The sequence below is a fragment of the Arachis hypogaea genome, chromosome 14 (genome assembly GCF_003086295.3).
Source record: "Arachis hypogaea cultivar Tifrunner chromosome 14, arahy.Tifrunner.gnm2.J5K5, whole genome shotgun sequence".
NCBI lineage: Eukaryota > Viridiplantae > Streptophyta > Magnoliopsida > Fabales > Fabaceae > Arachis > Arachis hypogaea.
Genome location: NC_092049.1, coordinates 79,428,795 through 79,500,883, shown reverse-complemented (window position 1 = coordinate 79,500,883; position 72,089 = coordinate 79,428,795). Strand labels below are relative to the sequence as shown.

Sequence of the window (72,089 nt, the reverse complement as noted above, 5' to 3'; positions counted from 1 at the left end):
GCCAAAACTAGCTTATTTCCTAAGGAAATGCATGAAACTAACCTAAAAATAGTAAAGAAAAGGTCAGTGAAACTGGCCAAGATGCCCTGGCATCAGAAGTAGAACTCCAACGTTAGTGGTAAAAGTAAGTGCCACTAACGTTCCAAAAGGGGCAATTGGCCATGTTAAGAGCCACGTTAACTTAGTTAACGTGAGATCTAACGTAGAAGAAGAAGATGATGCCAACGTTAGTGACACTCACCTTTGTCACTAACGTTGGACTAAGCCTATATTGGCTATGTTAAAAGCCACGTTAACCTAGTTAACGTGGACTCTAACGTGCAGGGAGCAAGAATCACCAACATTAGTGACACTCACCTTTGTCACTAACGTTGGATTGAGCCACTATGAGCCACGTTAGTTGCCACGTTAATTACATTAACGTGGAAGCTAACGTGGAGAAGAGGGATGATGAGCCAACGTTAGTGACACTCACCTTTGTCACTAACGTTGGAGATGGCTATCAATACCACGCTAGAAGTCACGTTAACCTAGTTAACGTGAACTCTAACGTGGGAAGTAGGGGCGTTCTGAAGCGTTAGTGACAAAGGTAAGTGTCACTAACGCTCTCGAAGATTTGTTAAGCCTATGTTAAAGGCCACGTTAACTATTCTAACGTGAACTCTAACGTAGGGAGAAATGGGTACTCTCAACGTTATTGAAAAAGGTAAACCCCAGTAACGTTTGAAAAGGGCCAAGGGTCAACGTTAGTGGTCACGTTAGTGCCACTAACGTTGAAGTTAACGTGGACCACTTTGGGTTAGGAACGTTAGTGAAAAAGGTGATTGTCACTAACATTCTCAACCCCACATTTTCACTTAACGTTAACACCACTAACACCCTAAGCTAAAGTCCCTGCCAACTTCACACTTTCTCTGCAAGTAAAGCTGAGCCCACTGAAAAAGATAACTGCTTCAACTCAAGATCCAAAGGCCCATATCCAAGACTTGAAGATCCAACTAGAAGATCAGAAGAATAATATAAATAGGGAGAGCTTTGAACTAGAAAGGAGCTTTTGGCATTATTAGAATTACTCTCTGTATTTTACTTTCTCTGCACTTCTAGTTTACTTTCAGAATGTACTCTCCATCTTTGCTTTCCATTCCCAGAGCTTTGAACAACTAAACCCCTTTCATTGGGTTAGGGAGCTCTGTTGTAATTTGATAGATCAATAATAGTTTTCATTATTCTTCTTCTTTCTTTTCTCTTGATTTTACTAGAAAGCTTTCAATCTTCATCCAATTGAGTAGTTATCTTGAAAAAGAAGCTATTCATACTTGGATCTCTTCTGAACCTTGGAAAAGGGATGAAGAGATCATGCTAGAAATGTTTTCTCATGTTGGACCAAATTGGGGTTTGGGCGGATATGGTGACATATAATTCTCCCAATACTTTGATTTGGAAATACATGTGGTATAATCAGTGACCACACATCATCTCTTCTCATGAGCAATTAGACCAAGGAATTGGCTATTGATATGATTTGAGAGATTGAATTACCAAGGAATTGGAATTCAATCACTTAAGATTGCCAAGGAGATCAATGAATGCATTGATTGAGGAAGAGATGAAAATGAACTTGATCCGGAGAATGCAACATCTCCTAAGCCCAATGAATTCCCCATTTCTGATCTTACCCGTTCTCTTTAATTTCTGCTAATTACTTCTATGATCATCTTCCCCATTTCCATTTAAGATTCTGCAATTTACTTTCCATCATTTATTTTTAGCTCTTTATTTCCAGCATTTACATTTTCTGCTATTTACTTTCCCGCCATTTAATTTCCTGCAACTCTCAAACCAAATTCTGCTTAGCTCAACTAGAACATTCCTCCAATTAAAGTTGCTTAACCAATCAATCCCTGTGGGATTCGACCTCACTCTTTTGTGAGTTATTACTTGACGACAATTCGGTATACTTGCCGAGGGAGATTTGTTAAGAGACAAGTTTCCGTGCATCAGGTAAGAATACCACTCCTTCGTGACTACCGGCAGTCGGCGCAAAGCTCGACCCCTTAATATACGCACAAGGGGAAACGGTGATCCTCAATTCGTGGGCGTCCCCGAGATCAATTCACAAACAAAACAATGATCCTCAGTTCGTGGGTTTCTCCGAGATCAACATACAACTACAAACACGATCCTCAGTTCATGGGCTATACCCGAGATCAATACTCAACAATACAGTAATCTTCAGTTCATGGGTTATACCCGAGATCAATACTCAACAGTTCGTGGGTTATTCCCGTAATCAATGATTATCAGTTTGTGGGTTTTACTACTCTTTTCTCTTTGTCTGTTTACTTTGCTTTGATTACTCTTTTCTCTGTATCTGTTTCCTTTGCTCTCATTACTTTTTTCTCTATATCCCTATTACTCTTTTTTTCTTTATCTCTTTACTTTACTCTGGTTACTCTGTTCTCTCTGTTACTTTATTCTGCTCTGATTTCTCTGTTTAACGTTTGTTTTTAAGGCTTATGTAAATTTCGGAAGGAATAGTTAGCCTGTCCCAAGTATAGGTTCATTAAGTCTATAATGAAACAGTTTAACTTTTCATATAATACCTAACCCAAGTCCCAACTCAAGGACTAACTATATTGCCCTAGTTCGTTCACTAATCTCTGTCTATTTTTCTGTTATTAAAACTTTACAGACTTTTCTTTGGTTTTTATCTTTTCTTTAACTTCTTATCTTTCCTTTATCTTTGCCTCAATAACATGTTATTACTACTCCCTATGTGTTTTATGAAGGTAATTATGAGATTCTGCGCTTAAAGTTGTCTTTCTAAAGCTTTTACAGAAAATTACCTTTTCCGCATTATTTTATTATTATTTATTATTTTATTATTAAATTTTCGAAAATTACCCCACTTTAACCTTTAACCTTTAAAAATTCACTTTTTACCACCTGTAACTTTTAATATATCTACTTTAACCACCCTAACTTTCAGAAATTATCAAATAACCCCTCAAACACCAAAATAATTAATTCCTTGCCCTTTCTAAGATCTAAAAGGTGTTCTTAAATGTTCTTCACCACACTCAAAGTGTTCTTCGTGTTCTTCATAAATTCTTCAGATTCTTTCTCTGTTTTTACCCGTTTTTCAATCTTTTCAGCAACCGATTTTTACCATAATTCATAATAAATTTCCAGCCACTAAAACCCCATCTTTTCCACATGATTTTAACACAAATTGAACCCCAATTTAAGCTCTAGGGTTTCATTTTCCAGCTGCACTGAAGAACATAAATTCATAGCTTGAATTTCATCAAATTAGATCAAATTTTCATCAAAGTTTCAACAAGAATCACTCATATAAATCATCAATTTCAAGCACAGCCAAACCATATCATAATCACACAACTCAAACACAATCAATCAAGATTAAATTTGTCAAACCCTACCTGGTTTTGCTACTCCTAATTCGGTTAGACTTTCAAGTGGTCCTTAAGCACTTTTTCCTCCTAAATCACATCAAGAACAACTTTAAATCCAAAAACTCTCAACTGACCAAATCTCACTCAGCATGTTAGGAAGGGATTTCTCACCTTAGAGTTGCTGGAAATTAACGTTTCTTAGCCCTCAAGTCAAGTTAAGCATGATTCCTAAGGAAGAACATCAAGAAAACACATGTTTTGCATGGTTTTCCTTGAAAACCGAATTGAAGAGGGAGGGAGACAGCCATCTCACCTTATTTCCAGCCTTGATATGTTTTATGGTTATGTAGAGGAAGAAGAGAGGATCATTTTGGTGAAATCGGAGTTTTGATTTGAGTTTTAGTTCAGAAGAAATCAAGCTTTGAAGATTAAGTGTTCATGAATGTTTATCTCTTTTCTCTCTTGTTATTTTCAGCCAAAATGAAGAAATGAGACAGCCTTGGAGTGCCTTGGGGGTGTAAGGTGAGTTGTGATTGGTTGGCTTGGAGGTGGATTAAAATAATATTAAAATATCTCAGGTGTATAACTACTAAAACTAGATGTATCGGAACACTTGTAAAAACATCTCTAAAAATTATTTTCTGAGCTACTAGCATAAATGACACTAGTAACATATTTAATATGAGAATAGAACATGTATTATGAGGCCTTAGCATTGCTAAAGTCATCAGAGAGTGCTGGTGCTAAGCTGCACTAATAAACCGTAAACCTGGTTAAACCGATTTTCTGTTTTTAACTAAAACTGACCAGGTAACCTTATAATATCATTCAAGCATCTTCTAATACTAATGTAATGATAATATTATACTATTATCTCTCTTCTCTCATGAATCGATTCTGGTTCGTCAAACTGAGACTATTTACGAAAAACAGAATCAAAATTTCTAACCGATACGGTTCAAAAACTAGGTTCTTCGCAATTGCGTTGTCAGGCTTATCTCCACTAAGGTCCTAAATTAAAGATAATATAATGAGAATGAGGATTGAGATGCTTGATGATGTAGCTGAAGTTCTCCCCTTATTGATCTTCTGGAGAAATCCGTATTTTCAAAAAAGATCTCGCGTACTCAAAAAAAACTAGGTTGTTACATTGTTATTTTGAAAGGGTTGGTAATCTAACTTGGACATTGAATGCTTCATCTATGCTACTCATGCTTTTGCCGGCATGCCAATAAACATCTTGCATTTAATTGCCATCACATGCACTTGCTATATTACCTTTGATGAACTTTTCACATGTAGTCTAGACCATGTGTTAACGACATCCTTCTTTACTGTGCATTGATTATCACCCATTATATTTGCTCCCTTGCTCGAACCCTTAGCTTTACATATTACTTTCTTTTTCCTTTTTCAGGATGGACACCAAGAAAGGTAAAGAGAAAGCTACTCCCAAACCTCCAGTAAGGAGAGGAACAAAAAGAGCATTAATGGCGGAACCATCTTCAACAGCGGTGAAACCCTCAACAAAACGAATCAAGAGGATCATCAAGGTCGATGAAAAAGAGAAAGCCTTTCCAGCAAAGGACACTGCGCGGTTCACTAACCGCTACTGTGAGCAGATGTTTCCCATCCTGGCTGAAAGGAATTATAATAATGAGTATCTTCTTATCCTCCCGACCAACATCGCTGAAATTGTGGAGCCCCGCATTGAGCGAAGACAATGGGGATTCCTACAGAGACAGCCACGGCATGTTAATCTTTCATGGGTAGTCGAATTCTACTCCAATTTTCACATGCCAACCATGCAATCTGTCTATGTCCGTCAGAAGCAAGTCCCCATAACTGAAGAGGCCATTCAACAAACTTTAGATCTTCCCCCTGCTCCAGAAGCATTGGACGCATTTCAAGAAGCTTCACTCAAGCGCCAGACATACCAATTTGACTGGGACATCGTTCTCGGAGTTATAGCACAACCTGGCAGCAGATGGATCTATGGATACCATCGATCCCGACCTAAGGGCATATCGGCTTCAGCACTTACCATGGAAGCTCGAGTATGGGCACAAATCATATCCCATTACGTCTTTCCGAGCACTCACGAGTCCTCCTTCACTGCAGACATGGCTATTCTACTCTGGTGTATCCTTACAGACCAGCACCTCAATTTACCAAGACACATTCGGCATGCTATGAGACACGTACAAATTGCGGGCAACCTACCCTTTCCCACCTTGGTTTCAGATTTAGTCTCAACAGCTAGAGTCTCCTATAGAGCTGGAGACACCAAGGCCATGATTCCACGAGATGATCAATACGTCCCTAACGGGAAGTATATCAGACCTCCAGCAGCCACTATCAACCGGAGCACAGAACCAGCAGAAGATATCCCTTCCCCTTCCACATCACAAGCACCTTCAACAAACCAACTACTCCATCAGATACTTGAGAGGCTAGACCGGCTTGACCGAAAAGGAAAGCAAAGAGAGCGTCGTAACAAGCACAGACTTACATACCTCAAGGAGCTACTTGTTGGTAACCACCCATCTAAAGAAGACCCAGACACCCCGGACTCCACTTCATTTACCAGCACAGGGAGCCATGACGGTCCTGATGGTGGAGATACTGCTACCAACCCCCCGTTGTTCCTGACAGATGGCACCGAGGACGGTGCAAAGCCTTAAGTGTGGGGAGGTAGGTCAGTACCTGACTTCCGGAGGTAATTTCTTTTTCCTTAAACACCAATAAAATGGGATATTTAGTTAGTTTTTCTTTTATTTAGGATAGGATAAATTGCATAGAAATATGTTATTTGCATGCATGTTCTACTTGATTGAAAAATAATAAGTTTCTTTTTAAGACCCTATTTTTGGAGAATTTCACTAATTTAAATCAAAACTTTTGTGTTAAATTTGTTTGAAGTTGTAATTGGAACATAGTTTAAAAAAAGCTAAGAACATACAACCCGTAAGATTTTGAGCCTAATTACATGGTTACATTATTTAACCATAAATATTTTATTCTTGTGTGTTTGTCTCTCTATGATTGTGATCTATATTTTGTTCCATCCTATATGTCCAATGTTTAATGTTTTATATGCATGCATATGATTGAGGCCATTAATTATTTTAATTCACTTACCCCAAATAGCCTACCCTTCCATTTACCTTTGATAGCCAACTTTGAGCCTTTTAAATCCCCTTTATTCTATATTTTACCCCATTACTAGCCTTAAGCAGAAAAAACAAGTAATACCCCAAATTGAATCTTTGGTTAGCTTAAGATAGGAAATGTGTATCAATTAAAGTGTGGGAAACTATGGGAACATTGGTTAATAAGGGAATGTGTCATGATAAAATGTTGGGAATTTGGGTACCTACTCATGTGAAACTAGAAAAATTAAAAATCCATATACATTGGCAATGTCATATTTATGTTTCAAAAAAAATCCAAAAATTTCAAATAAATAAGTAATTAGATAAATGAATAAGGGGACAAAATTACCCCAATTCTAAGTTAAGTTAAGCTTCAAGATCAATGCATATGTGATACAAATTACAAGAAAGTTGATGCATGAGTATGGAATGTGAAAGTGGGGAATTACGGGGAGCTAGGTTAGTCAAGGATTCAATTTATAGCTCTCTTAGCCATATGCATACCCTTACCCTTACCTTAGCCCCATTACAACCTTGAAAAGACCTCATGATGTTTGCATTAGTACATTAAATATTATTGATTGGTTAGGTGAAGAACAAAATTTAGAAAGCATGATTAGAGAAGGAAAGAGTGATTACCCTATACACTAGAGTGACTAGAGTGCATATACACCATCAGTGAGGGTTCAATGCTTAATTCTATGTTCCCTGCTTTTATGAGTTGTCTTCTTACAATTTTACATGCTTTTGCTATATAATTTGAATTAGTGAAATTTGATTTATGTTTGTCTTGAAGAACCTATTTATTTTTAACCAAGTAGACAAGAATCATATAGTTGTATTCATATATATAGGTTGCATTGCATTGCATGAGTTTCGCATTTTCCTACTCATTTATTTTATCTCCTTAAGCTAAGTATGAGGACATGCTAATGTTTAAGTGTGGGGAGGTTGATAAACCACTATTTTATGATTTATATTGTGTTTAATTGAGTGGTTTTTATCAAGCCATTACCTACTTATTCATATGAATTGCATGAATTTATAATTCCTTCCTAGTATTGTTTATGGTTGAAAACTTGCTTCCTAGAAACCTTTAATTAGTACATTTTAACTCTCCTTTATCCCATTCGATGCCGTAATCCGTGTGTTAAGTATTTCAGGCTTCATAGGGCAGGATTGGCTCAGAGAATGGAGAGGAAGCTTGCAAAAATGGAAGGAACACAAGAAACCAAGGAGATGACCAGCGAACACTGACGCGATCGCATGGCTCACGCGAGCACGCGAAATGAAGAAATCACAGAGACGCGAACGTGTTCCTGACGCGTACGCGTGGATTGGAGTCTGCACGAATGACGCGAACGCGTGGACAACGCGTACGCATGACAAGGAAAATCGCTAAATGACGCGAACGCGTGGACGACGCGTACGCGTGACATGCGCGATCTACAGAATTGACAGGAAACACTGGGGGCAATTTCGGGCCGCATTTTGACCCAGTTTTTGGCCCAGAAACACAGACTAAAGCTAGGAAACATGCAGAGACTCAATACGCATCCACACACATTCAAATACATTAATATTAGGATTACTTTTAGTTTTAGATCCTTAATTTAGATTAGCTTTACATTGATATTTTATGCTTTTGCTTTGGATTTTGGATGTTGAAGAGTCATTACCTCCGTTGAAGACACTACTTTAGTTTGTTTCCTTATTCCTTTACTCTTTTTAGTTGATCATTGACCCTATTCAGATAAGTATGTTACATTTTGGATTTATTAATATACAGAGTTACCTTTACTTTTAATTAATTATTAATTCTCTATTTTATTTTATTTAATTTATTATGTCTTTTTATATTTTTATGAGTATTAAATCCATGTCAATGGAGTAGATTTTCTATTTGACATGGGGGTTGATTAAAAGGAGACACTTGAGTTGGAATGCTCAAGTTCTTAGTTAAATTGGACGTTGTTGGCTAATTCTGTATCTACTAACGCTAGACCTTCCTAAGAGAGAGGACTAGGATTTGCGGATAAGAGTTAACTCAATCACTTGACTTTCCTTTATTTAGTAAGGGTTAACTAAGTGAAAACAACAACCTCTTTACACTACACTTGGGAAGATTCCAACAAGGATAGAACTTCCAATTAATCATTCCCCCAGTCAAGGCCTTTTAATATTAATAATAATTCTTAGTTTATTGCTTTAATTTACAGTTATTTTAAATTGCTCATTATCCAACTCAAACTTTCTTAAAAATTACTAATTAATAAATTAGCATCCTTTCCTGCAACTCGTTGGGAGACGACCTGGGACTCATACTCCTAGTATTTTTATTTCTAAAATTTGTGACAACTTTTCTAAATTGAGAAGGCGGACCTTAGCTGATTAAGAACTATACTTACAACGTATTCTATAAGTTATTTCTTAATTAGCCAACTTCTTCCTGCCGTTCACCCGCTTTTTGACCTCGATGCTCCTTTCGACTTTCCCTTATCTTGGTTACACCCTGATGCACGTGGACATCCTTTTCTCGATGGTCCCGGACATCCTATACTAGCTTAACCCTTGAATGAGGCGGCACCTGAGCCTATCATTCCTGACGAGCCCGAGATAGCTGGAGGGTATGTACCTGCAATTCCACCAGAGTGGGACTTACCCCTTGAGCCGATCCTTGACTTTCCACAGCCTGATGAGCCGGAACTACGGGATGACGGGGTAGCTCCTATATACGTGAACAGACTTGTGCTTGCAAATGGTTTTGTACATAGAGACAGTAGTGCTTTTGGTGGTTCTAAGGGTATAGCTGTAGCTGCTGACGAGGAGGAGGAGGAGGATCTAGAGATAGAAATAAAGCAGGATGAGGAGATGGATGAGCCACATGATGATCTACCAAACAACCACGTGTAGATATAGACTGACAGCGATAGGAGCATTCTTTTGATGACACTCCAGTGTGACATTGACTTTTAGTTAGTCTCTCACTTGTGTTAGTACACTCGAGAGCTAGGAGCTATAGAGTAGTTAGGCTAGCCTGGGCGCCAGCTTAGTGGCTTTTTGTATGGGCCAGGCCTTGGGAGTGTCGTGTATATATTAGCTACGTAGGTTGACAAGGATGTAAACTGACTTGATCTTTGTAAATGCTACATGTTTTGTTATAGTGTACATGATGTATATTATCAGTTGTGTTCTATGTTTCTTTATGTTTTCTTTACCTTTTTGCCTACGTATGCTTCTTTATATTACTTTATCACATCGCAACGGTATTAAAAAAAAAGTTACTCGTAAAATTGGCTACGTTTTAAGAAGGAACAAGCTCATATATTAAATAATAGTTAATAATTAGGAAGAGCGAGTTGGTAACACTTGGCTTCTTGTATGACCATGGCATACTGGGAGTTGGGTCGTCACACTTTAGTATCAGAGCAGTTCGTTCCCAGTAGAGCCTGGGGAGTGGACTAACTATGCTTCATTGAATACTCTGTTGTGTGTCTCATGCTATTAGGGTATCTTTAAGATACATTTGGCATGAATGTCTATGAGTGCTTATTTTTGGAGTTTTCGTGCCTAACCTGAGATATTGAAACTGATCACCTTAATGTTTATTGTTTGGTGAGGATAAGACCTCAATGACGGCGAATAGGCATAGTTTAACCGAGCTCTGAACGATAAATCGTTGCGAGGCACAGCTATCTTCATAGCTGTTATGATCTCCATGGCTATGGCTAGGTGAGATTTGGATGCTGTAAGGAACGAATGCCTGTTTTACATGGGAAGAATCTAGACACATAGCTAGGATCTACCCAAGAAGATTTGTTCGGAATCCAGTACGAACCCAGCAATAGGGTAGAGTATTTTCTATGACTACTAATGATGCTATGCAATCAGACGCCCTAATCCAAGGTTAGTGTTATGTCAAAAATCGATTTCTAACTGTACTGTATGATTCGGGTGCATCACATTCCTTTATTTCTTTAACTGTTGCTCGTGAGTTGGGACTAGATTCCTCTGAGTTGAACTTTGATCTAATTGTCCATACACCTACAACCCAAAATTCTTTGACCAGTTTAGTGTGCCTGCAAGTACCGTTTGTTATTAGGAACAGGACTTTCATACATGATCTAATCTGTTTGCCTCTATATGGTTTAACAGTTATTCTAGGATTAGATTGGTTATCTAAATATCATGTTTTCCTTGATTGCTTTGAAAGAACCGTTGTTATTCCATATGATAGTTTAGATATTAAACCATTTCTGTCTCATACTTTATATTTAAATTCTGTAAGAGTTACCTTAGACGAAAGTGATTGTGAAGAGTACGTTCTGTTAGTGGCTAGCTCAAATGACCGTGAATTAAGCCTAGAACGGATCCGAGTGGTGAAGGAATTTCCTGATGTTTTCCTGGACAATATACCTGAGTTTTCTCCTCAGCAAGAGATAGAATTCAGTATTGATCTAGTACCTGGAACCGGGTCAATTTTTATAGCACCATACTGGATGTCACCACTGAAACTTGTAGAGTTGAAGAAGCAGTTGGATGAGCTACTTGGAAAGAAATTTATTCGTCCCAGTGCATCATCTTGGAGAGCTCCAGTATTACTAGTAAAGAAGAAGGACGGAGGAATGAGGCTCTGTGTGGATTACCAATAGCTAAATGAGGTCACTATCAAGAATAGGTAACCACTTCCACGAATTGATGATTTGATGGATCAGCTTAAAGGTGCAACTGTGTTCTCAAAGATTGACTTCCGGTCAGGTTATCACTAGATTCGAGTGAAAGAGTCAGATATACCAAGACTATGCTTAGGACTCGATATGGTCACTATGAGTACACGGTTATGTTGTTTGGACTAACTAATGCTCCTACGATTTTCATGGATTACATGAATCGTATTTTTCGTCCATAGCTTGATTAGTTCGTAGTGGTTTTCATAGACGACATCCTCATCTATTCAAAGATAGAAAGAGAGCATGAAGAGCATCCGAGGACTACATTGGAGATACTGAGGACTCAGAAGTTATACGCTAAACTATCAAAGTGCGAATTCTTGACAGAGAAGGTGGCATTTTTAGGGCATCTTATATCACAAGGAAAGATTATAGTGGATTCTTCAAAAATTGAAGTAGTAGTGAAATGGGAACCACCTACGACAGTTACAGAAGTTTGGAGTTTCCTCGGACTAGCTGGATATTACCGGAGGTTCATCAAAGGATTTTCATAGATAGCCTTACCTTTGACCTACCTTACACAAAAAGAAGTTTCGTTTATCTGGACGGCTGAGTGTGAGAGAAGTTTCAAGATGCTTAAGGAAAAGCTAACGACTGTACCTGTGTTAGTACTACCCGATCTGTAGAAACTTTTGAAGTATACTGTGACGCCTCTCACAAAGGACTTGGATGTGTATTGATGCAAGATAAAAATGTGGTGGCTTACACTTCTCGACAGTTAAGACCTCATGAACGGAATTACCCGACGCATGACCTAGAGTTGGCTGCAGTGGTGTTTGCTCTAAAGATCTGGAGACACTATCTGTATGGCGCTCAATTAGAAGTTTTCCCCGATCACAAAACTTTGAAGTATATCTTTGACTAGAAGGATCTTAATATACAACAGCGAAGGTGGATGGAATTTCTGAAAGACTATGATTTCAAGTTAAGTTATCACCCAGGGAAAGCAGATGTGGTGGCAGACGCCTTGAGCAGGAAGAATTTGAGTATCTACTGGATGATGATAAAAGAAGAAAAGATACTCACAGAATTTGAGAACCGTAAGTTGGACATGACTGAAACATCAAGTGGAGTTCGTTTGGCGCCGTTGCATATAACACCAAATTTCAAGATTAGTATTCAGCAAGCACAAGCATAGGACTTAGAAATGATGACAATGATAAGACGTATGGGACAGAAGGACCAGAGGCTGTGAGACAATATTGTAGTGGTCTATGGAGGTATAAGAACAGAATTTGTGTGCCTAGCTCTGGAGATTTATGTCAGAGGATTCTTACGGAAGCTCGTCAGAGTAGATTCTCTATGCATCCTGGAGTGACAAAAATTATATGAAGATTTGAAATAAATGTTCTGGTGGCCAGGTTTAAAGAAAGATGTAGCTGATTGTGTCTCAAAATGTTTAACCTGCTAGAAGGTGAAGGTGGAACATCAGAAGTCGTTAGGAACTTTGGAACCCTTGGAAATACCACAATGGAAATGGGAACAAATCACCATGGATTTTGTCACGGGATTGCCAAGAACATCAATAGGACACGATGCCGTTTGGGTGATTGTAGACAGGTTAACAAAATCGGTGCATTTCCTTCCGATTCGAGTTGACTATACTCTAGAAAGGCTGGCATAGATATATACTCAAGAAATCGTACGATTGCATGGGATACCTTCATCAATTATTTTAGATCGAGATCCGAGGTTTACTTCTAGATTCTGGGGAGCTTTTCGAAAAGTGTTGGGGACGAAACTGCACATTAATACAGCATACCATCCTCAGACAGATGGACAATCAGAGTGGATCATCCAGACATTGGAAGACATGTTAAGATTTTATGTGATGGATAACCCGGGCAGTTGGGATAAGTACTTACCGTTGGTCGAGTTCATCTACAACAACAGTTACCAGCAAAGTATCGGAATAGAACCATATGAAGCTCTCTATGAAAGAAGATGTCAGACACCATTGTGTTAGAATAATGATGGAGAAGCTAGTGTCTTGGGTGCAGACTTAGTTCAAGAAACTACGGAGAAGATAAAGGGGATTCATCAGAAGATCCATGCAGCACAAAGCTGTCAAAAGAGCTATGCCGATAATAGATGTAGACCCTTAAAGTTTAGTGAGGGGGACCATGTCTTTCTAAAAGTAACCCCCGACTACTAGAGTAGGCAGAGCTCTTAAGACTAAAAAGCTTAACCCTCGATACATAGGACCTTTCCAGATACTTAAAAAAGTCAGTCTAGTAGCTTATCAAGTAGCCCTTCCTCCTTATTTGTCAAACCTTCATGATGTTTTTCATGTCTCGCAACTTAAGAAATATATTCCCAATGAGAGTCACGTTTTACGACCAGAGACAGTACGGTTACAAAACGATTTGACATATCACGCATCACAAGTCCAGATCGTAGAAATAAGTGATAAGCAGCTAAGGGGGCAAAACTGTTTGCTTGCTCAAAGTAGCTTAGGGACAAAGAGGAGAAGAAGATCATACTTGGGAACTAGAAGACAAGATGAAAGCTGATTACTCACATCTGTTCTCAGGTAACTAAAATTTTGAGGGCAAAATTTTCTTTTAGGAGGGTAGAATGTAACAACCACATTTTTTGAGTACGCGAAATCTTCTCTGAAGGTATGGATTTCTCCGAAAGATCAGTAAGGGGAGAACCTCTAATATATCATCAAGCATCTCAATCCTCATTGTTATTATGTCATCTTTAAGCTAGAACCTTTTCTGAGGCAAGCTCGATAATGCAATCACGAAGAACCTAGTTTTTGAATCGTATCGGTTAGGAGTTTTGATTCTGGTCTTTGTAAATAGTCTCAGTTTGACGAACCTGACTCGATTCATGAGAGAGGAAAGATAATAGTATAATATTATCATTATATTAGTATTAGAAGTTGCTTGAATGATATTATAAGGTTACCTGGACAATTTTAGTTAACAACAGGAGATTGGTTTAACTGGGTTCACAGTTTACTGGTGCAACTTAGCACCAGCACTCTCTGATGACTTTAGCAATACTAAGGCCTCATCATACATGTTCTATTCTCATATTAAATATGTTACTACTGTCATTTATGCTAGTGGCTCAGAAAAGAATTTTTAGAGATGTTTTTACAAGTGTTCCGATACATATAGTTTTAGTAGTTATACACCTGAGATATTTTAATATTATTTTAATCCACCTCCAAGCCAACCTATCACAACTCACCATACACCCCAAGACCCCCAAGGCTGGTTCATTTACTCCTTGTGGCCGAAATTTTCAAGAGAGAAAAAGGGAGAAAAGTTCTTAGTTTCAAATCTTCAAAGCTTGATTTCTGCTGAACTAAAACTCAAATCAATATTTCAATCCGACAAAAATGATCCCCTCTTCTTTCTCTACATAACCATATGACTTATCAAGGCTGGAATCAAGGTGAGTTGGTTGCACCACCTCCCTTTTGCTTCGGTTTCAAGGAAACATGCTTAAACATGTGTTTTCTTGATGTTCTTCCTTAGGAATCATGCTTAACTTGACTTGTGAGCCAAGAAATGTTACTTTCCAAAAATTTTAAGGTTAGAAATCCCTTCCTAATATGCTGAATGAGATTCAGTTAGTTGAGGGTTTGTGGATTTAAAGTTGTTCTTGATGTGATTTAGGAGGAAAAAGAGCTTAAGGACCACCTAAGAGCATAACCGAATTTAGAGCAGCAAAACAAGGTAGGGTTTGGTGAAATTAATCTTGATTAATTGTGTTTGAGTTGTGTGATTATGATATGGTTTGGATGTGGTTGAAATTGATTGTTTATATGAGTGATTCTTGTTGAAAATTTGGTAAAAATTTTTGATGAAATTCAAGCTATAAATGCATGTTCTTGTCGCCGCTAGAATTTTGAACCCTAACCCTTAAATTGGGGTTGAATTTGTGTTGTAATCAAGGAGAAAATATGGGGTTTTAGTGGCTGCTAATTTATTATGAATTATGGTAAAAATCAGTTACTGAAAAGATTGAAAAACAAGTGAAAACAGAGAAAGAATTTGAAGAATTTATGAAAAACACGAATAACACTTTGAGTGTGGTGAAGAACAATGAAGAATAGGCTTTTCATCCATAAATGGGCAAGGAAGTAATTATTTTGGTGTTTGAGGGGTTATTTTGTAATTTTCAAAAGTTAGGGTGGTTAAAGTAGAAATATTAAAAGTTACGGGTGGTAAAAAGTGAATTTTCAAGGTTAAAAGTTAAAAAGGGGCAATTTTTGAAAATTTAATGATAAAATAATAAATAATAATATTTAATTAAAAATAATATTTTAATAAAAATAATAAAATAATGTAGAAAAGACAGTTTTTCATAAAAGCTTTAGAAAGACAACTTTAAGCTCAGAATCTCATATTTACCTTCATAAAACACCTAGGGAGTGGTAATAACATATTAGTGAGGCAAAGACAAAGGATAGATAAGAATTTAAAGAAAAGATAAAAATCAAGGAAAAAGTCTGTAAAGTTTTAATGACAGAAACAAACAAAGATTAGTGAACGAACTAGGAGCAACATAGTTCGTTTTTGAGTTGTGCCTAGGGCTAGGTATAATATGAAAAACTAAATTGTTTCAGTATAGACTTAATGAACCTATACTTGGACAGGCTAACTATTCATACCAAAATTTACATAAGCTTTAAATACATACGTAAACAGAAAAATCAAAGCAGAGTAAAGAGATATAGGGAAAAGACTAACCATAGCAGAGTAAAGGGAATAAGAGCAGATGACCTATTGAAAATTTATTCATTTGTTGCATTAAAGCAACCTCTGAGATATTTATATGTTCGTCTGCGGCATTGAGGCAGTCAAATAGATGGTGGTGCGACCACTGAGAATGCTTTCCTGTGGTACAGATTCATATTTCATCTCTGTAAGACAGAGGGGATATTTCCTTCTACAGAAGTACCGTGACCACCTGTTCCATTTCTGTAGTGGCAGAGGGGTTATTTCCTATATTAAGAAGGTGTGTCGGTGTACATCCCTGCAGTGGCAGATGTGTTATTTCCTGCGTGCAGTGGACCCTGTGGTGGCAGAGGAGTTATTTCCTGTACATAGGTGTATAGCCAATAGGAAAGCCATATCCCGCTAGTAATGCTGGGTTACGTCGGGAGCGGGTAGAAACCAACAGATTCGCTCATTACCTGCACTATGACTAGACATGCATCATTCTCTGTTGCATTCTTTTCTGTTTGTTTGTCTACTTGTATGCTATATCCGTGTTTTATTATCTTGTGTTCTTCTGTTTGTATTCTGCTTTCTATTTTCTCTATTTATCTTCATCTTCTGTTTACTGCTTCGCTGTACTCTATTATTTGTCTTCTAAACAACACCGAATTAATGAATGTAACTGATGATTGGATATTTTATACGTTTTTTGTCATCACTTTCATATAGTTTTTAGTAGTTTTTGTTTAGTTTTTATTGAGTTTTTATAGGTTTTAGTGTTAAATTCACATTTTTGGATAATACTTTGAGTTTTTGTATTTTTGTACAATTTCAAGTATTTTCTGGCTGAAATTGAGGTGCTGGAGCAGAAGTCTGATTCAGAGACAAAGAAAGCACTGCTGATGCTATCCAGATCTGACCTGCCTGCATTTGGAAGAGCTTTCTGGAGCTACAGAAGTCCAAATGGAGCGCTCTCAATGGCTATGGAAAGCTAACTTCCAGAGCTTTCCAGCAATATATAATAGTTCATACTTTGCTTCGGATTAGAAGGCCTAAAACTGGCGTTCAACGTCAGCTACCTGCCCCCTTCCAGGCGTCCAGCGCCCAAAAGAGCAGAGACCAATGTACAACGCCCAAAGAGGACCCCCTAGCTGGCATTCCACGCCCCAGAGACCTCAAAGCTCAGCCCAAGCACTCACCAAGTGGGCCCCAGAAGTGAATTTTAGCACTAAATAGACTATTTTAACCTTACTAGTCATCTGTTTAGTATTTAAAGTGTATTTTACATTATTTTCGGAGACAACATCTCCCTCTTTACACTATTTTTGAGTTTTACATTGTATTTTACTTCAGTATGAGTTTCTAAACCTCCTGGGTTGAGGGGAGGAGCCCTGCTGAGTCCCATGAATTAATAAAAGTATTTATGTTTCTTCTTCGATCTGTGTTTGATCTATCTCTAAGATGTATATCCAATCTTTGATGCACCACTATTTCGTGGTATATTTTGTGCTTAATTTAGGTTGATTTCATCCACTTTTCCCACATTTATTCAATGAAATGGCATGGTTTCATGATTTTCTCCTAAATTGTGCTTAAATGTGAAAACATGCTTTTTAGGCCTTAAATTCGTTGATTTTAATTCACCTTTGATTTCACTAGATGCCTTGATGTGTTTGCTAGTGATTTCAGGATTGAAAAGGCTAGGAATGGATCAAAGGAATGAAGAGAAAAGCATGCAAAGTGGAGAAATCTTGGAAAATCAAGGATTTGGAGTGCTTACACCGACGCGCACGTGTAGCAGACGCGCACACGTAGAATGTGAAGTCGCATGGCGACGCGTATGCGTACATGACGCGTATGCGTGGATAGCAAATTGTCAAGCGACGTGTACGCGTGACCCACGCGTACGTGTCGATGCTCGCACGTGACTTCATTAAAGTGAAAATGCTGGGGGCGAATTCTGGGCTTCCCAGGCCCAATTCCAACTCAATTATGAGCTTATTATAGGCAGAAATCAAGAGGAGTCAAGGGGGGAAGTCATAATTGAATTTTGGGGGGAAAGTTTAGAATTAGTTTCTAGAGAGAGAAGCTCTCTCTTCTCTCTAGAATTAGGTTAGAGGTAGATTAGGATTTCTCAGATCTAGGTTTAGTTTATGCTTTGATTCACTTTTCCTTCATCAATTCTTGTACCTCTACATCTTCTCTCTCTAGTTTAGCATTTAATTCTTATAATTCTTTACTTTGTTATTGATGCACTCTTGCTCCTCTTATTTTCCTTTAATGCAATTTGAGTTTGATTTCCTTTATTGTTGATTTGATTTGTTGTTGTTAATTTCCTTGCTATTAGTAGTTATAGATTTATTTTTCTTACAATTCTATCTTGCTTTCCTTTTATGCCTCCCAAGTGTTTGATAAAATGCTTGGAAGGATGCTAGAGTAGATTTTTCTCCTCTTGTCTTTGGTTGAGTAATTGGAGACTCTAGAGTTATCAAACTCTCTTGTTGATTGATAATTGAAAGTTGCTAATTGATTTGAATTCCACTAATTCTAGTCTTTCCTTAGGAGTTTACTAGGACTTGAGGAATCGAATTGATTTATCCACTTGACTTTCCTTCATAGTTAGAGGTTGACTAAGTGGGAGCAATGGACAGTTGATGTCACAATTGAGGAAGATAATGAGGATAGGATCATTTTGAAGAACTGAAGATTGATGGTTTAGAGGTTATAGTAAACTTTCGTTGTAAGTATAGTTACTAAACCAAGCAATCAACCTTTCTTACAAACGTTTTGGTTGTCACAAGTAACAAACCCCTAAATAAATTGATAACCAAAGTATTCAAACCTCGGGTTGCCTTCTCAAGGAACTGCAGGGAAGTATGTTCTTATTATTGGTTATGGAGATTGTAAATTGGGGTTTTGAGAATGAGGGGGGAATGATTTAATTAGCAAATAAAGAAAATGAAGAACAAGCAATTTAAATGGTAAGTAAAACAAACAAATGACTGTAAATACTTTTGGCAAGGTATGAGAAGTTAGAGGTCCTATCCTAGTTATCTTTATCAATGATGATGAGAATTGAATCTTAATTCCACTTTGTTAACCTTTACTAAGATAAAGGAAGGTCAAGGGATTAATTGGTTTGATCTTCGAATCCTATTTATTTCCTAAGAAAAGATTGGGATTATTGAAGTTCATTTAATTAACAAGATAACAATTATCATTCATGTTTGAATTTGATAACTCCTGAGTTACTGATTTCTTAACCAAGACCAAAAAGAAGAAAAGTAAATCTACTGGAATAAAAATGTCTTCAGATGGGAATAACAATAATGTAAATAAGAGAAAGCAATATTAAACTGAAATACCTCAAATAACATTAATTCAAAAGAGTAATCTGTAACATGAATGTAGCATAAGCCAAATAGGCAACATAACTAATATAAGCATTAGAGTATCTGAAAGTAAGAGATAAATATAAAGTAAAAGAACATTGAACCTGGGATCGAAAGTCACTCCTAAAACTAAGAGAAATCCTAAATCCTAATCCTAAGAGAGAGGAGAGAATCTCCCTCTCGAAACTAAATCTAAATCATGAAAACTAAAGTGGTCTCCCCGTCTGAATGGATGCATTCCCCCACTTCATAACCTCTGGTCTATGCCTTCTGGACTTGGATTTGGGCCAGAAAGGGCTTCAGAATTCACTGGGAGCATTTTCTGCAATTTCTGGTGCGTGGCCTCTGTCACACGTTCGCATGGGTCACGCGGTCGCGTCATTCGGAGTTTTCCTTGTCACGTGGTCGCGTCAGTCATGCGACCGCGTCATATGTGTTCTGCTTAAGGCGCACGGTCGCGTCAGACATGCGACCGCGTCGCTACTTCTTCGCACTTGGCATGCGGCCGCGTCGTCCATGCGATCGCGTGGCTGCCATTTTCTTCAAAAACTCCGTTTTATGCTTTCTTTCCATTTTTATATGTTTCCTTTCCATCCTTTAAGTCATTCCTGCCTTAGAAGATCTGAAACTACTCAACACACTAATCACGGCATCGAATGGAAATAAAGGTAATTAAAATAATTAATTTTAAAGCCTAGGAAACATGTTTTTCACATACATCACATAATAAGGAAGGAAAAGTAAAACCATGCAATTAATATGAATAAGTAGGAGAAGGATTGAATAAATCACTCAGATTAAGCACAAAATATATCATAAAATATGGGTTTATCAACCTCCCCACACTTAAACAATAGATGCATCATGCAATTCTAATATAAATGCAACTACCTAGATGCATCATGCAATTCTAATTTTTTTTATTTACTTGTATATAAAGCTTACATGTAGTTGAATTAATTTACATTCTCAAGGAGTCATATATATATATATATAGCCAAACCTTAGATAGTGATAAAGTGCCTTTACAATTGAGATGGGAGAGAAAAATATTTTATAAACTTGCAAGACAATTAATAATTCAAACAGAGATATATGTTAATGAGCTATTGAACCCTCATTGGATTTTGTGTTTACTCTCTAGTCACTCAGTGTTTATTGGGTTAATCACTCTATTCTTCTTCTTATTCTTACTTTCTATAACTTTGTTCTTCATCTAACCAATCAACAATTATAGAATATAGACATACCAAAAATCATGAGGTCTTTAGTTAAGGTTATAATGGGGACAAGGTAAAGGTAAGGGTATATGTATAGGGCTAAGTGAGCTAATAAGTGAATCCTTAATTAGTCTAAGATCTCACCTAACATACATACTTTGTAAAGCAAGGCCTCTTTTACCTATTCTCCCATATTTTCCCACTTTTGATGTTACATGCTCATGTTTCAATGTTTATTATTTTTATCCCATGTGCATTGCTTTATTTCTCATTTGGGGAATTCTTTTGTGTCCCCTTTATTTAAATACTGAAAATTAAATTTTTTTTAATGCACATGGTAATTCAATTAATTTGATTTTACATGAGCATGCTTCCCAAAACTCTTTATTTTGAATTATTTTATTCTTTTCAACCTTTTCTACCCTTTTGTTTTTATCATCCATGTTCCCAATAGGTTTTCCCACATTTAAACCATACATACTTCCTATCTTAAGCTAACCAAGGATTCAACTTGGGATTTTTATTTTGTTTTTCTGCTTAAGGCTAGTAATGTGGTTTATAGAAAAAAAAAAGGGATTTAAAGGCTCAAGGGGGCTAACAAGGGTGATGTGAAAGGTAGGTTATTTTGGGATAAGTGAGCTAAAAATCAAACAATGGCCTCAATCACTCTCTTGGTATGTATTTCTATTCTATAATCAGACATATAGATTAAAACAAAGTAAAGAACATTAGAATAAAAAGAAGGGCGGAACACACAGGAATAAAATATTATGGTTTGAATGTATCCATACAATTTAGCTCAAAACTCACAGGCTGTGTGTTCTCTAGCTCAACAATCATTTATCACTTATGTATGTCATGCAGGTTTAGTTAAAAATTCCCATTATTCTCAATGTAAAACTTATATTGAATGGCTTTAAAGTTCTAGTGTTTCTCCTTGATGAAATGTTGTTAACTAACTAACATGTAATGCTATATATACAAGGTGTGTGGATTGTTTCTATTATGTTCAAGTTCCTAGTTTACTTCCTTTTTATATTTTTCAATTTAAACTAAGCTATCTTATGTTAAAAAGGGTAAACTCTACTAATTAATCCATAATTTCTATAACTAATAAGTTAGAATTGCAACTAAAATAAATGGCTAAAATATGAACTAAAATGCAACATGTAGAAATAGAGTAAAAATACATGAAAGTAGCAATATATGAGTACTGAGAAAATAGAAAATAAAAATAAAAATAAAAATACAGAAAAGTAGCAAAATAAATAAAAAGAGTATGTAGTGGTTCACCAAAAAAGAACGCCAGAGATGGCGACCTCCCCACACATAAAATGTAGCATCGTCCCCGATGCTCACTCAAGCAGGGTGTGAAGGGGTGTCATCACTGGAAGGGTGGGTAGCTGGAGTCTCTGTGGTGATCTGAGGATCTGGCTGCTGCAGAGGAGGTGTTTACTGGATAGGGATCTCAGGGTCTACAGCCTGAATCTGAGGCGGAGCCTCCTGATGTGATGCTGCCTGCTGGGTGCCTGCCTGCTCTGCCTCGCTCTGTGGATGGGTCTCTGCCTCATGAGCATCCGCCTCCTCCTCAGATGCCTCGAATGGTGTGTCAGGCTCGGAGGGGATGTCGCCAGAGCGTATCATCAGCTTCAGGTGCTCAGAGCGTCGCTTGTTGCGACGCTCCATCTGGTCAAGCCGTCGAAACAGGCGGTGCACTAGATGATAGATGGGCTCTGGGGTAGGTGGAGGTGCAGTGGTGGTGGTAGGGGTAGCTGTGGAAGAAGAGGGGCCGGCAGATGGTGTGGCTGTGTCAGCAGTAGCAGTGAGGAATGGAGATCTGTAGCCCAAAGCCAGAAAGTTCCTGCTGTGAGGGATAATCTTCTTACATTCTGCAGCAGGTGGCTTTTCATCAGCATCCTCCCAAGGCACATCAGCTCGACGGCCTAGCTGTGTAACCAGATAAGGAAAGGGAAGAGTGCCTCAGATGTGGAACCTGACCATATAGTATCGGATAAAGCGTGGCAGGTACAGGTCCTTACCCTCCATCACACACCAAAGGAGGGTGATCATAGCGGCTAGTATCTCAGTCTCGTGAGTACTCATCATTCAGGTAAATCCGCTTGTTTCCCTTTGGCATGGTGTATTCTGACCCATAATCCAAGGAACGGTCGGGTCAAGGGCTATCCGGGCCTTTACTGCATCCCAAACAAATCGCATGAAGCGCATATCCTCCTCAGCTTTCTGATAACCATCTAGCTGATCAGTTTTAGGCAAAAGCTTCAGGACTTCTTCAATGGCCTCTTCAGTGACCAGAATCTGCTTTCCCCTAAGGTTCACTGCATCTAGGGAGGTTTTGAAGTAATTGCAGTAGAATTCCCTTACCCAAGATGCATTGACCTCAGTCAGGGGTCTTTCTAGGAAGAGCTAGCCTCTTTGTTTAATCTGGTCAGAGGTGTATTGCTGGAGGTCTTCTGGGATCTTCAAAGTTCTCTCCAGGTATAGTTTTCTGGAGGCTGCAAACACTGGATACCTCAGCTCACAGTATCGGTTTGCAAACTTTACTGGATCAGTGGCAGCGATAAGCTGGTCGGCCTTCGACTGTGGGGTTGATGAGCGGATAATTTATACGCTTTTTGGCATTGTTTTTAGTATGTTTTTAGTAGGATCTAGTTACTTTTAGGGATATTTTTATTAGTTTTTATGTTAAATTCACATTTCTGGACTTTACTATGAGTTTGTGTATTTTTCTGTGATTTCAGGTATTTTCTGGCTGAAATTGAGGGACTTGAGCAAAAATCAGATTTAGAGGTTGAAAAAGGACTGCTGATGCTGTTGGATTCTGACCTCCCTGCACTCAAAGTGGATTTTCTGGAGCTACAGAACTCCAAATGGCGTGCTCCAACGGCGTTGGAAAGTAGACATCCAGGGATTTCCAGCAATATATAATAGTCCATACTTTGCCCGAGTTTAGTTGACGCAAAAGGGCGTTGAACGCCAGTTCTACACTGCAGTCTGGAGTTAAACACCAGAAACACGTCACAAACCAGAGTTGAACGCCAGAAACACGTTACAAACTGGCGTTCAACTCCAAGAATGACCTCTCCACGTCTAAACTTCAAGCTCAGCCCAAGCACACACCAAGTGGGCCCCGGAAGTGGATTTCTACATCATTTACTTATTTCTGTAAACCCTAGTAAATAGTTTAGTATAAATAGGACTTTTTACTATTGTATTAGACATCTTTTAGTTTCATCTTTAGATCACGTTTGGGGCCTTGCCTGAACTTTATCACTTATGTATTTTCAACGGTAGAGTTTCTACACACCATAGATTAAGGTGTGGAGCTCTGCTGTTCCTCATGAATTAATACAAAGTACTACTGTTTTTCTATTCAATTCAACTTATTCCACTTCTAAGATATCCATTTGCACTTCAACATGAATGTGATGATCGTGACAGTCATCATCATTCCCTATGAACACGTGCCTGACAACCACTTCCGTTCTATCTTTGATTGAATGAGTATCTCTTGGATTCCTTAATCAGAATCTTCATGGTATAAGTTAGAACCCATGGATGGCCATTCCTGAGATCCGGAAAGTCTAAACCTTGTCTGTGGTATTCCGAGTAGGATCTGGGAAGGGATGGCTGTGACGAGCTTCAAACTCGCGAGTGCTGGGCGTAGTGACAGACGCAAAAGGATCAATGGATCCTATTCTGGTATGATCGAGAACCGACAGATGATTAGCCATGCAGTGACAGCGCATTGGACCATTTTCACTGAGAGGACAGGATGTAGCCATTGACAACGGTGATGCCTAACATACAGCTTGCCATGGAAAGGAGTAGGATTGATTGGATGAAGATAGCAGGAAAGCAGAGGTTCAGAGGGATGAAAGCATCTCTATACGCTTATCTGAAATTCTCACCAATGAATTACATAAGTATCTCTATCCTAGTTATATTTTACTTATCTTCTATCTATCACTTTATAAAACCATCTGAATCTGCCTGACTGAGATTTACAAGGTGACCATAGCTTGCTTCATACCGACAATCTCCGTGGGATCGACCCTTACTCACGTAAGGTTTTATTACTTGGATGACCCAGTGCACTTGCTGGTTAGTTGTATCGAAGTTGTGACAAATTATGAATTAAGATTAGAGCACCAAGTTTTTGGAGCCATTATCAGGGATCACAATTTTGTGCACCAAGTTTTTGGCACCGTTGCCGGGGATTTTTCGAGTTTGGACAACTGACGGTTCATCTTGTTGCTCAGATTAGGTAATTTTCTTTTTGTTTTATTTTCAAAAAGTTTTCAAAAAATTTTTCAAAAATATTTTCTTCTTTTTCTTTTTTCCCAATTAATATTCGAAAAAAAAATTTATAAAATCATAAAAATAAAAAATATTTCGTGTTTCTTGTTTGAGTCTTGAGTCAATTTTTAAGTTTGGTGTCAATTGCATTTTTTTCAAAAAAATCTTTTGCATTTTTCAAAAATTCATGCATTCATAGTGTTCTTCATGATCTTCAAATTGTTCTTAGCCAGTCTTCTTGTTTGATCCTCATATTTTCTTGTTTTGTGTCTTTTCTTGTTTTTCATATGCATTCTTGCATTCATAGTGTCTATACATGAAAAATCTTTAAGTTTGGTGTCTTGCATGTTTTTTTTGCATCAAAAATTTTTCAAAAATATGTTCTTGATGTTCATCATGATCTTCAAAGTGTTCTTGGTGTTCATCTTGACATTCATAGTGTTCTTGCATGCATCACATGTTTTGATCCAAAATTTTCATGCATTGAGTCTTTTTGATGTTTTTCTCTTTCATCATTAAAAATTCAAAAATAAAAAAAATGTCTTTCCCTTTTTCACTCATAAATTTTCGAAAATTTGAGTTGACTTTTTCAAAATTTTTTAAAATTTAGTTGTTTCTTATGAGTCAAATCAAATTTTCAATTTAAAAATCTTATCTTTTCAAAATCTTTTTTAAAAATCAAATCTTTCTCATTTTTCTTATTTATTTTCGAAAATTTTAAAAATATTTTTCAAAAATCTTTTTGTTAATTTTATATCATATTTTCGAAAATATCATCAACAATTAATGTTTTGATTCAAAAATTTCAAGTTTGTTACTTACTTGTTAAGAAAGATTCAAACTTTAAGTTCTAGAATCATATCTTATGATTTCTTGTGAATCAAGTCATTAATTGTGATTTTAAAAATCAAATCTTTTTCAAAACTAATTTCAATCATATCTTTTCAAAAATATCTTTTTATCTTATCTTTTCCAAAATCATATCTTTTTCAAATATCTTTTCTAACTTCTTATCTTCTTATCTTTTAAAAAATTGATTTTCAAATATTTTTCAACTAACTAATTGACTTTTTGTTTGTTTCTTATCTTTTTCAAAACCACCTAACTAATCTTCCCTCTCTAATTTTCGAAAATACCTCCCTCTTTTTCAAAAATTCTTTTTAATTAATTAATTGTTTCAATTTTTAATTTTATCTTAATTTTCGAAAATCATTAACTCTTTTTCAAAATTAATTTTCAAAATTCCCTCTCCCTCATCTCCTTCTATTTATTTATTCATTTACTAACACTTCTCTTCATCTCATATCTCTGCTCTCCTCACCCTTGTGTTTGGATTCTCCTCCCTTCTCTTTCCTTACATTACATTCTTTTCTTCTTCTACTCACACAAAGGAATCTCTATACTGTGACATAGAGGATTCCATATTTTCTTTGTTATTCCCTTCTTTGTCATATGAGCAGGAGCAAGGACAAGAACATTCTTGTTGAAGCAGATCCTGAACATGAAAGGACTCTGAAAAGGAAACTAAGAGAAGCTAAAATACAACAATCCAGAGACAACCTTACAGGAATTTTCGAACAAGAAGAGGAGATGGCAGCCGAAAATAATAATAATGCAAGGAAGATGCTTGGTTACTTTACTGCACCTAATTCCAATTTACATGGAAGAAGCATCTCCATTCCTGCCATTGGAGCAAACAACTTTGAGCTGAAACCTCAATTAGTTTCTCTGATGTAGCAGAACTGCAAGTTTCATGGCTTTCCATCTGAAGATTCTTTTCAGTTCCTAACTGAATTTTTTCAGATATGTGATACTGTTAAGACTAATGGAGTAGATCCTGAAGTCTATAGGCTCATGCTTTTCCCGTTTGTTGTAAGAGACAGAGCTAGAATATGGTTGGATTCTCAACCTAAAGATAGCCTGAACTCTTGGGATAAGCTGGTCACGGCTTTCTTAGCCAAGTTCTTTCCTCCTCAAAAGCTCAGTAAGCTTAGAGTGAATGTTCAAACCTTCAGACAGAAGGAAGGTGAATCCCTCTATGAAGCTTGGGAGAGATACAAGCAACTGACCAAAAAATGTCCTTCTGACATGCTATCAGAATGGACCATCCTAGATATATTCTATGATGGTTTATCTGAGCTATCAAAGATGTCATTGGATACTTCTGCAGGTGGATCCATTCACCTAAAGAAAATGTCTGCAGAAGCTCAAGAACTCATTGACATGGTTGCTAATAACCAGTTTATGTACACTTCTGAGAGGAATTCTGTAAGTAATGGACGTCTCAAAGGAAGGGAGTTCTTGAAATTGATACTCTGAATGCCATATTGGCTCAGAATAAAATATTGACTCAGCAAGTCAATATGATTTCTTAGAGTCTGAATGGAATGCAAGCTGCATCCAACAGTACTCAAGAGGCATCTTCTGAGGAAGAAGCTTATGATCCTGAGAACCCTGCAATAACAGAGGTGAATTACATGGGTGAACCTTATGGGAACACCTATAACCCCTCATGGAGAAATCACCCAAATTTCTCATGGAAGGATCAACAAAAGCCTCAACAAGGCTTTAATAATGGTGGAAGAAACAGGTTTAACAATAGTAAACCTTTTCCATCATCCACTCAGCAACAGACAGAGAATTCTGAGCAGAATCCATCTAGCTTAGCAAATTTTGTCTCTGATTTATCTAAGGCCACACTAAGTTTCATGAATAAAACAAGGTCCTCCATTAGAAATTTGGAAGCACAAGCGAGCCAGCTGAGTAAAAGGATCACTGAAATCCCTCCTAGTACTCTCCCAAGCAATACAAAAGAAAATCCAAAAGAAGAGTGCAAGGCCATTGAAATGACCATCATGGCCGAATCCAAGGAGGAAGGGGAGGACGTGAATCCCAAGGAGGATGACCTCCTGGGACGTCCAGTGATCAATAAGGAGTTTGATGAGCGGATAATTTATACGCTTTTTGGCATTGCTTTTAGTAAGTTTTTAGTAGGATCTAGTTACTTTTAGGGATGTTTTCATTAGTTTTTATGTTAAATTCACATTTCTGGACTTTACTATGAGTTTGTGTGTTTTTCTGTGATTTCAGGTATTTTCTAGCTGAAATTGAGGGACTTGAGCAGAAATCAGATTCAGAGGTTGAAGAAGGACTGCTGATGCTGTTGGATTCTGACCTCCCTGCACTCAAAGTGGATTTTCTGGAGCTACAGAACTCGAAATAGCGCGCTTCCAATTGCGTTGGAAAGTAGACATCCCGGGCTTTCCAGAAATGTATAATAGTCCATACTTTGGCCAAGAATAGACGACGTAAACTGGCGTTCAACGCCAGCTTTCTACCCAAATCTAGCGTCCAGCGCCAGAAAAGGAGCCAAAACCAGAGTTGAACGCCCAAATTGGCACTAAAACTGGCGTTCAATTCCAAGGAGGACCTCTACACGTGCCACACTCAAGCTCAGCCCAAACACACACCAAGTGGGCCCCAAAAGTGGATTTATGCATCAATTACTTACTCATGTAAACCCTAGTAGCTAGTTTATTATAAATAGGACCTTTCACTATTGTATTAGACGTCTTTTTGATCATCTTTGGTCTCAGTTTTAATCCATTGTTCATCTTAGGAGACTATTGATCACGTTTTAGGGGGCTGGCCATCTCGGCCATGCCTGGACCTTCACTTATGTATTTTTAACGGTAGAGTTTCTACACTCCATAGATTAAGGTGTGGAGCTCTGCTGTTCCTCAAAGATTAATGCAAAGTACTACTGTTTTCTATTCAATTCATCTTATTTCGCTTCTAAGATATCCATTCGCACCCAAGAACGTGATGAAGGTGATGATTATGTGTGACGCTCATCACCATTCTCCCCTATGAACACGTGCCTGATAAACACTTCCGTTCTACATGAAATCAGCTATAATGAATATCTCTTAGATCTCCTAACCAGAATCTTCGTGGCGTAAGCTAGAATGATGGCGGCATTCAAGAGAATCCGGAAAGTCTAAACCTTGTCAGTGGTATTCCGAGTAGGATTCAATGATTGAATGACTGTGACGAGCTTCAAACTCGCGAGTGCTGGGCGTTAGTGACAGACGCAAAAGGAGGGTGAATCCTATTCCAGCATGATCGAGAACCGACAGATGATTAGCCGTGCTGTGACAGAGCATGTGAGCATATTTTTCACTGAGAGGAGGGGATGTAGCCACTGACAATGGTGATGTCCTTGCATAAAGCCAGCCATGGAAAGGAGTAAGACTGATTGGATGAAGATAGCAGGAAAGCAGAGGTTCAGAGGAACGAAAAGCATCTCCATTTGCTTATCTGAAATTCCTACCAATGATTTACATAAGTACCTCTATCCCTATTCTATTATTTATTATTCGAAAACACCATTATCAATTTATATCTGCCTAACTGAGATTTGCAAGGTGACTATAGCTTGCTTCATACAAACAATCTCCGTGGGATTCGACCCTTACTCACGTAAGGTATTACTTGGACGACCTAGTGCACTTGCTGGTTAGTTGTATCGAAGTTGTGAACCATGGTATTGGCACCATGTTCTTGGCGCCATTTCCAGGGAAAGAAAGAGCCATGAATTTTACATAATTAAAGTGTAATCACGATTACGCGTACCAAGTTGCTCACGTTGCCAGGGATTGTTCGAGCCTGGACATCACAATTTCGTGCACCAAGTTTTTGGCGCCGTTGCCGGGGATTGTTCGAGTATGGACAACTGACGGTTCATCCTGTTGCTCAGATTAGGTAATTTTCTTTTTGTTTTCTTTTCAAAAATTTTTCAAAAATCTTTCAAAAAAAAAAATTTTTCTTTTGTTTTCGAAAAAAAAAAAGAAAAAAAAATTTTACTAAAAATAATGTTTTCAAAAAATAAATTATTCTATGGCTTCAAAATTTTTAAGAATGAATTCTAGTGTTTCATGAAGTATGTTGAAGCCTATCTGACTGTAAAGCCATACCCAAACTGCTTTGGGATTGGCTAATCACCTCAGTGGAGTCATGCCCAATCCTTCTGGATAGGGTATGTCCGGCTTGTCATGTCTGAATTACACTCATATTTTTATTAATGCTTGGCTGGCTATTAAGCTATGCCTGACCCTTTGATTGGAGCTTTAAGACTAACATGACAAGATTCCTGGAATTCATATTAAAGATTTTGGAATCCTTATTTTTATTTTTCAAAATAATTTTCGAAAAAAAAAATTTAGAAAATCATAAAAATGAAAAATATTTTTGTGTCTTTTGCTTGAGTCATGTGTCATGTTATAAGTTTGGTGTCAATTGCATGTGCATCTTGCATTTTTCGAAAATTTCATACATTCATAGTGTTCTTCATGATCTTCAAGTTGTTCTTTGTCAGTCTTCTTGTTTGATCTTGATTTTTTCCTTGTTTTGTGTCTTTTCTTGTTTTACATGTACATTTTTTATTTATTAGAGTCTAAACATAAAAGATTTCTAAGTTTGGTGTCTTGCATGTTTTCTCTGCATATAAAATTTTTCAAAAATATGTTCTTGATGTTCATCATGATATTCACGGTGTTCTTGGTGTTCATCTTGACATTCATAGCATTCTTGCACACATTCATAGTTTTGATCTAAAATTGCCATGCATTGCATCATTTTTCTTGTTTTTCTCTCTCATCATAAAAATTCAAAAAATAAAAAAAAAATATCTTTCCCTTTTTCTCTCATCAAATTCGAAAATTTGGATTGACTTTTTCAAAAGTTTTTAAAATCAAGTTGTTTCTTATGAGTCAAATCAAATTTTCAATTTGAAAATCTTATCTTTTTCAAAATCTTTTTTTCAAAAATCAAATCTTTTTCAAATTTCTTAGTTATTTTCGAAAATTCCAAAAATATTTTTCAAAAATCTTTTTCTTATTTTTTATATCAAATTTTCGAAAATAACATAAACAATTAATGTTTTGATTCAAAAATTTCAAGTTTGTTACTTACTTGTTAAGAAAGATTCAAACTTTAAGTTCTAGAATCATATCTTGTGATTTCTTGTGAATTAAGTCATTAATTGTGATTTTAAAAATTCAAATCTTTTTCAAAAACTAGTTTTTATCATATCTTTTCAAAAATATCTTCTTATCTTATCTTTTTCAAAAATTTTTCAAAATATCTTTTCTAACTTCCTAACTCCTTACCTTTTCAAAATTTGTTTCAACTAACTAACTAACTTTTTGTTTGTTTCTTAACTTTTCAAAAGTACCTAACTAACTCTCTCTCTCTAATTTTCGAAAATATCTTCCCTCTTTTTCAAAAATTTCTTTTTAATTAACTAATTATTCTTATTTTTATTTTTGATTTTAAAAAATTTTTCGAAAAATACTAACATTTTTCAAAAACTATTTTCAAAAATCACTAACTCTTTTTCAAAAAAAAAACTATTTTCGAAAATTCCTTCTCTCTCATCTTATTCTATTTATTTATTCATCTACTAACATCTCATCTCACATCTCTGCCATCCTCACAGTTGTGTTTCTTCCATTATATTACATTCTTTGTCTCCCCCTCTTCTTCTACTCACACAGGGATCCCTATATTGAGGTATAAAGGATCTCTATTATTATTATTATTTTTCTGTGCCCTCTTCTTTGTCATATGAGCAGGAGCAAGGATAAGAACATTCTTGTAGAAGCAGATCCAGAACCTGAAAGGACTCTGAAGAGAAAATTAAGAGAAGCTAAAATACAACAATCCAGAGATAACCTTTCAGAAATTTTCGAACAGGAAGAGGAGATGGCAGCCGAAAATAATAATAATGTAAGGAAGATGCTTGGTGACTTTACTGCACCTAATTCCAATCTACATGGAAGAAGCATCTCCATTCCTGCCATTGGAGCAAACAACTTTGAGCTGAAACCTCAATTAGTTTCTCTGATGCAGCAGAACTGCAAGTTTCATGGACTTCCATCTGAAGATCTTTTTCAGTTCTTAACTGAATTCTTGCAGATATGTGATACTGTTAAGACTAATGGAGTAGATCCTGAAGTCTACAGGCTCATGCTTTTCCCTTTTGCTATAAGAGACAGAGCTAGATTATGGTTGGATTCTCAACCCAAAGACAGCCTGAACTCTTGGGATAAGCTGGTCACGGCTTTCTTAGCCAAGTACTTTCCTCCTCAAAAGCTGAGCAAGCTTAGAGCTGATGTTCAAACCTTCAGACAGAAAGAAGGTGAATCCCTCTATGAAGCTTGGGAAAGATACAAACAGTTGACCAAAAAGTGTCCTTCTGACATGCTTTCAGAATGGACCATCCTGAATATATTCTATGATGGTTTGTCTGAGCTATCAAAGATGTCACTGGACACTTCTGCAGGTGGATCCATTCACCGAAAGAAAACGCCTGCAGAAGCTCAAGAACTCATTGACATGGTTGCTAATAACCAGTTCATGTACACTTCTGAAAGGAATCCTGTGAGTAATGGGACGCCTATGAAGAAGGGAGTTCTTGAAGTTGATACTCTGAATGCCATATTGGCTCAGAACAAAATATTGACTCAGCAAGTCAATATGATTTTTCAGAGTCTGAATGGAATGCAAGCTGCATCCAACAGTACTCAAGAGGCTTCTTCTAAAGAAGAAGCTTATGATCCTGAGAACCCTGCAATGGCAGAGGTGAATTACTTAGGTGAACCTTATGGAAACACCTATAACTCATCATGGAGAAATCATCCAAATTTCTCATGGAAGGATCAAAAGTCTCAACAAGGCTTTAATAATGGTGGAAGAAACAGGTTTAACAATAATAAACCTTTTCCATCATCCACTCAGCAACAGACAGAGAACTTTGAACAAAATGCTTCTAATTTAACAAACTTAGTCTCTGATCGAAAGGCCACTGTAAGTTTCATGAATGAAACAAGATCTTCCATTAGAAATCTGGAAGCACAAGTGGGCCAGCTGAGTAAAAGGATCACTGAAATCCCTCCTAGTACTCTCCCAAGCAATACAGAAGAGAACCCAAAAGGAGAGTGCAAGGCCATTGACATAAGCATCATGGCCGAACCTGTGAGGAGAGGAGAGGACGTGAATCCCAGTGAGGAAGACCTCCTGGGACGTCCAGTGACCAATAAGGAGCTTCCCTCTGAGGAACTAAAGGACTCTGAGGCTCATCTAGAGACCATAGAGATTCCATTGAACCTCCTTATGCCCTTCATGAGCTCTGATGAGTATTCCTCTTCTGAAGAGAATTAGGATGTTACTGAAGAGCAAACTGCCAAGTTTCTTGGTGCAATCATGAAGCTGAATACCAAATTATTTGGCATTGATACTTGGGAAGTTGAACCTCCCTTGTTCATCAATGAACTAAGTGATCTGGATCAACTGACATTGCCTCAGAAGAGACAGGATCCTGGAAAGTTCATAATACCCTGTACCATAGGCACCATGATCTTTAAGGCTCTGTGTGACCTTGGTTCAGGAATAAACCTCATGCCCCTCTCTGTAATAGAGAAATTGGGAATCTATGGGGTGCAAGCTGCTAAAATCTCATTAGAGATGGCAGAAAGTTCTAGGAAACAGGCTTATGGACAAGTAGAGGACGTATTAGTAAAGGTTGAGGGCCTTTACATCCCTGCTGATTTCATAGTCCTGGATACTGGAAAGGAAGAGGATGACTCCATCATCCTAGGAAGTCCTTTCCTGGCCACAGCAAGAGCTGTGATTGATGTTGACAGAGGTGAAATAGTCCTTCAATGGAATAAGGACTCCCTTGTGTTTAAACCTCAAGGATCTCCCTCTGCAACCATGGAGAGGAAGCAGAAAAAGCTTCTCTCAAAGCAGAGTCAACCAGAGCCCCCACAATCAAACTCTAAGTTTGGTGTTGAACTCCCATATCCAAACTCTAAGTTTGGTGTTGGAGAGTCTCAACAAAGCTCTGCACATCTGTGAGGCTCCATGAGAGCCCACTGTCAAGCTATTGACATTAAAGAAGCGCTTGTTGGGAGGCAACCCAATTTTTATTTATCTAACTATATTTTTCTTAGTTATATGTCTTTGTAGGTTCATGATTATGTGGAGTCACAAAATAAATATAAAAATTGAAAACGGAATTAAAAACATCAGAAGAAAAATCACACCCTGGAGAAGCATCTGTCTGGCGTTCAGCGCCAGAACAGAGCATGGTTCTGGCGCTGAACGCCCAAAATGGGCAACATCCTGGCGCTGAACGCCCAGAACAAGCATGGTTCTGGCGTTCAACGCCAGAAATGGCAACAAATGGGCGTTGAACGCCCAAAATGGGCACCAACCTGGCGCTGAACGCCCAGAGTTGTGTGCAAGGGCATTTTGCATGCCTAAATTGGTGCAGGGATGTAAATGCCTTGACACCTCAGGATCTGTGGACCCCACAGGATCCCCACCCACCTTACCCTCTATCTCTCCATTCATGACCATCCCTTCTGTTTTTCATCCACCACTCACATCCATACACACATCCCTCCATCTCCTCCATATCTTCTTCTTCTTCTATTCTTTCTTCTTTTGCTCGAGGGCGAGCAACATTCTAAGTTTGGTGTGGTAAAAAGCATAGCTTTTTTGTTTTTTTCCATAACCATTGATGGCACTTAAGGCCAGAGAAGCCTCTAGAAAGAGGAAAGGGAAGACAAAAGCTTCCATCAAGGGTCTATAGCTCAGTGGTAGAACATTTGACTGCAAATCAAGAGATCCCTGAGATACCTCAGGGGATACATTTTCTTCCACACAATTATTGGAAGCAACTAAGGGTGGAACATCAAGAGCACTCCATCATCCTTCATGAAATAAGAGAAGATCAAAAAGCAATGAGGGAGGAGCAACAAAGACAAGGAAGAGACATAGAGGAGCTCAAGGACATCATTGGTTCCTCAAGAAGGAAACGCCACCATCACTAAGGTGGATTCATTCCTTGTTCTTATTTCTTCTGTTTTTCGTTTTCTCTATATTAAGTGCTTATCTATGTTTGTGTCTTCATTACATGATCATTAGTAGTTAGTAACTATGTCTTAAAAGTTATGAATGTCCTATGTATCCATCACCTCTCTTAAATGAAAAATGTTTTAATTCAAAAGAACAAGAAGTACATGAGTTTCGAATTTATCCTTGAACTTAGTTTAATTATATTGATGTGGTGACAATGCTTCTTTTTTTCTGAATGTATGCTTGAACAGTGCATATGTCTTTTGAAGTTGCTGTTTAAGAATGTTAAATATGTTGGCTCTTGAAAGAATGATGACTAGGAGACATGTTATTTGATAATCTGAAAAATCATAAAAATAATTCTTGATGCAAGAAAAAGCAGCAAAGAACAAGGCTTGCAGAAAAAAAAAATAGGCGAAAAAAAAATAATAGAAAGAAAAGCAAGCAGAAAAAGGCAAAAGCTCTTAAAACCAAGAGGCAAGAGCAAAAAGCCAATAACCCTTAAAACCAAAAGGCAAGGGCAATAAAAAGGATCCCAAGGCTTTGAGCATCAGTGGATAGGAGGGCCTAAAAGGAATAAAATCCTGGTCTAAGCGGCTAAACCAAGCTGTCCCTAACCATGTGCTTGTGGCGTGTAGGTGTCAAGTGAAAACTTGAGACTGAGCGGTTAAAGTCAAGGTCCAAAGCAAAAAAAAATATAAGAGTGTGCTTAAGAACCCAGGACACCTCTAATTGGGGACTTTAGCAAAGCTGAGTCATAATCTGAAAAGGTTCACCCAATTATGTGTCTGTGGCATTCATGTATCCGGTGGTAATACTGGAAAACAAAGTGCTTAGGGCCACGGCCAAGACTCATAAAACAGCTATGTTCAAGAATCATCATACTGAACTAGGAGAATCAATAACACTATCTGAACTCTGAGTTCCTATAGATGCCAATCATTCTGAACCTCAATGGATAAAGTGAGATGCCAAAACTATTCAAGAGGCAAAAAGCTATAAGTCCCGCTCAATTGATTGAAGCTATGTTTCATTGATAGTTTGGAATTTATAGTATATTCTCTTCTTTTTATCCTAGTTAATTTTCAGTTGCTTGGGGAAAAGCAACAATTTAAGTTTGGTGTTGTGATGTGCAGATAATTTATACGCTTTTTGGCATTGTTTTTAGTAAGTTTTTAGTAGGATCTAGTTACTTTTAGGGATGTTTTCATTAGTTTTTATGTTAAATTCACATTTCTGGACTTTACTATGAGTTTGTGTGTTTTTCTGTGATTTCAGGTATTTTCTGGCTGAAATTGAGGGACTTGAGCAGAAATCAGATTCAGAGGTTGAAGAAGGACTGCTGATGCTGTTGGATTCTGACCTCCCTGCACTCAAAGTGGATTTTCTGGAGCTATAGAACTCGAAATGGCGCGCTTCCAATTGCGTTAGAAAGTAGACATCCAGGGCTTTCCAGCAATTTATAATAGTCCATACTTTGGCCAAAAATAGCCGACGAAAACTGGCGTTCAACGCCAGATTTCTACCCAAATCTGGCGTCCAGTGCCAGAAAAGGAGCCAAAACCAGAGTTGAACGCCCAAACTGGCACTAAAACTGGCGTTCAATTCCAAGAAGGACCTCTACACGTGCCACACTCAAGCTCAGCCCAAACACACACCAAGTGGGCCCCGGAAGTGGATTTATGCATCAATTACTTACTCATGTAAACCCTAGTAGCTAGTTTATTATAAATAGGACCTTTCACTATTGTATTAGACGTCTTTTTGACCATCTTTGGTCTCAGTTTTAATCCATTGTTCATCTTAGGAGACTATTGATCACGTTTTAGGGGGCTGGTCATCTCGGCCATGCCTGGACCTTCACTTATGTATTTTTAACGGTAGAGTTTCTACACTCCATAGATTAAGGTGTGGAGCTCTGCTGTTCCTCAAAGATTAATGCAAAGTACTACTGTTTTCTATTCAATTCATCTTATTTCACTTCTAAGATATCCATTCGCACCCAAGAACGTGATGAAGGTGATGATTATGTGTGACGCTCATCACCATTCTCCCCTATGAACACGTGCTTGACAAACACTTCCGTTCTACATGAAATCAGCTAGAATGAATATCTCTTAGATCTCCTAATCAGAATCTTCGTGGCGTAAGCTAGAATGATGGTGGCATTCAAGAGAATCCGGAAAGTCTAAACCTTGTCTGTGGTATTCCGAGTAGGATTCAATGATTGAATGACTGTGACGAGCTTCAAACTCGCGAGTGCTGGGCGTTAGTGACAGACACAAAAGGAGGGTGAATCCTATTCCAGCATGATCGAGAACCGACAGATGATTAGCCGTGCTGTGACAGAGCATGTGAGCATATTTTTCACTGAGAGGAGGGATGTAGCCACTGACAACGGTGATGCCCTTGCATAAAGCCAGCCATGGAAAGGAGTAAGACTGATTGGATGAAGATAGCAGGAAAGCAGAGGTTCAGAGGAAAGAAAAGCATCTCCATTCGCTTATCTGAAATTCCTACCAATGATTTACATAAGTACCTCTATCCCTATTCTATTATTTATTATTCAAAAACACCATTATCAATTTATATCTGCCTAACTGAGATTTGCAAGGTGACCATAGCTTGCTTCATACCAACAATCTCCGTGGGATTCGACCCTTACTCACGTAAGGTATTATTTGGACGACCCAGTGCACTTGCTGGTTTGTTGTATCGAAGTTGTGAACCATGGTATTGGCACCATGTTCTTGGCGCCATTGCCAGGGAAAGAAAGAGCCATGAATTTTACATAATTAAAGTGTAATCACGATTACGCGTACCAAGTTGCTCACGTTGCCAGGGATTGTTCGAGCCTGGACATCACAATTTCGTGCACCAGAGTTTCCCTCTGAGGAACCAAAGGACTCTGAGGCTCATTTAGAGACCATAGAGATTCCATTAAACCTCCTTACACCCTTCATGAGCTCTGATGAGTATTCCTCTTCAGAAGAGAATGAGGATATTACTGAAGAGCAAGTTGCCAAGTTCCTTGGTGCAATCATGAAGCTGAATACCAATTTATTTGGTAATGAGACTTGGGGAAATGAACCTCCCCTGTTCACCAATGAACTAAATGCATTGGTTCAACTGAGATTGCCTCAGAAGAAACAGGATCCTGGAAAGTTCCTAATACCCTGTACCATAGGCACCATGACCTTTGAGAAGACTCTATGTGACCTTGGGTCATGAATAAACCTCATGCCACTCTCTGTAATGGAGAAACTTGAAATCTTTGAGGTGCAAGCTACTAGAATCTCATTAGAGATGGCAGACAACTCCAGAAAACAAGCTTATGGACAAGTAGAGGACGTGATGGTAAAGGTTGAAGGCCTTTACATCCCTGCTGATTTCATAATCTTAGACACTGGGAAGGATGAGGATGAATCCATCATCCTTGGGTCAGGAACCTCATGCCACTCTCTGTAATGGAGAAACTTTGAATCTTTGAGGTGCAAGCTACTAGAATCTCATTAGAGATGGCAGACAACTCCAGAAAATAAACTTATGGACAAGTAGAGGACGTGATGGTAAAGGTTGAAGGCCTTTACATCCCTGCTGATTTCATAATCTTAGAAACTGGGAAGGATGAGGATGAATCCATCATCCTTGGAAGACCCTTCCTAGCCACAGCAAGAGCTGTGATTGATGTAGACAGAGGTGAATTGGTCCTTCAACTGAATGAGGACTCCCTTGTGTTTAAAACTCAAGGATCTCCTTCTGTAACCATGGAGAGGAAGCATGAAAAGCTTCTCTCACTGCAGAGTCAACCAAAGCCCCCACAGTCAAACTCTAAATTTGGTTTTGGGAGGTCTCAACCAAACTCTAAGTTTGGTGTTGGGAGTCTATAAAATTGACCTACTCACCTGTGTGGCTCAGTGAGAGCCCACTGTCAAGCTATTGACATTAAAGAAGCACTTGTTAGGAGGCAACCCAATTTTTATTTATCTAATTTTATTTATTTATTTTTATTATTGTTCTTTCATATTTTATTAGGTTCATGATCATGTGGAGTCACAAAATAAATACAAAAATTAAAAACAGAATAAAAAACAACAGAAGAAAAATCACACCCTAGAGGAAGGACTTACTGGCGTTTAAACGCCAGTAAGGAGCATCTGGCTGGCGTTCAACGCCAGAACAGAGCATGGAGCTGGCGCTGAATGCCAGAAACAAGCATGAAGCTGGCATTCAACGCTAGAAATATGCTGTATATGGGCGTTGAACGCCCAGAACAAGCATCAATTCGGCGTTTAAACGCCAGAATTACATGCAAAGGCTTTTTACATGCCTCAATGGTGCAGGGATGTAAATCCTTGACACCTCAGGATCTGTGGACCCCACAGGATCATCTCAACATCTGTGGACCCCACAGGATCCCCACATACCTCCACTCACCTTACCTCCTCATAATCCTATATCACCCTCTCTCTCCATTCACAGTCATCCCTTCTGTTTTCCATTCACCACTCATATCCCTACACCCCACCTACCTTCAAAATTCAAAATCTCTTTCCCACCCAAGCCCACCCATATAGCCGAATACACACATCCCTCCATCTCCTCCATATCTTCTTCTTCTTCTACTATTCCTTCTTCTTTTGCTCGAGGGCGAGCAACATTCTAAGTTTGGTTTGGTAAAAGCATAGCTTTTTTGTTTTTCCATAACCATTGATGGCACCTAAGGCCAGAGAAACCTCTAGAAAGAAGAAAGGGAAGACAAAAGCTTCCACCTCCAAGTCACAGGAGATGGAGAGATTCATCTCAAGGGTCTATAGCTCAGTGGTAGAACATTTGACTGCAAATCAAGAGATCCTTGAGATACCTCAGGGGATACATTTTCCTCCACACAATTATTGGGAGCAACTAAGGGTGGAACATCAAGAGCACTCCATCATCCTTCACGAAATTAGAAAAGATCAAAGAGCAATAAGGGAGGAGCAACAAAGACAAGGAAAAGACATAGAAGAGCTCAAGGACATCATTGGTTCCTCAAGGAGAAAACGCCACCATCACTAAGGTGGACTCATTCCTTGTTCTTAAATTTTCAGTTTTTCGTTTCCTTATGTTAAATGTTTATCTATGTTTGTGTCTTTATTACATGATCATTAGTGTCTAAGTGTCTAGGCCTTAAAGTAGTGAATATAAATCCATCACCTCTCTTAAATGAAAAAATGTTTTAATTACAAAAGAACAAGAAGTACATGAGTTTCAAATTTATCCTTGAACTTAGTTTAATTATATTGATGTGGAGACAATACTTTTTGTTTTCTGAATGAATGCGTGAATAGTGCATATGTCTTTTTGAAGTTGGTGTTTTAGAATGTTAAATATGTTGGCTCTTGAAAGAATGATGACAAGGAGACATGTTATTTGATAATCTAAAAAATCATCAAAATGATTCTTGAAGCAAGAAAAAGCAGTGAATACAAAAGCTTGCAGAAAAAAAAAGAGAAAAAGAAAAAGCAAGCAGAAAAAGCCAAAAGCTCTTAAAACCAAAAGGCAAGAGCAAAAAGCCAGTAGCCCTTAAAACCAAAAGGCAAGGATAAATAAAAAGGATCCCAAGGCTTTGAGCATCAGTGGATAGGAGGGCCTAAAGGAATAAAATCCTGGCCTAAGCGGCTAAACCAAGCTGTCCCTAACCATGTGCTTGTGGCGTGAAGGTGTCAAGTGAAAACTTGAGACTGAGCGGTTAAAGTCAAGGTCCAAAGCAAAAGAAGAGTGTGCTTAAGAACCCTGGACACCTCTAATTGGGGACTTTAGCAAAGCTGAGTCACAATCTGAAAAGGTTCACCCAGTTATGTGTCTGTGGCATTTATGTATCCGGTGGTAATACTGGAAAACAAAGTGCTTAGGGCCACGACCAAGACTCATAAAGTAGCTGTGTTCAAGAATTAACATACTGAACTAGGAGAATCAATAACACTATCTGAACTCTGAGTTCCTATAGATGCCAATCATTCTGAACCTCAATGGATAAAGTGAGATGCCAAAACTATTCAAGAGGCAAAAAGCTACAAGTCCCGCTCATCTGATTGGAGCTATGTTTCATTGATAGTTTGGAATTTATAGTATATTCTCTTCTTTTTATCCTATTTGATTTTCAGTTGCTTGGGGACAAGCAACAATTTATGTTTGGTGTTGTGATGAGCGGATAATTTATACGCTTTTTAGCATTGTTTTTAGTATGTCTTTAGTAGGATCTAGTTACTTTTAGGGATGTTTTTATTAGTTTTTATGTTAAATTATCATTTCTGGACTTTACTATTTATACGCTTTTTAGCATTGTTTTTAGTATGTCTTTAGTAGGATCTAGTTACTTTTAGGGATGTTTTTATTAGTTTTTATGTTAAATCTATGTTTCATTGATAGTTTGGAATTTATAGTATATTCTCTTCTTTTTATCCTATTTGATTTTCAGTTGCTTGGGGACAAGCAACAATTTATGTTTGGTGTTGTGATGAGCGGATAATTTATACGCTTTTTAGCATTGTTTTTAGTATGTCTTTAGTAGGATCTAGTTACTTTTAGGGATGTTTTTATTAGTTTTTATGTTAAATTATCATTTCTGGACTTTACTATTTATACGCTTTTTAGCATTGTTTTTAGTATGTCTTTAGTAGGATCTAGTTACTTTTAGGGATGTTTTTATTAGTTTTTATGTTAAATTCACATTTCTGGACTTTACTATGAGTTTGTGTATTTTTCTGTGATTTCAGGTATTTTCCGGCTGAAATTGAGGGACTTGAGCAAAAATCAGATTCAGAGGTTGAAGAAGGACTGCTGATGTTGTTGGATTCTAACCTCCCTGCCCTCAAAGTGGATTTCCTGGAGCTACAAAATTCCAAATGGCGCGCTCTTAACGGCGTTGGAAAGTAGACATCCAGGGCTTTCCAGCAATATATAATAGTCCATACTTTGCCCTAGTTTAGACAACGGAAAAGGGCGTTGAACGCCAGTTCTACGCTGCAGTTTGGAGTTAAACGCCAGAAACACGTCACAAACCAGAGTTGAACGCAAGAAACACGTTACAAACTGGCGTTCAACTCCAAGAATGACCTCTCCACGTGTAAATTTCAAGCTCAGCCCAAGCACATACCAAGTGGGCCCCGGAAGTGGATTTCTACATCATTTACTTACTTCTGTAAACCCTAGTAACTAGTTTAGTATAAATAGGACTTTTTACTATTGTATTAGACATCTTTTAGTTTCTTTAGATCATGTTTGGGGGTTGGCCATTCGGCCATGCCTGAACTTTATCACTTATGTATTTTCAACGGTAGAGTTTCTACACACCATAGATTAAGGTGTGGAGCTCTACTGTTCCTCATGAATTAATACAAAGTACTACTGTTTTTCTATTCAATTCAACTTATTCCGCTTCTAAGATATCCATTCGCACTTCAACATGAATGTGATGATCGTGACAGTCATCATCATTCCCTATGAACACGTGCCTGACAACCACTTCCATTCTATCTTAGATTGAATGAGTATCTCTTGGATTCCTCAATCAGAATCTTCGTGGTATAAGTTAGAACCCATGGATGGCCATTCCTGAGATCCGGAAAGTCTAAACCTTGTCTGTGGTATTCCGAGTAGGATCTAGGAAGGGATGGCTGTGACGAGCTTCAAACTCGCGAGTGCTGGGCGTAGTGACAGACGCAAAAGGATCAATGGATCATATTCCAGTATGATCGAGAACCGACAGGTGATTAGCCATGCAGTGACAGCGCATTGGACCATTTTCACTGAGAGGACAGGATGTAGCCATTGACAACGGTGATGCCTAACATATAGCTTGCCATGGAAAGGAGTAGGATTGATTGGATGAAGATAGCATGAAAGCAGAGGTTCAGAGGGATGAAAACATCTCTATATGCTTATCTGAAATTCTCACCAATGAATTACATAAGTATCTCTATCCTAGTTATATTTTACTTATCTTCTATCTATCACTTTATAAAACCATCTGAATCCACCTGACTGAGATTTACAAGGTGACCATAGCTTGCTTCATACCGACAATCTCCGTGGGATCGACCCTTACTCACGTAAGGTTTTATTACTTGGATGACCCAGTGCACTTGCTGGTTAGTTGTATCGAAGTTGTGACAAATTATGAATTAAGATTAGAGCACCAAGCTTTTGGAGCCATTACCAGGGATCACAATTTCGTGCACCAGGGGTAAAATTTTTCTCCCGCAAGAAGGCATCATGCATGAGTTCTATGATAGACATAGAGGCTTCTCCTCTTTTTCGTTTGCCAGTTGTTGTCTTTCCTTTCCCTTTTCTGTGGGAGTCCGACATCCTGAAAAATAGAATTCAAGGATATAATAAAAACATGAAAACAAGGAGGCAATTAACAAAAGAAGCACATAGGGGCAAAGGAGCAGGATAGTAATGAATATGAGCTAAGTAAATGTGCATTAAGGATTTAATAGGAGTTAAAAGTTTGAAAAGAAGAAATCAAAATCCAAAATGTAATTGAATTCATGTTAAATAGAAAAATTAACATCATGCCATGGTTAGTATGTTAAAAGAAAGTGAAAGAAAATCAGAGAAAAGTTTGGAAAGGTTAGGTTGGTTAGAATTGAAAAAGAGTTTAGGAAGTTAACATTAGTGAATCAGTAAAAAGCGGGTTAAGGTAAGTGGCATAATGAAAATATTCCAAGTAACAAGTATTCACAGTTAGAAACTATAAGTAACTCATATCCAAACAAGGAAAACAGGGTGATGATGATTCAAATAGATATAGAGAAAGCAAAAATTGGAATCAAACATCAAAAATGCAGTTTAAGAACCAGGAAATCAAAAAGGATAAGAAAGCATGCCCGGGTAGTCATGAATTGGTTTTGTTAAATTAGAGGAAAGCAGAGTTCAAAATGCCAAAACCAAAACATGAATGAAAACATTTTACAGAAATTTGGGCAGCATTTCGGCTAAAATTGGATTATCCTGGAAAATAAACAGCAATCAAATAGTTCATATGAATAAAAATTCAAGCTGCAATTACATATAAGGAATATAAACATGAAAATTCAGTGTACATAGTAGCAGGAAACAAGGAAAGTATAGCATATGAACATTACAATCATCACAGCAACAGCAGAATAAAACAAGAAACACGAACAGCGCAATTAAACAGACCTAAATCCACTAACCACATCCTAGGCTACCTAACAACCTAAAATCCACTACAATATTCATATCTAACTAGCCTAATGACAAACATGAACAGAAAAAATGTATTAACTACGAAGGATAGAAGGGTGGCGTTCGTCGGAACCTGGTAGGCGTAAGAGAGAGAGTGGGGCAGAGAGGTGGCTGGGGATGACGGCGGTGGCGTCCGGCGCGGCGGAAGAGGGTGGCGCGGCGGCGGTGGCTGCTGTTCGGAGGAAGGAAGAGAAAGGGGGTGGTGTAATGGGGGTAGGGGAGGTAATAGGGGAAGGAATGGGGCGTGTGGGTGGCGCTGGGCAGTGGTGACGGGGCGGCGGCGGTGGGTGGTGGTCGCGGAGGGCAGTGGCGGTTGGGGGGGAGAGGAAGAAAGAAGAAGAGAGAAGGGGGTAGGAGGAAGGAGGGTTGGTGGCGGTGGGGTCTAGGTGGTCGGCGGCGTCTAGCGGTGGCGGTGATGGTGGCTGGGTGGTGGTTGGGGGTTGGAGAAGAAGAGAGGGAGGAAAGGGTTTGGGGGGGGGGAGGCGTGACTGATAGGGTTCGCATGACTGGGGGGGTTATAAATTTGAATCCACGCGATCGCGTGGGGCACGTGGTCGCGTGGTTGGGGCGAAAATGGGGTCGACGCGATCGCGTGGGGGACGCGATCGCATGGAATGGGAAAAGAGTGAATGACGCGATCGCCTGGGGAATGCGATCGCGTCGCTGGAATTTGTGCTAAACGCACGAATCCAGCGTCGTTTCAGCGCAACTCTCTGTCTCCTTTTGGGGTGTTGTGTAATCCTATGCGACGTGATCGTGTCGCTCACGCTGTCGCGTGGGATGTGTGTTATGCAAGTGACGCGATCGCGTGAATGACGCGATCGCATGGGTCAATTGTGCGAAACACACAATGGTCGCACGATTCCAACCTAACTTTCTGGACGTTGGATCTTTACACCGGTCTCCAGGTCACGTGGCTGCGTGAATGACGCGGTCGCGTGGGAAGTGTTTTTTTCAATGTGACGCGATCGCATGAGTGATGCGGTCGCGTCGCGCACCCCCTTTTTTTATGTAGGTATGCAATTATGCAGTATGCAGAATGCAATGATTAATATGAATGAGATGCAAAACTCCAGGTTCAATAAAATAAAACTTGAAAACAAATAAAACTAAATAAAAATTGAAAAAGGGATGATCATACCATGGTGGGTTGTCTCCCACCTAGCACTTTTAGTTAAAGTCCTTAGGTTGGACATTGGATGAGCTTCCTGTTATGGCGGCTTATGCTTAAATTCATCCAGAAATCTCCACCAATGCTTGGAATGCCAATAGCCTCTGGGGTCCCAAACTAAGCATGTGAAGCTTCTGAACAGCTTCAAACAGATTGTCAGGCTCTCGGGGTGATGAATGTCAGCACAGATTCCAGGATCCCAAACTTTGCTTTTAAATCCGCCTTCGTCTTGATCTATACTTTTCCATCCGGGTGGTTTAGAAATTAGATTCTCACCAGGATAACCAAACATTTTCCGAGATCCATCTGATTGATCATGATGCCAATCCGTGCACTTCGAGTTGAAGCGTGGAACCTTATTGAACCTTGTGCACCAGCTCTGAGTACGAGCCATTTCCCTTTTACTCTTAAAGCCGCAGAGAGCTCTAAGCTGGCCATCTGTTTCAAGCAAACCATATTCAAGTGGAAAAATAAAGTTAAAGGTTAAGGATTGTACCCACTTGAAACTTGTATTGGGTGGTAATGGCCTTGGGATAGGTGGTTCCAGTGGTTCTGTGAGTTCTACTCCCTTGTGCTCTTCTATGAAATTCTCCACTTCCTTGCAAGATTCTTCAAATATATCCATGTCCTGATCAAAGCCATCTATGTCTTCCTCATCACTTAAGTCATAGATTGGAGGTTGAGAGAACAAGCAATTTAAATGGCAAGTAAAACAAACAAATGACTGTAAATACTTTTGGCAAGGTATGAGAAATTAGAGGTCCTATCCTAGTTATCCTTATCAATGATGATGAGAATTGAATCTTAATTCCACTTTGTTAACCTTTACTAAGATAAAGGAAGGTCAAGGGATTAATTGGTTTGATCTTCGAATCCTATTTATTTCCTAAGAAAAGATTGGGATTATTGAAGTTCATTTAATTAACAAGATAACAATTATCATTCATGTTTGAATTTGATAACTCCTGAGTTACTGATTTCTTAACCAAGACCAAAAAGAAGAAAAGTAAATCTACTGGAATAAAAATGTCTTCAGATGGGAATAACAATAATGTAAATAAGAGAAAGCAATATTAAACTGAAATACCTCAAATAACATTAATTCAAAAGAGTAATCTGTAACATGAATGTAGCATAAGCCAAATAGGCAACATAACTAATATAAGCATTAGAGTATCTGAAAGTAAGAGATAAATATAAAGTAAAAGAACATTGAACCTGGGATCGAGAGTGATGCACACGGATTGATTGGTCAAGCAACTTTAATTAGAGGAATGTTCTAGTTGACCATAGCAGAATTTGGTTTGAGTGTTGCAGGAAATTAAATGGCGGGAAAGTAAATAGCAGAAAATGTAAATGCAGAAAGTAAAGAGCTAAAAGTAAAAGTAAATGACAGAAAGTAAATTGCAGAATTGTAAATGGAAATGGGGAAGATGCTCATAAAAGTAAATTGCAGAAATTAAAGAGAATGGGTAAGATCAGAAATGGGGATTCATTGGGCGTAGGAGATGTTGCATTCTTTAGATCAAGTTCATTTCCATCTCTTCCTCAATCAATGCATTCATTGATCTCCTTGGCAATCTTAAGTGATCGAATTCCAATTCCTTGGCAATTCAATCTCTCAAATCTTGATCAATAGCCAATTCCTTGGTCAATTGCTCATGAGAAGAGATGAAGTATGGTCACTGATTATACCACATGCATTCCCAAATCAAGTGTTGGTAGGATTATAGTCACCGTATCCAACAAACCCAATTTGGTCCAACATGAGAAAGCATTTCTAGTATGATCTCTTCATTCCTCTTCCAAGGTTCAGAAGAGATCCAAGTATGAATAGCTTCTTTTTCAAGATAACTACCCAATTGGATGAAGATTGAAAGCTTTCTAGTAAAATCAAGAGAACAGATAGAAGAAGAGTAATGAAAACTAGTATTGATCCATCAAATTACAACAGAGCTCCCTAACCCAATGAAAGGGGTTTAGTTGTTCATAGCTCTGGAAATAGAAAACAAAGATGGAGAATACATCATGAAAACTAGAACTAGAAGTGCAGAGAAATTATACAGAGAGTAGTTCCCAATTTCCAATCCCCCAAAAAGCTCCTTTCCTAATTCAAAACAACCCCTATATATACTACTCTTCTGATCTTCTAGTTGGTTCTTCAAGTCTTGGATATGGGCCTTTGGATTTTGAGTTTGAAGCAGTTATCTTCTGCAGTGGCCTTAGCTTTACTTGCAGAGAGAAAGTGTGAAGTAGGCAGGGTGTTTAGCTCAGGATGTTAGTGGCGTTAATGTTAAGTGAGAGTGTGGGTTTGAGAACGTTAGTGACAATCACCTTTTTCACTAACGTTCCTCACCCAGAGATGATCCACGTTAACTTCAACGTTAGTGGCACTAACGTGACCACTAACGTTGCCTCTTGGTCCTTCGCAGACGTTATTGGGACTCACCTTTCCCAATAACGTTGAGAGTCTTCCCTTCCCCCTACGTTAGAGTCCACGTTAACTAGGTCAACGTGGCTCTTAACGTAAGCTTGCCAATCCTTCGAGAACGTTTGTGACACTTACCTTTGTCACTAACGTTCCAATCTGCCCCTACTTCCCACGTTAGAGTCCACGTTAACCTAGTTAAGGTGGCTTCTAACGTAGCAATGATAGCCATTTCCAACGTTAGTGACAAAGGTGAGTGTCACTAACGTTGGCTCATTATTCCCTTATCCACGTTAGCTTCCACGTTAACTAAGCTAACGTGGGAGTTAACGTTGCTTATATTGGCTCATTCCAACGTTAGTGACAAAGGTGAGTGTCACTAACGTTGGTGATTCTTGCTCCCTCCACGTTAGCTTCCTCGTTAACTAAGTTAACGTGGGAGTTAACGTGGCTCATTGTGGCTTAGCTCAACATTAGTGACAAAGGTAAGTGTCACTAACGTTGGCTTCTCTTTTGCTTCTCAACGTTAGAGTCCACGTTAACTGAGTTAACGTGGCTCTTAACGTGGCCAATTGTGAGCTTGGTCCAACATTAGTGACAAAGGTAAGTGTCACTAATGTTGGCTTCATTTCTTTTTTCCACGTTAGAGTTCACGTTAACTTAGTTAACGTGACTCTTAACGTGGGCTATTATGGCTTCGAGGGCGTTATTGGCGATTACTTTTCTCATTAACTTTTCAAGTTAGCTCCCATTCCACGTTAAAGGTCACGTTAGTTAGACTAACGTGGCTGCTAACGTGGTTCTTTCTTGCTTTCTTTGTCCTGAAATCAAGCAATAAAGTGCATCAAAGCTCTAGTCCAAGTCATGGGAAATGCATCATCCAATTTGTCATTCAATTCATGCAAAATCCTCATGAAATCATGTAAAGTGCACAATGTATACCTGAATCAAGATGTAAGTGAAATTCTACCCAAAACTTGCTTATTCCTTAAGAAAATGCATGAAACTACCCTAAGAAAATAAAGGTCAGTGAAACTGGCCAAAATGCCCTAGCATCACAACACCAAACTTAAAGCTTGCTTGTCCCTAAGCAATTACTGGAACAAGAGAATGATGAATGGAATGCCAAGAGAAATGAGTCATTATTGTGGAAGTTATGTCCTTTGGTTTTATGGTGGTTTCATGCATAGCAACTTAGGTTCATTCCTTCACTGGCTTTCAGACCTTTATCATGTCCTAGAACACTCACTTGATTGCATCCCATGAGACTTTTATTCATTGATCCTTTTTGTTATTTCAGGGCTTGTTTGTGTTCTTAGACTAGGTGCTCTTTGAGGGGGCGACTCTTTAAGATAAGCTTTCAGCCAGCACTCCCGAACCAGTTAGTTCAAGGTGCTAGGTGTTGAGACACCCCTAAGGACTTACTCCCCCAAGTCTCTTTCCCCCATACATATACACCACAGGCACATGGTTTGTTTATTTTCTTTCTTGAGACCTTGGTGTCCAGCACCTCTTTGGGTTACTAAATGTTCTGTAGCAAGGTTGCTCTTGATAGTGGATTTTTAGTTGATAATCCCGGGTTAGTTAACCCAAGTTACCAAGTGATGAAGCACTCCGACGAACTTATTCATCCAAGCAGATCCTTGGTACAGGAGCACCATAGGCACATCTCTCAAGTTTCAAACCCTTGGTGCCTAGCCTTATTCTTTATTAACTTTTCTTTCTTTTTCAACTCTTATTGTTCTTTTCCCCTTTTTCTTATTAGGATCTTGTTATTTAGCTAGTCTCATGGGGCGTGTTTCAAGCATATGATTCAGGCCAGATAGTTGTCTTCCCACCTTTGTTGGTGAACCAACTTAGCTAACTTATGACCACATCACAACTAAGGAATTTACTCCACAATATGAACTCCACTCTGGTCTTTGATAACACACATTCTCTTTTTATTTGATTAGAAAGGACAAGCATACAAGTAAGCATAGCAAGGATGCAGTGACATCTAGACAGCACACATATGACCAAAGCAGTGAAAAACTTAAAAACAGAATTGAAAATTTCTAACTACCATGGAAGCATGTTCTATTTCATACATGATCTTTCTTATTTAAAGCATTAAAACAAATGGAACAGGGAGGGAACTCCACCACCTTTTACTCATGGGATTGCCCATGCTCTTTCTCTTGCTTGTCCTCTTTATGTCTACTTGTACTTCCTTGCATCCGTGCTAGTCTGGCTCTTTTCCAGTCTTCAAGTGCCTTCTTTACTGATTCATGACTCTTCTCTACCCTTACTCTTTCTTCTCGTGCTAACTCATCCTTCACTTCATCATATTTTGTGATTCCCGGATGTACATTAGGTAGCTGTCCAACTAAGTATCCAAGCCTTGCTAGCATGTTTACATGATTTCCACTTTCACTCATGTAAACCCCTTCAGAAAATGCCCTGTGCTCGTCAAAGAGTTCTGCTTGTTCTATTTGTTTTCGATGCATCTCATGTATGTGTGCACCTTGATGTGCTTGGATGTTGACTAGCTTCTGGAGAGATTCTTGTTGTTTAATTTGCCTTTGTTCTATCCTGTGGAAAGATTCACCCCATTGTTTTCCTTGTTCCAATTGCCGCTCCATCCTTTGCTTCTCCCACTCCCCTTGTTTATTCGTCCATCTAGCAAATGATTCTTCTTGGCGGTTCATCATTTGTAGCTGGAGCTCCTTCTGTGCCTCTTGATTTGCCCAATATTAACTAGATAAGCCATCAATGGCTTCTTGTAATTGGTGCATGTTCAAGGTGGCTGGGGCTTGCTCTTCTAGGTCTTGTCCTTCTACTACTTGATGGGCTGGCCTCTTCCTTGGCTTTCGTTGAGGTAAGGGGGATGCAACAGCATTCATCCTTCAGACTGTAATAGGAATGCCCTCTTTGATCCACTTGGGTTCTTCATCTTCAAACACCACCCCAGCCTTGTCACAGAGTCTGAAAATAGTGCTGGGGTAGCCTAACTTTCCTCTAGAATCGCTATTCCTGGCCCTCTTCCTAATGCCTTGGGCTATGAGTTCATGAACCTTGATCTCTCCTCCTTTGAGTATACAGTGTACCATTGTGGCTCTTTTGAGATTCACATCTGAGTTGTTCCCTGCGGGGAGGATGGATCTCCTTACAATTTTGAACCACCCCTTTGCTTCAGGAGTGAGGTCCCCTCTCTTAATGAACCTGGGTTTCCGTTCGGAATCTCGCACCCAGTCAGCACCTTGTACACATATATCTTGCACAATCTGGTCATAATTGGGGTTGTTATCAATTCTTGAATGATAGCTCTCCTCCTCAAATGGTATAGACCGCAACTTTAATGCTCCCAGGACACTCATGGGACTGAAATCCACGGTCTTTCCTCTTACGAAACTTGTATAAGACTCATCTGCCTTATCATACCGAACAGCATTTGCATAAAATTCTCTTACAAGATTTGCGTTTACTCTAGTGACCGGATCAGTGAGGAGCTCCCATCTTCTCTTTTCCACCTTCTTTCTGATTTCGGGACACTCAGTCTTTCTGACTTGAAAGCCCAGCTCGTAGACGATCTCCTTATCAACCATCCATCCGTACTATAATGCATGATAACAAGTTCTAAACTTCTTTTCATCAAAAGGACGTTGCTCCATAAGCTCCTTTCCCTTTCTTCTTTTAGAGCTTGATGATGCCATGAGTGACTTTTGAAAAGAAAGGGTGTGGAGAATGGGCTTCGGTTGATTAGGATTCGGTACAATGAAGGGAGTTAGTGAGAGTGTTTGTAACGGGGTAGGAAGTGCTTGGTTCTGAAAAGGAGAGGTGTGAAGAGTGAGAGTGAAATGTGAAGGTGGGGTACGGAATAAGGGTTACTTATATAGAAAGGTGGTGAGTGAATGGAAGGTGTGGATTGATGGAGTTGTTGTGTGATGGACGGATGGGGTTTATCAATGGAAGAGGACAAGGATCATCAACTTTGTGAGGAGGATTAGTTCGGTCTCCAAGAATATCCCCATTCCAATGTTGCATGTCCACAATTTCCAACGTATGCCTTTTGAAGACAAGTGTGTATTTGATGCCAAGGCATCTTAGGCTAGTTTCACTAGCATTTTTCTGTTAGTTTTAGTTGTTTTATGCATTTTCTTGAGCTTAAAGTAACCAAGAATGGTTAAATGAATAACAAAGCAATGAACCATCCAAACAGTATGATTTTGATGCAAATTCCATGAGTTTTTAGTTATATTACTTGAATGCTATGAATGGAAGATTTCTCATGAAATTTTGCAAGACTTTGATGCAATTGTTTGGATGATTTCAGGGAAGAAGAGGCTAGGCAAGGAAGCAACAAAATCAATAAAGGAAGCTTGAATATCACATGTGGAGTTTAAGTTCCAGTTTAAGCTTAAACTGGAACTTAAACTACCAAACCATATAATGTTGGAAATGGCGTTTAAGTTCCAGTTTAAGCCTAAACTGGAGCTTAAACGCCAGAATCATGAAGGCTAAGAAATGCTGGAACTGGCGTTTAACCTCCAGTTTAACCTTAAACTGGAAGTTAAACGCCAGAATGAGAATTTCACCAAGGGAGCATTTCCACGTTTAAGCTCCAGTTTAACCTTAAACTGGAGCTTAAACGTGTTCGACACAATTTCTCACCAGGAAGCATTTCCACGTTTAACCTCCAGTTTAACCTTAAACTGGAGGTTAAACGCCATAAGTAAGAAAGGCACCAGGAGCATTTCCACGTTTAAGCTCCAGTTTAAGGTTAAACTGGAGCTTAAACGTGTTCGACTATTTCTCTCCTCCAAAGTTGCTTTCTCATTTCCATGTTTAAGCTTCAGTTTAACCTTAAACTGAAGCTTAAACGTGTTCGACCCAATTGCTCCTCCAGGGTTGCTTTCTTCATTTCCACGTTTAAGCTTCAGTTTAACCTTAAACTGAAGCTTAAACGTGTTCGACATTTCACACTCCTGGGTTGCTTTCTTCCATTTCCACGTTTAAGTTTCAGTTTAACCTTAAACTAAAACTTAAACTTCAACTTAAACGCCACTTTTTGAAAGGATTTCTGGGCCAAATATATTGAAGTTTAAGTTAGCATTTGAGCACAAACATTAACTTAAACGTATTATGGTATGAAACCCAATTGAATATCATGGTTTATGGGATTGGGCCTGAAGAATTGATGAGTCTGGAGCTTCAATTTGTTGAGTCTTGTGTCATTACTTGTTTATCACTAAGTTTGCTCAATGAATGTTACAGAATTGGATCACAGCCTCATCAGGATTATGGACCATAAACCCAAAGCAAAAGGAAATCAGGGAAAGGCCTCAAAGCCCAAGAAACACAACAGAAGCTCAATTTAGAAAGTGTATAAATAGGATAGAATTTAAGTTAGACGGAACTTTTAGACGGAGAACTTTGGATCATTTTTCTTTGAGTTTTGTAATTGAATTCAGAGCTATGACTCACTAAACCCCTTTCATTGGGTTAGGGAGCTCTATTGTAATTCAATGAATCAATAATAGTTTTATCTTCTTCTTCAATCTTTTCTCTTGAATTTTGTTAGAAAGCTTCTCGATCTAATTCCATTGGGTAGTTGTCTTGGGAAAGAAACTACCCATAATTGGAATCCTTCGGAACCTTGGGAAAGGAATGGAGGATTCATGCTAGAGAAGCTTTCTCACAGTGAATTGATTGGGGTTTGGATGGATATTGTGACATGTAATCCTACCAAATTGTGGTTCATGAAACTGTGTGGTATAATTAGTGATCGAGCATCATCTCTTCTTATGAACATTTAAACCAAGGGATTGGGAATTTGTTTGTTTTTAGAGAGAATTGGTGAGCCAAGGGATTGGGATCCAATCATATAAGATTGCCAAGCAAAATTCAATAAATGCATTGGTTGAGGAAGGGATAAAAGTTGTTGTGATTCGGAGATCTCAATATCTCCTAACACCCAATGAACTTCCCATTTCTGATTTACCACTTTCTCTTTACATTCTGCAATTAAATTCATGCAATCACCCCATCCCTTTTAATTTCAGCAATTTAGCTTCTCGCTCTTTAATTCATGCAATTTTACATTCCGCAATTCTCATCTAAATCTTGATTCCGCTCAACTAGAACATACTTCTAATCCGAATTGCTCACTCAACCAATCCTTGTGGGATTCGACCTCACTCTATTGTGAGTTTTTACTTGACGATAACCGGTGCACTTGCCGGAGGGAATTTTGCCGATCGTGCAATTTCCTAAATTGTAGCATATCAAGTTTATGCACATCAAGTTTATGGCGCCGTTGCCGGGGATTGGTTTTCGATTGACAATTCTTAAATTGGAAGTTAACTAGATTGAGCATTTTTTTGTTTTGATAATTTAGTTCAAGTTACTTGTTGAATTTTAACTTCTGCACTCTGATACTTGTTTTCTTTCTTTATGCCTTTAAATTCAAGCAACTAACTCACTGACTCACTAACTATTTGAATTAATTCCTCAACTGCTCTAACCATACTCTTCCATTAACCAAGAGTATTTCACTTGTTTGGTGCCTGTGCTGTGTTCTTGTATGACAGGTAGGAGAGGAGAGACATCAACTCCTCCATATACCGAACCAGAGAGGACCCTTCATAGACTTAGAAGGGAAGCAAGAGGGAAGAGAATACTGAGAGAAGAGGAATCTGAAGGAGAATCTGAGGACAATTTTGAGGAAGCTCTAGATCTCAACATGGATAGAGAAGTTCACAACCATGAGAGGGCTGATGGAAACAATGCCATTCCTGAGAGGAGGGTTCTTGGTTCATACATAAACCCAACCTCTGGGAATTGTGGTAGCAGCATTCAGAAACCACCCATTCAGGCCAACAATTTTGAACTCAAACCACAGCTAATATCACTTGTGGAGGATCATTGTTCATTTGGTGGGAGTGCTAATGAAGATCCAAACCAACATCTCACAAAATTCCTGAGAATTTGCGACACTGTGAAGTCCAATGGAGTCCAGGAAGATACCTATAAACTGCTCTTGTTCCCATTCTCACTTAGGGACAATGCAGCTAAGTGGCTGGAATCATTCCCAAGGGGGAGCCTAACAACCTGGGATGAGGTGGAAAGCAAGTTTCTGGCACGTTTCTACCCCCCACAAAAGGTCAATAGGCTTCGATCTGAGGTTCAGACTTTTAGACAACAAGATGGTGAAACGCTCTACGAGGCATGGGAGAGATTCAAGGATTTGACAAGGAAATGCCCACCAGACATGTTCCATGACTGGGTGCAATTGCATATTTTCTATGATGGACTTTCTTATGAATCAAGGAAGGCTGTAGACCATTCATCAGGAGGTTCATTGAACAGGAAAAAGACTGTGGAAGAAGCCATTGAAGTGATTGAGACAGTGGCTGAGAATGAGTACTACTATGCTTCAGAGAGACACAACACTAAGGGAGTCATGGAGCTGAACCATGTTGATACAATTTTAGCCCAAAACAAGGTGTTTGCCAAGCAACTAGCAGAGCTCACCAGGAAATTAGAAACAAAGCAAGTGGCTGCAATACACACACAAGATCAAGAGGAAGTAAGCACTGAAGGAGGTGATTGGGAAGAGGCCAATTATGTAGGAAATCAACAAAGGCAACCATATGATCCACATTCCAACACTTACAACCCAGGCTGGAAAAACCACCCAAACTTTGGGTGGGGAAACCAGCAAAACCAACATAACAAGTCCACATACCAAAACTCCAACCAAAGATCATACCAAGCCACACAAAACACTTACTCCCAACCATCATATCATGGCCAAAATAATCAACCTACCCAACCTAATCCGAACCAACAATTTTAAGATCAATTAAACAGGATAGAAGGAATGCTGGCAAACATGGGTCAGGACATAAGTGAGTTGAAAAGCTTTAGGGATGATGTGAGATCTACCTTAAGGAACCATGGTGAAAAACTCAAGAGGATGGAGTCTCAAGTAGGAGAACTATCTCAACAGGCCCCCAAGTCAACTGTAGTGTTCCCTAGTGACACAGAAATGAATCCTAAAGGGGAACAAAAGGGAGTGAGATGGGAAGAATGCAAGGCCATCACCATATTGAAGGAAGTCTTAGAAGAAGAAGGAATCAGACCCTCAGAACAGGAGCCAGAAATCTTGAAGGAAGGTGTGGAAGAAGCTAAGCAGGAAAGTGAAACTGAGCAAGCCAAGGAACTGCAAAAAGGCATGCTGGAAACATACCAACCAAAAGCACCATTTCCTCAGAGGTTAGGAGGAGGTGAAAAAGGGAAAACCTATTCAAGGTTTTTAGAGACATTTAAGTCTCTCCATATCAATATTCCCTTCCTTGAGATTCTCCAGCAGATGCCTACACATATCAAGTATTTAAAGGAATTGCTGAGCAAGAAAAGAGTTTTGAAGGGAGGACAAACTGTAATAATGAACAAAGAATGCAGTGCCCTCATCAAGAAGGACATAGTCTCTAAGAAAACATACCCAGGAAGTTTTCATATCCCCTGCATCATAGGGGAAACAAAAATTGACAGAGGATTCTGTGATCTAGGAGCTAGCATAAATGTGATGCCTCTGACTCTTATGAAGAGGCTACAACTGAATGAGGTGAGATCCACTGATGTAATCATACAACTGGCTGACAAAACTCAGAAGCAAGCTGAAGGGGTAGTTGAGAATGTGCTGGTGAAAGTGGGAAATTATTTCTTCCCCACAGACTTTGTCATTTTGGACATGGAGGAAAGCTACCTACACCCTATCATTCTGGGAAGGCCATTTCTAGCCACTGCTAGAGCGCTCATAGATGTAGAACAAGGAGAGCTAATTTTGAGAATACATGATGAACAGCTCATTTTTAATGTTTTCAAACCTGCATCTGAGCCTGAACCAGAACCTGAAAAGCCTAAGGATGATAGTAGCCATCTGTGTTTGGAGGAAAGCAATCCAGCAGCTGAAACTCTGAAACAGTCCTTGGAAGGCAAACAAGAATTGCAAGAGTTAAAGCCACAAGAATCAATAGAAACAGATCAGAAGGATCCTCCTGGCATAAGGGTCAATAAAGAAATCCTCAAGAGAAAGGGAAGAATTGTAAAGAAATTGCCAAGAGGGTGGAGAAACAAGAAAATTCCCACTGAAGGTTTCTCTCCGGGAGATAAAGTGATATCAAGTCATTATCTGCTAATCCCACCTGGCCTCAAAACCATTCCTTCCCAGCTCCCTCAAGTGTTCACAATCAGGAAAGTTCTTTCTATGGAACATTTGGAAATCATGAAGGAATCAAATGGGACGTTTTCATAGTGAGAGGAGAGGACATCAAGCACTACAATCCACCCTAACAAGGGGCAACCGTCAAGCTAATGACGTTAAAGAAGCACTTGTTGGGAGGCAACCCAACCTGAGGTAATACTCCCTTGCTGTTTCTTTTATTTGTTTCACTAAAAAGGTGAAGTAGTTTCTGTGCATTGCAAAGAATTAAGTTTGGTGTTTCACACCAAACAATGAATTCGTGGATCAATAATTCAAAGGGAATGTGTGACTCTAAGTTTGGTGTTCCACCACACAGATCAACTGAACACAACAACCTTTGAATTATATGAAAGGAACAACCATTCTAAGCAATCACAGGAATGCTTAAAATCCTTAGCAGCAACTTCATTCCAAAGAGAATTCAAGGACTCAAAGAGCAGAGGAGTAAGTAGGAGACTAAGTTTGGTGTTCACACACCAACTTAAGACTCAGACACTTGCCCATACATAGTTGAGCTAACCACTCAAGTGCTTGAGAAGCAAGCAACTTCATCACTCTTTGCAGGAAAGGAAACAAGCATCTGAGAAAGAACATGAAGCAACAACTAGGAGAAGAAGGAGAAATCAAATTGTTTCCTGGCAACAAAGAGAAAACAAGAAATTTCACAAGGTGGTGGTGTTCCTTGACCATTCTTTAAAAGGCAAACAAAAGCATGCTTGTTCTGGTTTAAACTGTAATTGTTGAATCTTTCTGGAATGTGAAGTTTTTAGTATGAGTGTCTGTTTACTGCTTTGAATAAAGTGAATGCCTAGATGTTTGGATATAACTTCACCTTCTTAAACAAATGCTTGCCATGCTTGTTCTGTTTCCAAAAATAAAAGAAAAGTTTGAACAAAAGTAACTTGGCTCAATTAGTGACAAATCAAGTAGAATTAAGTGGTGGTATGCATGCTTGATTGTTTAGTCAGATCACTGGAAATAGAGTGTAGAATTATCATTTTTTGTGTAGAAATTGAAAACTGTCTATGGATCTTAATGAATAAATGTCTTTGGCCATGAAAAAGAAAGAAAAAGAAGAAGAAAAAGCCACTGAAAAAGGGCAACCAAAAAGCAAAAAAATTGAGAAAATAAGCTAGGCACCAATGGTTTGAACTTCTGAGACAAATGCCTGTGGTGTTTATGTATTAAGGATATGCTTGGATGAATAGGTACTGAGGAGTGTTTCAACACTTGTTAACTTGGGTTAACTAACCCGGGATTATCAACCAAAAGTCCATTATCAAGAGCAACCTAAATACAAAACATTTAGTCACACAAAGAGGTGCTGGGCACCAATGTCTCAAGAAGAAATGTGAACTAAAATGCCTGGAGTGGATATGTGTAGTGCACTGATAAGAAAAAGAAAATGCCAAAGGCTTGTGCAACACATGACACTAAGCAAACTAGGAGCAAAGGAGCTCTAAGAAAAAGAAAAGAAAAACAAAGAAGAGAAAAGTGCCAAGGACATAAGAATAACAAGAGGCCATAGCAGCGTTTGATGGATGCAATGAAAAAGTGATAATCTTACCTGATAAGAATGAAAAAGTGATGCTGCAACTTTCTGCATAAAACCCTTTTGATGAACTTCAAATGCTTGCTAATATAGCCAATGTAATTGCTTTCTGTTTCATACTTTCTTCTCAAATAACTCAGGACTTGCTTAGGGACAAGCAAGTATTAAGTTTGGTGTTGTGATGCCAAGGCATCTTAGGCTAGTTTCACTAGCATTTTTCTGTTAGTTTTAGTTGTTTTATGCATTTTCTTGAGCTTAAAGTAACCAAGAATGGTTAAATGAATAACAAAGCAATGAACCATCCAAACAGTATGATTTTGATGCAAATTCCATGAGTTTTTAGTTATATTACTTGAATGCTATGAATGGAAGATTTCTCATGAAATTTTGCAAGACTTTGATGCAATTGTTTGGATGATTTCAGGGAAGAAGAGGCTAGGCAAGGAAGCAACAAAATCAATAAAGGAAGCTTGAATATCACATGTGGAGTTTAAGTTCCAGTTTAAGCTTAAACTGGAACTTAAACTACCAAACCATATAATGCTGGAAATGGCGTTTAAGTTCCAGTTTAAGCCTAAACTGGAGCTTAAAAGCCAGAATCATGAAGGCTAAGAAATGCTGGAACTGGCGTTTAACCTCCAGTTTAACCTTAAACTGGAAGTTAAATGCCAGAATGAGAATTTCACCAAGGGAGCATTTCCACGTTTAAGCTCCAGTTTAACCTTAAACTGGAGCTTAAACGTGTTCGACACAATTTCTCACCAGGAAGCATTTCCACGTTTAACCTCCAGTTTAACCTTAAACTGGAGGTTAAACGCCAGAAGTAAGAAAAGCACCAGGAGCATTTCCACGTTTAAGCTCCAGTTTAAGGTTAAACTGGAGCTTAAACGTGTTCGACTATTTCTCTCCTCCAGGGTTGCTTTCTCATTTCCACGTTTAAGCTTCAGTTTAACCTTAAACTGAAGCTTAAACGTGTTCGACCCAATTGCTCCTCCAGGGTTGCTTTCTTCATTTCCACGTTTAAGCTTCAGTTTAACCTTAAACTGAAGCTTAAACGTGTTTGACATTTCACACTCCTGGGTTGCTTTCTTCCATTTCCACGTTTAAGTTTCAGTTTAACCTTAAACTAAAACTTAAACTTCAACTTAAACGCCACTTTTTGAAAGGATTTCTGGGCCAAATATATTGAAGTTTAAGTTAGCATTTGAGCACAAACATTAACTTAAACGTATTATGGTATGAAACCCAATTGAATATCATGGTTTATGGGATTGGGCCTGAAGAATTGATGAGTCTGGTGCTTCAATTTGTTGAGTCTTGTGTCATTACTTGTTTATCACTAAGTTTGCTCAATGAATGTTACAGAATTGGATCACAGCCTCATCAGGATTATGGACCATAAACCCAAAGCAAAAGGAAATCAGGGAAAGGCCTCAAAGCCCAAGAAACACAACAGAAGCTCAATTTAGAAAGTGTATAAATAGGATAGAATTTAAGTTAGACGGAACTTTTAGACGGAGAACTTTGGATCATTTTTCTTTGAGTTTTGTAATTGAATTCAGAGCTATGACTCACTAAACCCCTTTCATTGGGTTAGGGAGCTCTATTGTAATTCAATGAATCAATAATAGTTTTATCTTCTTCTTCAATCTTTTCTCTTGAATTTTGTTAGAAAGCTTCTCGATCTAATTCCATTGGGTAGTTGTCTTGGGAAAGAAACTACCCATAATTGGAATCCTTCGGAACCTTGGGAAAGGAATGGAGGATTCATGCTAGAGAAGCTTTCTCACAGTGAATTGGATTGGGGTTTGGATGGATATTGTGACATGTAATCCTACCAAATTATGGTTCATGAAACTGTGTGGTATAATCAGTGATCGAGCATCATCTCTTCTTATGAACATTTAAACCAAGGGATTGGGAATTTGTTTGTTTTTAGAGAGAATTGGTGAGCCAAGGGATTGGGATCCAATCATATAAGATTGCCAAGCAAAATTCAATGAATGCATTGGTTGAGGAAGGGATAAAAGTTGTTGTGATTCGGAGATCTCAATATCTCCTAACACCCAATGAACTTCCCATTTCTGATTTACCACTTTCTCTTTACATTCTGCAATTAAATTCATGCAATCACCCCATCCCTTTTAATTTCAGCAATTTAGCTTCTCGCTCTTTAATTCATGCAATTTTACATTCCGCAATTCTCATCTAAATCTTGATTCCGCTCAACTAGAACATACTTCTAATCCGAATTGCTCACTCAACCAATCCTTGTGGGATTTGACCTCACTCTATTGTGAGTTTTTACTTGACGATAACCGGTGCACTTGCCGGAGGGAATTTTGCCGATCGTGCAATTTCCTAAATCGTAGCATATCAAGTTTATGCACATTAGTATTCTCCCTTCATGAAGTGGCCAAATCTTCCTTTCAATTGTTCATCCATAATCCTACAAAACAAAAGAAAAAGTGGTTAAAATTAATCTTGTAGAAAATGGCGGCAAAAATAAAAATGCTTACTACCTTTTTAAAGTTTTTGTTTTATCTAACTAAGTGCCGTTCATTAGAGCAAACCAACTGACTAACTCAACATCCATGTGTCCAACATTGGCAACACCAAACTTAGTTTGGTGCTGTATGGTGTAAAAGATTTGTTCAAGGCCCCTAAGATTGACATGATATGGGTTTCATTGATGTTCTTTTAGTGTGCCTTGAACACCAAACTTGTTCTTCACTATATGTTGCACATAAGGATTCATTCAAGTCCATGTCAAGTTGATTTGAAATCCCTGAACTTTGCATTATTAACTACTTTTAAAAGCATGTAAAACATGGGTTGCCTCCCATGAAGCGCTTCTTTAGCGTCACTAGCTTGACGTTTTGCCTTTGTCATGGTGGTTGGTAATGCTTCAGATCTTCCCCTCTTGTAGTAGACCTATATCCATTGGCTTCATCAAGGATCTCTACATGTTCTAAGGAAAGAACTCTGTTGATGGTGAAGACCTTAGGTAACTGAGATGGGATAGTGGGGAGATCGGGGGGAATAGCTGGGAAGTAAGCTGAGATTACTTTATCCCCTGGAGAGAAGTCCTCTGTAGGGATCTTCTTGTTCCTCCAGCCCCTTGGTGCCTTCATCTTTATCCCTTTTGATGTTGCCTTGCTCTTTGTGACCTCTTCTTCTAAGGGAATTTTGTCACTGGTCTCATATGACTCTGGTGGTTTAGGTTCCTCCTTATTTTCCTTGAGCTGTGGCAGCTGCTGATTGCCTTATTCATCAACTAAAGGGTTTCCCAGAGGTGTTGGTTGTGCTTCAGTGCTTGCTTCCTCCTTATAATCTTTGCTTGGTTCCTTGTTCTCTTGGTCTGTTTCGTGTGAGAGTTTGAAGACATTGAAGCTGAGTTGTTCATCATGGATCCTCAAAATTAGCTCCCCTCGCTCCACATCTATGAGTGCTCTGGCTGTAGCTAGGAATGGTCTTCCCAATATGATTGGGTGAGTGTGACTCTCTTCCATGTATAAGATGACAAAGTCTGTGGGAAGAAAGTATTTCCCAACCTTTATTAACACGTTTTCCACCACTCCTATTGCTTGTTTTTGAGTTTTGTCAACTAGCCTGATGACTACATCTGTGGGTATTATCTCATTGATCTGCAGCCTCTTCATAAGGGATAAAGGCATTAAGTTGATGCTTGCTCCCAAATCGCAGAGTGCTTTATCAAATATTGTTTCTTCTATGGCACAGGGGATGTGAAAACTCCCTGGGTCCTTCCATTTTATAGGCAACTCTGGTTGAATGAGAGCACTGCATTCCTTATTCATCACTATTGTTTGCCCTCCTTTGAGTGAGCTTTTCCTGGTCAGCAGCTCCTTCATATACTTGATGTATGAGGGCATTTGTTGGAGGGCCTTGATGAATGGTATGTTTACATGGAGAGATGCAAACAAGTCAAGAAACCTTGAGTATATTCTCTTCTCTATAGCACCATTGAGTAATTGGGGAAAAGGTGCATAGAGTTTCAGCAGCTCCTTCTGTGTCAGCTCCTTTTGTGCAGTTTTGGGTTCTTGGCGATTTTTTTCCTGTTTCTCTGCTGATGTCTCTCCAAGTTGCTCTAATGGCTTGTTTTGCTTTTCCTCAGTCTCCTTATTACTTGTAGTAACCATCTTGCAATCTTCCCATCTGACTTTCTTTGCTTCACCTCTCGGATTTTTCTCTGTGTCACTTGGGAAGCTATCAGTAGGTTTGGGAATCTTTTCAAATAAGTATCCCACTTGAAATTCCAGCCTCTTGATGGTGTCCCCCTGGTTCTTGATGCTAGCTCGCACCTCCTCTTTGAATACCTTATTATCTTGAATCTCTTTGCATATGCCCTCAAGCATAGTCTCAATTTTAGAGAGTCTATCTTCAGATGAAGGTGAGTTGAGAGTGGATGGGTGAGTTGGGTTATGCTGGTTTTGGTATGGATGTGGAGAGGTGTTATTAGGATGGTGTTGATATGATCTTTGTGTGGAATGTTGGTGAGCTGCATGGTTGTTGGGGTTGTGACGTCTCTGATCTTGGTTTTGATCTTGATGATTTCCCCACCCAAAGTTTGGGTGATTCCTCCATCCAGGGTTGTAGGTTTTGGAGTAAGGATCATGGGTTTGCCTGGGTGAGTTTCCAATGTAGTTGGCTTGCTCTTGCTCCTCCTCAACATTCACTCCCTCTTGGGTTGCTGATGAGGTGGTGATTGCTGCCACTTGGTTCCTCTCCATCTTCTTGGTGAGGTCAGCCAGCTGCTTGGTAATAAGCTTATTTTGGGCCAGCAGTGCATCCACATTGTTCAGCTCCATCACTCCTCTAGTGTTGCCTCTTTCAGAAGCATAGAAGTAGTCATTCTTAGCTACAGTTTCAATGACATCTATGGCTTCTTCAATGGTCTTCTTCTTGTTCAGAGATCCCCCGGATGAATGGTCTACCGCCTTCTTTGATTCATAAGAAAGGCCTTCATAGAAAATATGTAGCTGCACCCATTCATTGAACATATCTGGTGGACACTTTCTTGTCAGGTCCTTAAACCTCTCCCATGCTTCATATAGAGTCTCACCATCCTGCTGCCTGAATGTTTGCACCTCAGCTCTCAGCCTGTTAATTCGTTGAGGAGGATAGAATCTTGCCAAGAATTTGTTTACCACATCTCCCCAGGTTGCTAAACTCTCCTTTGGGAAGGATTCCAGCCATTTAGATACCTTGTCCTTGAGTGAGAAAGGGAACAGAAGTAGTCTATAGGTGTCAGGATGAACACCATTAGACTTCACAGTATCACATATCCTCAGGAAGGTGGTTAGATGTTGATTGGGGTCTTCTTGGACACTCCCTCGGAATGAGCAGTTGTTCTGAACAAGGGTGATGAGCTGTGGCTTTAGTTCAAAGTTGTTGGCATGTATGGTTAGCCTTTGGATGCTACTCCCATAGTTTCCTGGGTTTTGGTTGATGTAAGAACCCAGAACTCTTCTCTCTTGCCCAGCATGATTTGCTAGACCCTCTCTGCCATGGTTGTGAGCCTCTTCTTCATGATGGTTCTCCATGTTTTCATCAATGTTTGGTTCAAAGTACTCTTCTTTTTCCTCAGCACCAACTACTCTCTTTCCTCTTGCTTCCCTCCTTAATCTAAGGAAGGTCCTCTCAGGTTCAGAATCAAATGAAGTTGAAGCCCCGCTTCTTCTCCCTGTCATACAACCAACAAGGCACCAGCAAGGAACTAGATGCAGAGACTATTCTTGTTAGAAATGCTATTAGTGTGAGTGATGCAATATATCAAACAGTTAGTGGGTTAGCGGACTGAATCGTAAACAACTAAGAAAATAGGTAGTGGGAAGGGAAGAAAATAACTGAACAGAAAGTAAATTACTCAAATGAACTTAAATCAAACAAAAGAAAAATGCTCAATCTAGTTATCCTCAAATTTAATCATTGTTGATACAAAATCAATCCCCGGCAACGGCGCCATAAACTTGATGCACACAGAAACTTGTCTCTCAACAAATCTCCCTCGGCAAGTGTACCGAATTGTTGTCAAGTAAAAACTCACAATAGAGTGAGGTCAAATCCCACAGGGATTGATTGGTCAAGCAACTTTAATTAGAGGAATGTTCTAGTTGAGCGTAGCAGAATTTGGTTTGAGTATTGCAGGAAATTAAATGGCGGGAAAGTAAATAGCAGAAAATGTAAATGCAGAAAGTAAAAAGCTGAAAGTAAAAGTAAATGACGGAAAGTAAATTGTAGAATTGTAAATGGGAATGGGAAAGATGCTCATAAAAGTAAATTGCAAAAATTAAAGAGAATGGGTAAGATCAGAAATGGGGATTCATTGGGCGTAGGAGATGTTGCATTCTCCGGATCAAGTTCATTTCAATCTCTTCCTCAATGCATTCATTGATCTCCTTGGCAATCTTAAGTGATCGAATTCTAATTCCTTGGCAATTCAATCTCTCAAATCTTGATCAATAGCCAATTCCTTGGTCAATTGCTCATGAGAAGAGATGAAGTATGGTCACTGATTATACCACATGCATTCCCAAATCAAGTGTTGGTAGGATTATATTCACCGTATCCAACCAAACCCAATTTGGTCCAATATGAGAAAGCATTTCTAGCATGATCTCTTCATTTCTCTTCCAAGGTTCAGAAGAGATCCAAGTATGAATAGCTTCTTTTCCAAGATAACTACCCAATTGGATGAAGATTGAAAGCTTTCTAGTAAAATCAAGAGAAAAGATAGAAGAAGAGTAATGAAAACTAGTATTGATCCATCAAATTACAACAGAGCTCCCTAACCCAATGAAAGGGGTTTAGTTGTTCATAGCTCTGGAAATAGAAAACAAAGATGGAGAATACATCATGAAAACTAGAACTAGAAGTGCAGAGAAATTATACAGAGAGTAGTTCCCAATTTTCAATCCCCCAAAAAGCTCCTTTCCTAATTCAAACTATCCCTATATATACTACTCTTTTGATCTTCTAGTTGGTTCTTCAAGTCTTGGATATGGGCCTTTGGATCTTGAGTTTGAAGCAGTTATTTTCTGCAGTGGGCTTAGCTTTACTTGCAGAAAGAAAGTGTGAAGTAGGCAGGGTGTTTAGCTCAGGACGTTAGTGGCGTTAACGTTAAGTGAGAGTGTGGGTTCGAGAATGTTAGTGACAATCACCTTTTTCACTAACGTTCCTCACCCAGGGATGATCCACGTTAACTTCAACGTTAGTGGCACTAACGTGACCACTAACGTTGCCTCTTGGACCTTCGCACACTTTATTGGGACTCCCCTTTCCCAATAACGTTGAGAGTCTTCCCTTCCCCCTACGTTAGAGTCCACGTTAACTAGGTTAATGTGGCTCTTAACGTAAGCTTGCCAATCCTTCGAGACCGTTAGTGACACTTACCTTTGTCACTGAAGTTCCAATGTGCCCCTACTTCCCACGTTAGAGTCCACGTTAACTAGGTTAACGTGGCTTCTAACATAGCAATGATAGCCATTTCCAACGTTAGTGACAAAGGTGAGTGTCACTAACGTTGGATCATTATTTCCTTATCCACGTTAGCTTCCACGTTAACTAAGTTAACGTGGGAGTTAACGTTGCTCATATTGGCTCATTCCAACGTTAGTGACAAAGGTGAGTGTCACTAACGTTGGCAATTCTTGCTCCCTCCACGTTAGCTTCCTCGTTAACTAAGTTAACGTGGGAGTTAACGTGGCTCCTTGTGGCTTAGCTCAATGTTGGTGACAAAGGTAAGTGTCACTAACGTTGGCTTCTCTTTTGCTTCTCAATGTTAGAGTCCCCGTTAACTGAGTTAACGTGGCTCTTAACGTGGACAATTGTGAGCTTGGTCCAATGTTAGTGACAAAGGTAAGTGTCACTAACGTTGGCTTCATTTCTTTCTTCCACGTTAGAGTTCACGTTAACTTAGTTAACGTGACTCTTAACATGGGCTATTATGGCTTCGAGGGCGTTATTGGCGATTACTTTTCTCATTAACTTTGCAAGTTAGCTCCCATTCCACGTTAGAGGTCACGTTAGTTAGACTAATGTGGCTGCTAACGTGGTTCTTCCTTGCTTCCTTTGTCCTAAAATCAAGCAATAAAGTGCATCAAAGCTCTAGTCCAAGTCATGGGAAATGCATCATCCAATTTGTCATTCAATTCATGCAAAATCCTCATGAAATCATGTAAAGTGCACAATGTATGCCTGAATCAAGATGTAAGTGAAATTCTACCCGAAACTTGCTTATTCCCTATGAAAATGCATGAAACTACCCTAAAAACAATAAAGAAAAGGTCAGTAAAACTGGCCAAAATGCCCTGGCATCAGAGAGTCACTCCTAAATCTAAGAGAAATCCTAAATCCTAATGCTAAGAGAGAGGAGAGAATCTCCCTCTCGAAACTAAATCTAAATCATGAAAACTAAACTAAAGTGGTCTCCCCGTCTGAATAGATGCATTCCCCCACTTCATAACCTCTGGTCTATGCCTTCTGGACTTGGATTTGGGCCAAAAAGGGCTTCAGAATTTGCTGGGAGCGTTTTCTGCAATTTCTGCTGCGTGGCCTCTGTCACGCGTCCGCGTGGGTCACGCGGTCGCGTCATTTGGAGTTTTCCTTGTCACGCGGTCGCGTTAGTCATGCAACCGCGTCGCTGCTTTTTCGCTCTTGGCATGCGGCCGCATCGTCCATGCGATCGCATGGCTGCCAGTTTCTTCAAAAACTCCGTTTTATGCTTTCCTTCCATTTTTATATGTTTCTTTTCCATCCTTTAAGTCATTCCTGCCTTAGAAGATCTGAAACTACTCAACACACTAATCACGGCATCGAATGGAAATAAAGGTAATTAAAATAATTAATTTTAAAGCCTAGGAAACATGTTTTTCACATACATCACATAATAAGGAAGGAAAAGTAAAACTATGCAATTAATATGAATAAGTGGGTGAAGGATTGAATAAATCACTCAGATTAAGCACAAAATATATCATAAAATATGGGTTTATCAGACTTCTAGTTCTCATACCTTGCCAAGAGCTTTCTTAGCTATTAGTTTAATTCGTGCAATTTTACTTTTCTTGTTTCCTATTCAAAACCCCAAAATACACATCCCATAACGAATAACAAGAACACTTCCCTGCAATTCCTTTGAGAGATGACCCGAGGTTTGAATACTTCGGTTATTGATTTTTATTGAGGGTTTGTTACTTGTGACAACCAAATTTTTGTATGAAAGGATTATTTATTGGCTTAGAAACTATACTTGTGATGAGTGGATAATTTATACCCTTTTTGGCATTATTTTTACATAGTTTTTAGTATGTTTTATTTACTTTTTATTATATTTTTATTAGTTATTCAAAAATCATATTTTTGGACTTTACTATGAGTTTGTGTATTTTTTTGTAAATTCAGGTATTTTCTGACTGAAATTGAGGGACCTGAGGAAAAATCTGATTCAGAGGCTGAAAAAGGACTACAGATGCTGTTGGATTCTGACCCTCCTGCACTCAAAGTGGATTTTCTAAAGTTATAGAAACCTAATTGATGCGCTCTCAATTGCTTTGGAAAGTAGACATCCTGGGTTTTCCGGAAATATATAATAGTCCATACTTTGCCTGAGATTTGATGGCCCAAACTGGCATTCAAAGTCAGTCTAAAACTTTCTGGCGTATAACGCCAGAACTGGCACCTTTTTCGGCGTTAAACGCCCATTCTGGCACTCAGGGTGGCGTTTAACGCCAACTTTGGGCATATCTGATGACAAGTCATCTTAGCCTAGTTTCACTAGCCTTTTTCTTATATTTTCATTTGAATTATGCACTTTCTTGAGCCATAAGCAAGCTAATTTGGTGGATTTTCATGCTTCCTTTGATTTAATCAACCATAGATGAATTAATGCAATTTCATGAGGTTTTATGCTATAATTGTCACATATTATGAAAGGATGAATATCTCATGATTTTTAGCATAGCTTTGATGTGTTTGATTGATTATTGATAGGTGAAGAAAGCTTGGAGAAAGGTTGAAGTAAGAAGGAATGGCTAGGAGGAAGAGAGGACAAAAAGTTTGAGCAAAAGTTTGCCTCAAACTTTAGCTCAAACTTTTGGAATAAGTGAAAATGAACCAGGGAGCAAAAAAGCTGGACCAAAAGTTTGCCTCAAACTTTTGTGCAAACTTTTGGGCAAAAAGCTTGAGCAAAAGTTTGCCTCAAACTTTAGCTCAAACTTTTGGGAGAAAAGCTTGAGCCAACGTTTGTCTCAAACTTTTTGGCAAACGTTGGCATCATAAATCAACACCCTGGAGAGCAAAAGTTTACGCCAACGTTTGCCTCAAACTTTTTGGCAAACGTTGGCGCATGAATAACACACCCTGGAGAGCAAAAGTTTGCGCCAACGTTTGCCTCTAACTTTTTGGCAAACGTTGGCGCCATAAGTGTGCAAGGGGAGGCCAACGTTTGAGCAAAAGTTTGACCCCAAACTTTTGCCCAAACGTTGGTATCAGCAAAATGGGGTGGCTGATGTGAAAAGTTTGAGTAAAAGTTTGCCTCAAACTTTTACTCAAGCTTTCATGATTCCAAACCCGGTTCAATTCGGTTCTTCTCCAAACTCCAAGAGTAATCAACCAAGGCCTCTATCAACCCAATTCCATCAAGAGCAAAGGCCCAACTGAAGGCTTGAAGACCATTTGAAGAAAGTGTATAAATAGCATAGGATTTAAGTTTTTCGAGAGCTTCCTTTTTAGTGGGGAGTGGAGCTTTCCTTTTAGTTTTCATAGAGAGTTTTCGGAGAGCTTTTGGTGTTGAGTGAATTTTAATTTCTAAGTCTCGGGGAAGGAGAATTGAATTCCCTTCCTCTTAGTTTTCTTGCTTTCAATTTCAATTACAATTGTCTTGGATCTTGGGTTGGAGAATTGAAAAAAATTCTGTTTCAATCTCATCCTGAGACCTCTCTGTTTCTTTACTGCATAATTGAATTTAAATTTCTGTTAATTGCTTCTGTCTTCTACTTTCTCTGTAATTTACAATTCTTCGTTTCTTTTGCAATTGTTCTTGTTGGATCTAGGAAGGCATTGAGATCTAGACTTGGTTTTCTAGTCTCTTGGGTCCTGAGATCCGGATTTCCCATTTCCCATTCTCTGTTTACTACTTTTCAAGCTCATTTACATTTCTGTTTTTAGATCCGATTCAATCCAAGTCATCTTCTATCTCTCTGTTTGTTGCAATTTACTTTTCCTTGTTTAATTTCTGCAAATCCAATTCCCAATTCCCTTTACAATTCAAGCCATTTACATTTCTTGCACTTTAAGATTCTGCAATTTACATTTCTTGCGTTCTAAGTTTCTGCCATTTAATTTCTTGTTCTTTAAGATTCGGCACTTTAAATTTCAGTTCTCTTTAATTTCATGCAATTTACCTATTCTCTTTACTTTCTAGGCAATTTAAATTCTGTTAATCACAAATCTCTCAACCAAATCTTGATTCGCTTGACTAAATCAACCACTAAACTAAAATTGCTCAATCCTTCAATCCCTGTGGGATCGACCTCACTCCCGTGAGTTATTATTACTTGATGCGACCCGGTGCACTTGCCGGTGAGTTTTGTGTCGGATCGTTTTTCGCACATCAAGTTTTTGGCGCCGTTGCCGGGAATTGATTAGATTGACAATGATTATGTGAAGTGGAGATCTAGATCAAACACTTTTACTTTTCTGTTCTTTAATTTTCAATTAACCCACTAACTGTTTGAATTTTTGCCTGAGATAACTGAAACTTCGCTTTAGCAACAAAGTGAAGTTTTCCTGGAAATTTCTGGCTCTATGCAATGCTCTTGCTTACACAAGAGAAGCAATTTCTGCCACTAATCTCCCAAGTCCATCAACTGTTTGATACTTTGTGCCAGCTAACCTTCTTAATCACATTCTGAGCTTGAAAATATTCAATCATCACTTGAATTGTTTGTGACTGTGCAGATCATGGAGGGGAACTCAACAAATTCTAGCAATCATGAGAGTAATATCCCGACCTTGGATGATAATGTAACCCATAGTTCGAAGCAACTATCCATAGTCATGAATGATGTTGCCCAATGGTTTTAAGCTTTTCCACAAGGAAGCATTATCGGATGGGAAGAACTGATGAGTGAACTCCTAGTCAAGTTGAACCCATCACAGAGAGTTGTTAAGCCAGAGGCAGAAGTGCATCCATTCACACAAGAGAAAGAAATTGAAGGTGCTCGGGCAGTCATGAATCAAAACAAACAGCTACACCAGCAAACTCAGCAACAATTGGAGTCAATAGCTAGACAGATTGATTTTCTACATCCTACTACAGTGAATGCACAATTTCCACCATGGAAACCACATTCCTATCTGAGAATGAGGGAATCTCAACATCAGGAATAAAGGGACTTCAACTACAACAACCCCAATTTCCCAAACCTGCAAAAACACCACCATACCAACAACAATCACTACATACCACCACACTACCCACCCTTCCAACCCCCAACACCCCACAACCAACTAATCTCACAAGACTCTCAGAGGATCACCAATCTGGAGATCTTAGTAGAGAGAATGATGACACATCAAGAGATGATAAGCAAACACCAGGAGGCCTCACTCGGGAGAATTGAGAGGCAAATGGAATAATTAGCTAAGAATCCCAAAGAAATGAGTGAGAAGAGGGCTAAAGGAAAAGAATCACTCATCCAAGATGAGCATCACAAAGCAAAGCCTCACTTAGGAGGACAAGGGGACAAGGAGAAGGAAGCTCAGAATCTGTACTGAGCAAGCACAGAGGATGTCAAGCTAGTGACAATAAAAGAGCGCTTGTTGGGAGGCAACCCAACCAGAGGTAACTATCTTTTCATATCTATTTCAATAAAAAGGTTAATTAGTTTTATCTATATTGCAAGAAGCTAAGTTTGGTGTTGCACACCAAAACTATCTAAGGGAGAATGAAGGATTCTAAGTTTGGTGTTCCACCAAAATCCCATCATAAAACACATTCTCACTTTCTGCATAATGCTGGCTTCAAGCATGTTGGATGAACTAGTTAACTATTCTGCTGTTTCCTAGTTTTCAGTTTTATTGCTTTTGAAAAAAAAAGAAAAAGAGTTTCACATCTGGTTAGTTTGATGAACAAGAACCATTGGCAAGGTACTAAGTTTGGTGTTCCCACACCAAAGTAAGTACAAAAGCCCACAAATAAATCATGCGTGCTAACCATTTTTCAAGTGCTTGGGGAACAAGCAACTTTCAAATATCTGGTTAGTTTGATGAACAAGAACCATTGGCAAGGTACTAAGTTTGGTGTTCCCACACCAAAGTAAGTACAAAAGCCCACAAATAAATCATGCATGCTAACCATTTTTCAAGTGCTTGGGGAACAAGCAACTTTCAATATCATTGCAGGGTACCATACAAACTTTTGGAAAGATTTAGCATCATTTATCAAAAGGAAGAGAGAGGAATGTAAAGATCGGCAATGATGATGAGGAAGAGGAAAGCAAGCGAACTCCAAAAGGTTGTATTGTTCAGTGATTATTTTGTATCAGATGCTGCTAAATTGAAAGTTACATAATAC

General features: G+C 38.8%; 4 non-coding genes across 4 annotated transcripts; 1 reads left to right on the top strand and 3 right to left on the bottom strand.

The window, feature by feature from the left end:
* Window positions 1-26,898: 26,898 nt before the first annotated feature.
* On the bottom strand, window positions 26,899-27,002 carry LOC112745497 (small nucleolar RNA R71). The gene has a single exon (XR_003173422.1). It is a non-coding gene; the product is annotated as a small nucleolar RNA R71 (small nucleolar RNA).
* A 5,071-nt stretch (window positions 27,003-32,073) lies between these two features.
* On the bottom strand, window positions 32,074-32,181 carry LOC112745442 (small nucleolar RNA R71). Its single transcript, XR_003173371.1, has one exon. It is a non-coding gene; the product is annotated as a small nucleolar RNA R71 (small nucleolar RNA).
* A 22,659-nt stretch (window positions 32,182-54,840) lies between these two features.
* On the bottom strand, window positions 54,841-54,944 carry LOC112746575 (small nucleolar RNA R71). The gene has a single exon (XR_003174453.1). It is a non-coding gene; the product is annotated as a small nucleolar RNA R71 (small nucleolar RNA).
* Window positions 54,945-63,508: 8,564 nt separating this feature from the next.
* Window positions 63,509-63,615, top strand: LOC112745903 (small nucleolar RNA R71). Its single transcript, XR_003173809.1, has one exon. It is a non-coding gene; the product is annotated as a small nucleolar RNA R71 (small nucleolar RNA).
* Window positions 63,616-72,089: the final 8,474 nt, after the last annotated feature.